General features: G+C 38.0%; 1 pseudogene across 1 annotated transcript; it reads left to right on the forward strand.

Annotated features, from left to right (window-relative positions):
* The first annotated feature begins 18,445 nt into the window (after nt 1–18,445).
* Nucleotides 18,446–33,677, forward strand: LOC309623149 (E3 ubiquitin-protein ligase RNF167 pseudogene; annotated as a pseudogene). The gene is made up of 2 exons (XR_014249918.1): nt 18,446–20,223; nt 20,547–33,677. The product of XR_014249918.1 is annotated as an E3 ubiquitin-protein ligase RNF167 pseudogene (transcript).
* Nucleotides 33,678–72,089: the final 38,412 nt, after the last annotated feature.

Genomic DNA, 72,089 nt, shown 5'->3' on the forward strand with positions numbered 1-72,089 from the left:
GTCCTGGTATGGAAGTCCTATTAGGAACAGGCCCCCAGACCTTACCATCATACATATTTATAGTCTTACACACACACACACACATATAGTCATTACATATGTAATTATAAATTATATGCATGTGTTACTGTATACATTACAAACACTTAGGTCACAGAATTTTAGAAGGTCAAGATAAAAATAAAAATAGATGTTCTAGTGTTTTTCTTTTTCAGTCTTGTAAATTGCTGTGTGCACTCTGGGGTGCATCCCCAACCCTGGAGATCAAACATCTCATTAGCTCTTGGAGCTGAGATGAAAGGCCATCTGTTTTCTGCTTCACTAAGGTTTTGTTGTTTAATGGCTTCACACTTACAGTGGTGCATGGCACACTGAATCATATTGTTGTCCATTTGGATATGAGAGTACAGAATTAAATATCTAGGATATTCTGTTCAGCTGTGGCCTGTGATGAGTTTGATGAGTGTGGCGATTTCCATGATGAAGCAGGTTGTTTGTGGAGCACAGTCAAGCTGATGCAGCTTGGGCATGAGCAAGGGGCTTCAGGGTCAGGTATTACAATGGCAAACGCCACAATACCATATCCATTTATTTTGGCAAGGACTGAATTTTACATTCATTCTGAGGGCTGACTTTAGGCAAAACTGGTGAGTTTTGAGGGAGTTTACAGTTTTCCTAATTGCACCCTAAGAGCACTATTTAGCCCTTTTATGGTAGGTGCATTTCATTTACGCTACAGGATGGAACCCAGCACCATACATACGTGAAAGTATCTAATCATCTCCCTACCATGAGTTTAAGACACTGTGATATCCCTTCCTTGCATAGTTGAATGTAAATGCTCCTCTAAATGTTGAATAAAGTAATTGCAAACATTCATGATTAGACAGTGAGATGCATAGAGGTTGGAAAACTTCCTGGCTCTTCTGAACTCACTGTGTTTGTTGAAAGACTTGCCTATTCTCAGCTTCTAAATACATTCTCAGTTATTTGAAAGAAGAGATCGATCTGCCAGACCAGGTTTAATTTCCAAGAGAGTACTGTCACAAAAGGTGATGTTGTGAAGAAAATGAAAGTAATGCATGATTTCCTTTAGAAGTGCTAAGGATGTACGGCCAGCAGAAGGTGAAGGATGATGTCGGAGAAGGGCCAATGTCTCTTTTGCACTGGTAGACAAAGGAAATTGCGTATTGGGGAAAAGTGTCTGCGAAATTGCATTCTTTCCTCCTGATCTTGAATCTCACATCTACATTCAGTTTAATGATGAAGATGTAGAAGTAAATAGAATTAATTAGGGCATTTTGAAATGGACCAAAATAGAGAATATTTTAAAATCAAATTAATAACAGAATGAACAGAAATGGGCATAAATAGGTGAGTAAAGCGGTAGTGCTCATTAGAAATGTACAAACAATAATATAGCACACAGATGGGCTGATATTTAATATTGCACTGAAGATCTGGAATGAACATAGAGTTTAAAAAAAAATTGGAAGTGGCATTTCACTGGCAAGCAGAAAAAGTAACAATTGACTATGTGGGACATTTCCTAATTGAGGGCTTAATAGACTCTGGCTTAATAGACACTTTTGAGGTTTGAGTTAAGATACAAAACTAATAACTTTTATTTTAATTAATTATGTTAGTGATAGATTAAAAAATATTTGAGGTACATCTTGGTAATGGTTTCCAAAACAGTTACGAAACATGCTAGCAAGACAGTAATATCGACAATATACTGGTAGTTGCAAATGTATATTTTGAGAACAACAAAATATGGGGATATCAGGATTTGATTAAACAGCCAGGCTAGGAACCATATGTTTACATTTGAGTTTCTGCCATCAGCAGTGCATTTAACATGGGCAGAAAACGTACTCTGGAGCAAGTAACAAAATCAGAGCAGGAGGTGCAAAAGTCGATAGGGAATAATATGACTCCAACCTCACAGACCAAATTCAATATCTACACTAGTGTACAATTTTGCCCAATGTATTTTAATATTTGTTATTCCTTCCAAGGTATTTTGGATGTTAATAGAGGCTCAAGCGAGAAATGGACCTTTTGCCAACTTCAAGGCCATTTTTTCTCTTAAACACCTTTATTGGAGTATAATTGCTTTACAATGCTGTGTTAGTTTCTGCTGTATAAAAAGTGAATCAGCTATATGTATAGATATATCCCCATATCTCCTCCCTCTTGCGTCTCCCTCCCACCCTCCCTATCCCACACCTCCAGGTGGCCACAAAGCACCGAGCTGATCTCCCTGTGCTATGCGGCTGCTTCCCACTAGCTATCTGTTTTACATTTGGTAGTGTCTATATGTCAGTGCTACTCTCACTTTGTCCCAACTTACCCTTCCCCCTCCCTGTGTCCTCAAGTCCATTCTCTACATCTGTGTCTTTATTCCTGTCCTGTCCCTAGGTTCTTCAGAACCATTTTTTTTTTTTTTAGATTCCATATATATGTGTTAGCATATGGTATTTATTTTACTCTTTCTGACTTACTTAACTCTGTATGACAGTCTCTATGTCCATCCACCTCAGTACAAGTAACTCAATTTCGTTTCTTTTTATGGCTGAATAATAGTCCATTGTATGTATGTGCCACATCTTCTTTATCTATTTGTGTGTCGATGGACACTTAGGTTGCTTTCATGTCCTGGTTATTGTAAATAGAGCTGCAATGAACATTGTGGTACATGACTCTTTTTGAAGTATGGTTTTCTCACGGTATATGCTCAGTAGTGGGATGGCTGGGTCATATGGTAGTTCTATTTTTAGTTTCTAAAGGAACCTCCATACTGTTCTCCGTAGTGGCTGTATCAATTTATATTCCCACCAACAGTGCAAGAGGGTTCCCTTTTCTCCACACCCTCTCCAGCATTTATTATTTGTAGATTTTTTAATGATGGCCATTCTGACTGGTGTGAGGTGATACCTCATTGTAATTTTGATTTGTATTTCTCCAATGATTAGTGATGTTGAGCATCCTTTCATGTGTTTGTTGGCAATCTGTATATCTTCTTTGGAGAAATGTCTATTTAGGTCTTCTGCCCATTTTTTGGATTGGGTTGTTTGTTTTTTTGATATTGAGCTGCATGAGCTGCTTGTATATTTTGGAGATTAATCCTTTGTCAGTTGCTTCATTTGCAAATATTTTCTCCCATTCTGAGGGTTGTCTTTTTGTATTGTTTATGGTTTCCTTTGCTGTGCAAAAGTTTTAAGTTTCATTAGGTCCCATTTGTTTATTTTTATTTCCATTTCTCTAGGAGGTGGGTCAAAAAGGATCTTGCTGTGATTTATGTCATAGAGCGTTCTGCCTATGTTTTCTTCTAAGAGTTTTATAGTGTCTGGTCTTACATTTAGGTTTTTAATCCATTTTGAGTTAATTTTTGTGTATGGTGTTAGGAAGTGTTCTAATTTCATTCTTTTACGTGTAGCTGTCCAGTTTTCCTAGCACCACTTATTGAAGAGGCTGTCTTTTCTCCATTGTATATTCTTGCCTCCTTTATCAAAGATAAGGTGACCATATGTTCGTGGGTTTCTCTCTGGGCTTTCTATCTTGTTCCATTGATGTATATTTCTGTTTTTGTGCCAGTACTATGCTGTTCAAGGCCATTTTGAAATAGAAAGAGGCCTAATGCTAAGTTTAGACTACAGGTCTGTGATGTTTCTTGATTTGGTATCACACTGTCCCATGAGTTCCAACAATAAATATTCTTTAAAAAGGCTCACAAATCTTCTTGAGCATCAAATATCTCATCACAAATAATATCTGGGTGAGTTGGATGTAAATATGCCAAAACCATGAATGATAGATTCTTCTGGGCTTATAAATGAAGGGGAAGTGTACGTGGTTAACTGTGACCAGAAACTGTAACTGTAGTTTTCTGTTAAATGTTTGAAGAGGGAACTGTTTGATTCAACAGTTTATCGAGTGACTCTTTTCTGCTGGACACCTTTCCTGGTTGGGTCAGATGCTCATTAGGTAGAATTTGATCTGGTCCTCAAGCTTTATATATTTCCTTGGGGCAAATTAGTTTTCTTCCTCTCCTTCTGTGGGCCTTTTTCCATATTTCTTAAATTCCATGTATTTCAAATGACTATATTCTTTCTTTGCAATATCTCCCACAGTTATCCATTTTTTTCCTTCTCTCTGTTTCCCTCTCCCTCTCCCTCTCTGTCTCTGTCTCTCTCTCTCGCTCTCATACACTCAAATATTATTAGAAATGTCCCCAGGGAGGCTGGAGGTCATCTTACATACTTGTGAGGACAGCAAATGTCAGAAAGTTGACTTTGGTTGTAATGAGAGATTTGGTCCTGAAGACTCTTTTGACTTTCAGGTCTATGCTTTTGACCTCCTCAAGGATGAGTCTCATCACCTTATATTGGGACATTTGTGAAAGGCCTCTGGATTCTGATAGCTTCCCTTTTCAATGTCCTCTGCACAACTTATTAAGAAAAATACCTGTTCTTTCATTTAACAAATATTTAACTGATATGTACTAGGCGTTTTCCTAGGGTCTGGACACGAGTCTGCCCCTGGTAGGACCAGCTACATAATTTAAGGGACTCTCTGTGAAAAACAAAAATTCAGGGCCCCTTGTTCAAAAATGATTAAGAATTTCAAAATGGCAAGAACTGGCACTAAACCATGTGTAGGGTTCTTCTGAGTCCAGGGCTCTGTGTGACTGCCTGCACAGGTCTCGCACCCATGAAGCTGACCCTAGCCCCTGGATTAATTTTCATCTAACACTCTTTTCTTCATGTCACTCTGCTTAAACATTTCTAAATGGTACTTAGTAGTTTTTAAATTCCAAGAATCTTTAACCTTTTGTCCCAAACCTGACTTTTCATCCTTACTTGTCCTGCTTCCACTAAGTGAATGCTGTCTGCTTAACTAATAAGATAATATAGAGGGGGAAAATTCACTTTCTTAACACCTAGAAGAAGAATGGCAAATTGTTTTAGGGAGAGGTCTTGGTGAATCTCTCAAAAGGGAGAAGTTGATCCTCAGAAAGACACTGGGATGGCAAGAGAAAGAGGGAAGCTCTCTACAAGAAGGAGAGAGGGAGGAGGGGTGATGGGGCAGGGTCCCAGGGGTACAGTCTCAGAAGGAAAGACTCATGGTTTCTCTGGAAGCAAAATTTCCTAGAGAAGAAGCCATTTGAATGGGAGGTATGTATTTGTGTGTTGGTTATTGTATCATGGAAAACCCTCTTCCACCTTCCCTACAAAATCTCCTGCTAACTTTACCTTGCTCAGTAATGCATTTGGTAAGAATGGAGTCTTTTGGGCATTGCATAGAAATAATGCGTCAGTGTCACGGTTGGTTTGTAACAAAATCAGTGACTTCATGAGGGGGCTACCAACAAATGGATTCTGCAATTTATGTTACCATTTCTTGTATGTGTCTGAAATATACCATTTCCCCACCCTACCTACCCCTTCTCCCACTATTCCTTCCTCTTTGTCCTTTGTTTCCTTAAAACCTGTACATTCTTTAGGTCTGCATCAAGCTTTTCTTTCTCTAAGAAATCCTAAGAGCTATTCTGCCCTAAAATGACCTCTTCTGTCACAGATGCATTTTGTTTATTACTAACCACTTGGCATTTCCTTATTCCCTCTTTCTAGATAGATTTTTTTTTTTTTTTTTAATGTGACTATGCCTGATCCTCCTGTACACAAGAAGCTCACTAAGGACAGGGTTTGTCCATTTACCTCCTTTTATCATCACACCCAGCCCAGTACTGTGTCTACAGCTGAAAGGATGCTGATAATAAATGAGAGAAACTTGTTTGGGCTACAGAAAACCTTAATGTCAAAGGGAATAAAAAGTGGAGCAGAAACCGCTTGCGTTTTACAGACAGGTCAAAAAAGCCATAGCTAACACTGGGTAATCATGTTTGAGAGAGGCAAAACCTTTAATAAAAGTCTGTTGGTAAATAGTCTCTTCTAAAAAGTGGTATTTTGATCAGATACATTCGTAAATCTAAGACTTTTTCATAAACTTCCTGAAGCAAGTGGCAGATATTTCAATAGAGGAGTTACAGGAAAAATGTAATAAGGCACACCTGGAAAACATACAGGCTTTTCCAGAACATTTCTGTTCCAGTGATAATAGGCTGAGATTAATCACAGATTCCTTGGGAGGAACTTGTGTCTGATATACATACTGAGAGCATATTCCATGACCATAGTCATCGTGCTTAATGAACTCTATATTGTTTTCATGATTGATAATGTATGAAGTTATTTGTCACATTCATAACATTCCGTAGGTACTGTCTGAACAGACACCTGATGGGTACAACCTGTGATTAGTAGAGCCAATATTTTGATGCCTAGAATGGGCTACAGGCAGGTAGGTAGAACATCTTGGAGAGTTTAATTTTAAAGATTTTTATTTCTGTATGCATATTCTACATAGAGATTTGTTAGAAAAGAAGGAAGTTGAGATCAGGTGAGAAAGCCAGAACCAACCCTGTTGGAGGAGAAACTCTCAAGTAGGAATACATTTCTGTTACATTAACAAATATGATAACTTGATACCAGAAGACTTTGGTAACTGCGAAGTCAAACATGGTGAAGGTGGTAGTGATGGTGAGTAGATGTCTACACCGCAGAAAATTTAAATGACCTTCCTGTATGAAGTCAGGAGAGTCAGTAGCAATATGGATCCAACAGACAAGCTGGTTGGGAATTTAGAAGTCTCAATAAGAAACAGCTTACTCTTTCAAACAAATTTTTGTCTGAAGTTCTTTTCCCCTAGATATCTACCAGGGAGGCATTACCTTAGAGAATTATTAAGATGCCTAGGCCTACAGGCTTAGAAACTTGATTTTGTCAGGCAATTGAGACTCATCTATCTCTAAGGCTCAGATTTGTATTAATTATGCTTGAGGCTGATATATGGACATAGAATGCAAATTCATCCATTTGCTGTGAAAGCTGTAACTGTCATAAGAACCAGAGTATTCATGACCTCAACACCAGTACTTTCTCTCCCTATAGGTCAGCCTGTAAAGGAAGACACTTTCTATTCAGAACACTTGCCAGCAAGGCATCAGAGCATAAAGCATTAGTTTGATGAACTGCAATGTTTCTCAGCAATAGGCTAAATTAGCCTGTTGTTTTCACCACCACAATAAAAAAGATCTTGACAATGGACTACAGTATTCTCTGTCTGCTGGCTGGACCCATTGCTTATTCAAAATGCTTTGATGAGCAGCTCAAATGTACCTTTCTGATTCTCCTTTTATAGCTTTCATAATCCACCAAGCCCACTTTGGAGAAACACAGTCTTTCTTTAGACTTGTAAATGAACTCCCTTTGATCATATTCAGATCCGTTAGGTTTAAACCCTTAACGTGATCTTGCAAAATGCAATGACCTTTTCGAAATAATCTTATTTTATTCTTTTCCAGCTTCATCGATGATTACTTAATTTAAACTTGTGGACAATAAGGAGACAAATCTTTGTCATTGTTGGTGGTGGGTGTCTGGTGGCATTATTGAGTAAACTGGGGTTGGGAGTGACAAGGTCTTCAAGAAGGAAGGTGGAGATTAGGAAAGGTTTCTAGTCACAGGAGAAACCAACCTGTGTTTGGAGGGGGAAAACTTGGGGAGAAAATCAGCTTACTTCAGTATGCATTAGTGCCTAAATTCATGGCAGTGAGAAGATGCAAACGCAGATGAGTGATGGGTCTGCTCTGGTCAGGACAGGATGGTGTAAGCTGGACCTCGTATAAACTAAAGACACAGATGCCTGAGGCTTGGAAGAAAGGCCTGACACAGGAAGTGGGTTTGGTAATTCTTTCTGGAATACCCAGTCCTATCCTGATTGATGAAGCCCACAGAGAAGGCAAAATTTTCACTTTGCTTCTTGTTGTCTAGTCTACCGTTCTTTCTAATAGAGACAAAGTAAATTGGAGCATGGAAACATTTTTCTTTTAAAGGTTTAACTAAAATCTTAACTAGTAATCATGACTGTATTTTTCATTTTCTTTTTTACCGTCATATTCTGACAGAATTAGGACAAAATTTAAGTTATTTTGGAAAGCACTATACCACTCCCCACCAAAAAGAAAACAAAAACAAATATCTTTTGGAGGGACTGTATCACTGGTTTCGGATAGATTTGGTTAACAAATCTAAACTTTGTCCTAAAGTAATATTTAACCATTGCTTTGTAAATTGAAACCAAGATTAAATTCATAGCAAGGCAGGAAGTAAACTAGTTGTTTAATTTACAGGTTTTTTTTCTTTTCTATCCAAGATAAAGAAGGAAAAAAATTGCAGTCAGATAAGCTGTGCAGCACATATGCCCTTTGGAGAGTGCTGTGCTGCATACCATGTGACTTTAGGAACTAAGTTTTGCAAATGTACAAGAACGGGCTCTTTGCAAATAGCTCTGTTCTGGTCATTGATCAAACGTGAACCAAACCATTTAATTCCATTTTAGTGGCATTAAACTGATTTTAACCCTTTGTTTTCACCAGGCCACCCTTCTGCTCCTATCTTGATGTTTTCTGTACATATTGTTTCTCAAGGAGGTACTTCAGAGGAGTAACGGATGGTGGTGGAATTACTTTGATCATGGAAAACACGAAGGCATTTAGGGCTGCATTGGAGTCCTGCTGTAATATGTGTCTGGGCTCAAGCTGTGGATTTGTTTAAATATCCAATATGGTCATTTTAGAACAAGATCTCTCAGTTAAATAAATGAGTGGTCTTCGATGTCCTTCAAGAGTGGATTTTCTTATGTTACACAGCTCTCTATAGTATGTTGTTGGGTCGCTTGTTTTTTAAAATTCTGATAAACTTTCTTTGGATATGAAAGGTATAAGGACAGTCAATTCTGCTATAACATGGCACGTGTTCCTAAAAATCACCCTCCTGTGCAAAATCACACAATATAACAGATAGGGCTTGTAGAGAAAATGGGGTTTGGGGTATGACACTCAAAAACTTTGTCACTGACACATACAAAGGTAGAAGCCTAATAAAACAGGTAGTATGATCTTATACATCTTACATATTCTTATACACATCTCATTCATTCTTAAAGGGTTAAGAAACATAAATACTACAATACATATTGCACTTTAAACTGAATTTGCTTGTAGAATGGCTACAACTTGTGAGTTCTTGTGAAGTGGTAAAAGGGCAGATATTTTGATTTGCAGGCTTCCTGATGGTTTTCTGCAAAGTGAGACCATGGAGGAATGAGTAGGAACTTGGGGGGTATTGGAGACCATGAAGAGTAGCTTGAGGACTGTATTTGTTGACTTAAATCACATGAATACAACTTGTGGTCATGATTACCTGTGCACAGGAAATAGAGAAGTTCAAGAATATAACTAAGTCAGTTCAATACCAACCTCCAAAGGTCCCATTGACTTAAATTTAACTTGAGACTCATCAGCAAAAAAGGAAACCAGATCATGGGTATTGTATGAAGTCTATTTTACTATTGAAAATAAAGACTGAAAAAACTGATTTTATACATCATTTATTTGCCATTAAATTTATTTTTAATGATTTATTGATTTGTAATGACATAAGAAAAAAATTATACAATGCTGGAATCTCACATTCTCTAAATAAGTTCTTCAGTTAAAAAATAAATACATATTATATTATTGTGTAAACATAAAAAATACAACATTAAGGAAAGCTGAATAAGATAATATTTTATATCTGTTTGTAAAGTTAACAAAATTTAAAGTATTCAGTTTATATTCAAACATTTCATTCTATATAAATTTATGCTCTTTTTCTCAAAAGGACAAAAAGGCATAAAACTTGAGTAAAATCCAATATATAGGACTAGATCTTGAAAACTTATATAATAATTTAAAAGATTATAATATATAAGATATATATAATAATTTAAAAAGATTCAGGCAATACAAAGAAAAGAGATCTTATTTTTGTATTAATTAGCGTAACAGTCAAATAAGGACCAGGACAGAAAATGTATTGCATGCATACTCCAAAAATCTCGAGTACCAGGAAAATTCCCTACGAGATATCTCAGCCAAACTCAATAAAGCAATTCCTATTATTTTGAGTTGACATTCAAGGTGTATTACCTAAGCCTGGATGGGTGAGTTGGCAGAAAGAAGTTGAACCCAGGACCTGTGAGGGGCCATGTCTTTTGACAGTTTGCAGTGAGGGAGAACTAGAGGCGTAATTACAGAGAGATGCAGAAATAAGGGACAGGTAGACCATGGAATCGTTGCATGCATTCCCAGTTCCACTCCAAGCTTGTTGTTTTATCTGCTTCACCAATTTCATGAATCAATATATTTCCATTTTCGCTTAAGCTGCTTAAGTTTCTGCCAGTGGTAACCACACCACTGTAAGTACCTATTTGTTTATCCCATACTTAGGGCTTTTTGTGGCTCTGCAGCCTTAATATTCCTCCCCAAACACTGAAATATTCTTTCAACACACTTCTGAGTAATTCATCTGATGCTTCTGCTCATTAGATCTCTATATAAAGTGGAATCACTAAGTCGTAGAAAACAGAGCCTACTTGAGTGACAGAAAATAAAATTGCTATCTAAAAGACAAAAATAGATACTGACTAGCCCCTCCTGAGTCCAGGGAGAGACCAACTCCTTTCCAGGGAAGAAACAGCTTCCCCTGAGACTACTCACAGTTGGCTTTTTCGTGAGTAGAGAGTGTACGGAGAATGTGCCCAGGCTAGTCTATGTAGGCAAGGCTGAGGTAAAAAGAAGCCAATTGCTCTCCTGAAAAGAGAAGAAAGGAGTTTTTAAACTGGACAAAAGTCAGAGTGAGGTCACAGGGTTTACCAGCACGTCTGTGTGTAAGAGGCAACAGAGCCACTCCCTATGAACACGTGCCTATGCCTGGACAAAGATCCACGTTATTTCCATAAAGAAGTTTCTGGGTTTCTGAATAACTTGGACTTTCTGGTTAACAGAAACTTTGTGTCATGTTCAGAGTTGGAAAGTTAAGCTCCTTTATGCTACTTCTGACATGTTCATTAGATTCATGAGTTAAGCATCTTTGGGTCAAGGTTGTTCATTTTGGTTCAGGGCTGTCTTGAGCACACAGGCTCTACTTAGCTGACCATCACTCCTTTTGGGATCAATCGCATTACTTCCTTAAAACTGTTTCTGCTCATATTTACTTTCCATTTTGTTGAATTTGGACTCTTAAATTCAAATTAAAAGTCACACTCATTATCATTTAAATCTTCTAGCTCTGTATTGAGATGTAGCAAGGTGAACCTTCATATGGGGGCATGGGGAACAGTTTTAGCCTATTAGCTTTGAATCCTATATGGTTCCTTCCAGGAAGGTTCTGACGTAAGGCCTGAATACATGAATTTTGTTGAAAGTATATATATATTTTTCTGTTACTTTAATATTTAATATCCTAGAGGGCACAGACCATAATATCTCTAAATTATGGGCAATAAACTACCATTATTTTAGGAACCTTACATGAAATACACCATAGAAGACCACAGAGCAGACCAAAGGAGCCTAAAGTCCTATGCTGACAACTTCTGAGTCAAAGAAAGAATTTGAAGAAATTTTTTTTTTTTTTTGTAGTTGTAAAGCAGGGTGACTGGATTGGGAAGAAGATTAATATAGAGGAAATAATAGCATTAATTAAGAAATAATCTGCATATTTATTTATGGTTTCCTTTGCTGTGCAAAAGCTTTCAAGTTACATTAGGGTCCGTTTGTATATTTTTGTTTTTATTTCCATTTCTCTAAGAGGTGGGTCAAAAAGGATCTTGCTGTGATTTATGTCATAGAGTGTTCTGCCTATGTTTTCCTCTAAGAGTTTTATAGTGTCTGCCCTTACACTTAGGTCTTTAATCCATTTTGAGTTTATTTTTGTGAATGAATGGTGTTAGGGAGTGTTCTAATTTTATTCTTTTACATGTAGCTCTCCAGTTTTCCCAGCACCACTTATTGAAGAGGCTGTCTTTTCTCCAAACAAACAACCCAATCCCAAAATGGGCAGAAGACCTAAATAGATATTTCTCCAAAGAAGATATACAGATTGCCAACAAACACATGAAATGATGCTCAATATCTCTAATCACTGGAGAAATGCAAATCAAAACTACAATGAGGTATCACCTCATACCAGTCAGAATGGTCATCATCAAAATATCTACAAATAATAAATGCTGGAGAGGGCTTGGAGAAAAGGGAACCCTCTTGCACTGTTGGTGGGAATGTAAACTGATACAGCCACTATGGAGAACAGTATGGAGTTTCCTTAAAAAACTAAAAATAGAACTACCCTACAACCCAGCGATCCCACTACTGGGTATATACTCTGAGAAAACCATAATTCAAAAAGAGTCATGTACCACAATGTTCATTGCAGTTCTATTTACAATAGCCAGGACATGGAAGCAACCTAAGTGTCCATCAACAGATGAATGGATAAAGAAGATGTGGCACATATATACAGTGGAATATTACTCAGCCATAAAAAGAAACAAAATTGAGTTATTTGTAGTGAGGTGAATGGACCTAGAGACTGTCATACAGAGTGAAGTAAGTCAGAAAGAGAAAAACAAATACTGTATGCTAACACATATATATGGAATCTAAAAAAAAAAAAGGTTCTGAAGAACCTAGCGGCAGGACAGGAATAAAGATGCAGACGTAGAGAATGGACTTGAGGACACAGAGAGGGGGAAGGGTAAGCTGGGACGAAGTGAGAGAGTGGCATGGACATATATACACTACCAAATGTAAAATAGATAGCTAGTGGGAAGCAGCTGCATAGCACAGCGAGATCAGCTCGGTGCTTTGTGACCACCTAGAGGGGTGGGACAGGGAGGGTGGGAGGGAGACGCAAGAGGGAAGAGATATGGGGATATATGTATATGTATGGCTGATTCACTTTGTTATACAGCAGAAACTAACACACCATTGTAAAGCAATTATACTCCAATAAAGATGTTAAAATATATATATATATATATATATGAAGTAAAATAAAAAAGAAAAGAAATGATCTGCAATGTTCTCTATCTCTCTTTCTTTACTGAAAAATAATTATTTTGAGTTGCAACCTGTTAGGTTTGGTTATTATTAGTAAACATCAGCTGATTTTGCTTCTGCTTTGGCATTACAATTTCAAGTTTGTAACTTTCATGAATTTAAATAACTTAAATTTTAAGTTAAAGAAACATTGCATATTCCCAAAGGATGGTTCCTGATAACAATAAGTGACATTTACTTAATTTTTGCACATGAGATAAAGTTTTTGGTTAAAGACCAAGATTTTTTTTTCCATAAGATGGGTTGTCCTTAAAGATAAATCTATGTCTTAGTTCAATCCTTCAGTGCACTCTCATCCTGTGAATAATGCCATTTTAATGAATTTTACATTATTTTCAAAAACCTGAGCATCCTAATACATTCCTATAAATTCCATACTTTGGGAGTTTCAGGCCAACTTTAAATCTAATTTAATAATAGTAAAAAAATGTTATTCTATTTTTCTGATAGCTTCTGAACTTTATATAGGTTACAACTATGGGCAAGCCAATCAGTGGAATCAATGCCATGTCATAGACATTATGATTAAAACCCAGACCCTAGAAGAGGGGAAATAGAGGCAAAAATAGGAAGAAGATAGCAACAAGATATACAAAGTTGGGCTGCCCTTTTGAGAAGCACACAGAAAATGCACAGGGTACAGTGGTCACAAATTTCATTGTTGACTTTAGGACAAGTTGACATTCTTGTTTTTATTTTTTTTTTAATCAATATTTTATTCCTGATTTTCTTATCCTGTTATTAGTGTAAGGATACAGAGAAAATGTACACTTTAGCTGCTGTTAAAGATAATAATTGTAAAGGGCGATGGACCTTGCTGAAAAGACACTTTCTAAATTCAGGTTTGGGGGAAGAAGGGAGCTCCTTGTCATAATAAAGGAAGGAGAGAGAGCATGAAGCAGGTGTAGTGTTGCAGAGGGCAAGGTTGGAGAGGACAGTCAGTGGCTGGGGATGGAAAGCATGCATTTAGGAAAAGAGACAGTTGAATGAAGATTTATTTTTAGTGGAGTCCTAGGGATCCAACTGAAACAAATTTTCAATAATCCTACCCAAATTAAGATATTCCGGATGCAGATAGATTTCTTAAAGAAGCTGGTAAAGGAGTTGAGATCTGAGTTAAGGTTGCATAGAGTCAAATAAGTTGAGTTTAGTAGCAAAGGTAATTGTCTACTTCTTTTAAAAAAATTTTTTATTTTATATTGGTGCATAGTTGACTAACAATGTCGTGTTAGTTTCAGGTGTACAGCAAATTGAATCAGTTACACATATACATGTACCTATTCTTTTTCAAATTCTTTTCCCACTTAGGTTATTGCAGAATATTGAGCAGTGTTCCCTGTGCTATACAATAGGTCCTTGCTGGTTATCTATTTTAAATATAGCAGTGTGTACATGTCAATCCCAAATTTCTTTGAATGATAAAAACTTCTATTAATACACAAAAGTAAAGTTTCAAAATTAGATTTTATTATATTTAATTAAAAAGCCTTGTCTTAAGTGATATACTGTCTGTATAGAGCACATTAACAGAAACACAGTCAAGTCATAAAAATTAATTTAAAGAGATTAAATTGATAGCACTAAAAATGATGGAGGGAAACTAATTCACAAACTGCAGTTTACAGATTAAAGTCCTCTTCTCTGCTCCTCTCTCTACCAATATCTTCCATATCCTGTGGCTGCTCAGAAAACATTCTATTTATTCCTCTCTCTCCAACCCCCAAACAGACTCTCAACCCCATCCAAATCTCCAATTCCAGTCTAATCCCAATAAATAGCAAGATATTTATTCAACATCTACCACTAGTTAAGCAATCTGCTGAATGATGAAGATACATCCATCAGTGGATAAAGCAGAAAAGGAGTTCCTGTCTTCACAATCTTCTGTCATTCATTCTAGTGTGGGAAATAGACAATACAAAAGAAAAATAATTAAAATATATAATATCTCAGAAATATATATGTGTGTGTATATATATATATATATAATATTTTTTAACTCTTAAAAATCATTTATTTTTACAAACATGAGTTATTGATTGATAACTATATTTCAATAAAATAATTTTGTGTCTCTTTGTCTACAACATGGATGAGCTGAAAATTGAGAAAAATCTATATGATCACCAGTTGTTTAGATAATGCAATGCCCACCAACAACTTGACCCTTTTTCCGCTATTGAATTGACTAATTGTGTTCTCCCACTGGAAGAACACAATATGGATTTGAAGGCTTATACAAGAGCCCAGATTGCCTGATACCATATCAAGGGGATCTATTGTTCTATATTACACATTTTCTTTTGTTTAAACTTTTCTGAGAAGGCCATTTCTAAACAGAAAAGAGGAAGGGGGAAGAGAGCTTTATATTCTTTTGGGAAAGCTAAGGATAGAGTTAGGAAGCTGCTGAAGTTATGGAAATCCTTAAAAATATATCCTGTCATATGAAGAATAGCAGGCAAACAAAGGCAAATAATTCTGATAAACCTTAGAAGCTAAATGTTCTGGACTAAGATAATTACGGGTCATTAGTGAAAACTAATGAGGATTTGACCTGTACTATCTAACCACAAAATGAAGATAGCTTACCAAGTTAAGCTAATGCATTTGTATTTGATTTAAGAGACATTTTAAAATTATATCTTCATACATGCATAATTATACACACATATATAATTATATATGTTATCTCTATAAATATGTTATATATAAATTTTATAGAGATAGTATATATTTTATATATTAACTATATGTGTGAATAAAATGTATATTTAACCTAAATTTTATAGAATCTCAGTAATAATTGGCTCTAGCCTTTTGGTGAGTTCATTAGGTTTCTGGCGAAATGACTTCCTCCACAGCAGTTTTATTTCTCGGAGAGAATCCTCGCAATAGAGACAGTAGAGTTGGAAAATTTAGTCTCGCTCCCCTGAACTGGGAGAATGTTTCAGGACCGTCCATTTGCAGATGCCCTTCCAAGGCTCTGTTCTTGATTTTGAAACCACAATTTTGATTTTGTTTTTGTTTTTTAATTGAAGAAGTTCCCCAAATGGATAAACTCTAGGACTAAAGAAGCCGGGGTCCAACTCTGCCTTTGACCATTTTAAACACAAAAACATTCAGTCTAGACAGCTGGATAATTCTATATGTTCTAATTCTAATGTAGTCTGGTATAATATAAAACCCCAGACTCATTAAGTATTCTTTCCTTCCCCAGCTCAGGTCCAAATCAGGCTATGAAAGTTTGAGGCCCTAGGGGTGGTGGGTGAGAGGACACTGCTGGCTTCTCTTGTCTTTGCTCCCCTCCTGCTCTGGTCTCTGGTTAGCCTCCCCTCTTGACCTCTCTAAAACTGGCCTCCGGGGGAATAGTCACAGGTGGCTGGTGCAGTAGCAATGTGGTGTGTGTGCCTGCCGCCATGGCAAATGACCCCAAACTGACTCCTTGTCTCTTATACATTGCTTTGGTGGATTTCTTGGCAATTTTTTTCTACTGAGGCTTCTAGGCTCCTAATCTGATGAGGACAATATCTTTCCTGGGCTGGCTATCTGGGAGTTCTCCTCTGCCCCTATATTCCAGTATCTACCCCTTTGTTTTGGTGTCCCTTTGCCTTTTCAGATCAAGTGCTCCATGGGATCTCTTCTAAGGGCTCCCCATAGCAAGGTCCATATTTGGAATTTGAGAAACTTCTCAGGGTGTGGAAACACAGCTTGACCCAATGTACTCCCTTCCTCTTTCTCTGAGCCTCAAATTTCACAAGTGTCTCTAAGTCACTTTTCCTTGGCTTGAGGTTGAGGGGAAGCACCACCTCACTTCCCCATGAATGTGTGTGGTTGTCAACATAGCTCACTGACAATCCTCTCTAAAGAAATCATCTCAGTCCTTCAATCTTTTTAGACTGAGGACAGCTACTAGCTAATGCTGGCAGGACCACTTTGGTATTCCTCTCTTCTCTCCTCCACACCTCTCTGAAAATCCTGAAGGAATGGTGTAGACTAGCATCTGTCTTACATCTAGGTGGACTTGGAGCTTATTGTTTTGTGCTTCACCTTGGAGGGGTTATGTGGAAGCAGGAACAGTGGCATTTAATAACCTGTTCTAGTTCCAAATTGGAAAATACAGGAAAATAGAGATGAAAGAAATCTGGAAGTATATTTCGGCAAATGGAACCAATGTACAAAAATGGCAGGATGATACTGTAATGTGAGACGCTGTCCACCCAAGTCTGGAGAGACAACTTGGAGCAATGTGCTCAGAATAAAACCTTCCATTTCTGACTTGGCCAATCAGGCACCTCTTTATTTAAAGTGGCCTATAATTTCCTTTTCTAATCTAGGTTTTGACCTCTTGGTATACCACTTAAAGAGAAAAAGGATAGCTGTATGCAAATGCAAAATCTAAGAACTAAGGGATACTTTTTCATGTTGTAAATGGGCCCACAAGGAAAAGAATCTACCTCGGTCTCAACAATTTTATATGCTGGCTATTTCCTTGGTCACATAGATCCAATTCTACATCAAAACCTCCAGGCCTCTACAATATCCTAGAAAAATGTACTGTCCAAACACCCAGCAGGTTAACACCTTCTAGCCTAAACTGGTCCTCACGAAGAAATAAGATTTTTATTCCTATCTCCATACTGTGTTTGACATAGAAACAGAAATTTATTAGTTTAAAAGACTGTATTGGGTCACTGGGATAAAATGATTAAAATGTTAAATGCTTTTAATACAGATGATCCTTGGTTATCTGTATCGTAATGGCAGCATTTGTGAATTATCTCAGATGTCAGTTACTTGTTTGGGAGATAGGACAACACAGGACTCGCACTTGTAGATCCTGGTACACATTCTTAGTTAGAATCAACTGCCATAAAACTTACATCAAAATTAATAATCTGCTAGAAATTTCTCCATTTTGCTTGTTTGGATGCAAGATCGAGTGAGCCAGGCTAAACCAGAGTTAGGAGGTCTCTGGAGACAGACTGAAAGATTTCAGCCGATGGGGCGGAAGTGCGGAGAACACTCTCGCGAGACCTGAAGGTACCGCGGCGGTAGTGGCGGCAGCAGCCAGAGGAAGGAAGAGAGGACCGGAAGTGCTTCGTCTTGAGCTTACAATGCCGGAAGCAGCCTGATTTTCTTTACCGGAAGCCCTTTGCCCGGGGATAGGAAAACGGCTGGAAGTCCCACCTCCTTGAGCTCCCCAACTCTTCCAGAAGTTTTTCTGTCACCTGTGCTTGCCCCTGTCCTCTTTTCCCGTTTTATCTGTATACCGGAAAAGGGCACATGAATGTCTTTCTCCTAGCTCCACTAAACGAGTTAGAGCTGGGGTTCCTTCCCGATACCCCCATGTAGCTGCAAAGTAGCACCTGGGGGTGGTTGGACCTCTGGGATCCTGAAGGAAGGGGGAGAGGGCTCAGAACTCCGCTTCTGCTTCTGCCACCAAGACACGGCCTCCTCAGCCTCTCCCCCACTGCTGCCACGCACCCTGCGGCCCTCCGTCTTCCTGAGGTTGTGGCCACTGTGCTGTGAGGACCCTGTCATGGGGCTCATTCGAGTGACTTCAGACCACAACGGCAGCATGGACTTTGCAGACCTCCCAGCTCTCTTTGGGGCTGCCTTGGGCTGGGAGGGACTTAAGGGGTTCCTTGTGGAGGCTCGCCCAGCCAACGCCTGCAGCCCCATTGCTCCACCGCCCCCAGCTCGGGTCAGTGGGTCAGTTTTCATTGCACTGCTTCCAAGATTTGACTGCAACTTTGACCTCAAAGTCCTAAATGCTCGGAAGGCTGGGTATGGTGCAGCTGTGGTGCACAATGTGAATTCCAATGAACTTCTGAGCATGCTGTGGAATAATGAGGAAATCCAGCAGCAGATCTGGATCCCGTCTGTGTTTATCAGCGAGAGGAGCTCTAAGTACCTGCGTGACCTCTTTGTCTACCAGAAGGGGGCTCAGGTGCTTCTGGTTCCAGATGAGGGATTCCTCTTGGCCTATTGCCTCATCCTTTTCTTGGGGATTTTGGGAGTGCTAATTTTGGGCATGGGAGCGATGTTGATAGTTCGTTGTATTCAGCTCCAGAAAGAGCGCCAGAGAAAACCACTGACCAAAGAGCAACTGAAGCAGATTCCTACACATGACTATCAGAAGGGAGACCAGTATGATGTCTGTGCTATCTGCCTGGATGAATATGAGGATGGGGGCAAGCTGAGGGTACTTCCCTGTGCTCATGCCTATCAATCACTGCTGCTGTGTGGACCTGTGGCTCACTAAGACCCAGAAGACCTGCCCTATCTGCAAGCAGCCTGTTCGTCGGGATACTGGGGAAGAGAAACAGGAGGAAGGAACTCAGGGGCAACTGGGCCATGGGGAAGGGGGCCCAAGGGGCCACCCTGCCTCAGAACGGACCCCACTTCTGGGCTCCAGGACTGCACTTCCCACCTCCTTTGGCTCCCTAGCCCCAGCCCCCTTTGTGTTTTTTGGGTCTTCAACAGATCCCTCACCCTCTCCATCCTCCTCTTCCTCTTCGGCTGTCATCCTCATCTAATACTCCCTTTCTTTTCCACCTTGGGCAACCTATTTGCATAGCCCCTCTTCCTCCCTCAAGTCTTCTCTGTTGAGGGATAGGAGATATTCCTACACTAGGTTTCTCCCTAACCCAACCCCATCCTTTGGAGGGGGTTCGACGTGCAAAGTGACTGGGTCTTCACTTACTGCGTTAATAAAATTTTTTTGTGGACTTAAAAAAAAATTCAGATGCATGTGAAAGCCATAGGCAAAAGCTGTCAAAAACAATTTAAAAGAGCATATTTTTTATTATTTGTGTCAAGGATGAAAAGATAATTAGAAATATTATTTTAAGTAACTCTTAAGAGTATCTTAAATTTACGTTGGGATATTAACATTTCACATTTGGCCTCACAATGCAATTTCTGAAATCTAAAAATTTCAGTGCCTTTCCTTTAACCATTTTAGATTGGGTGTATATGAAGTAATCTACACTTGTCTAAATGTTTAATTGTCATCAGTTAATGCCTGAAGAGTGCAAAGCCATTGCAATGTCTCCATGGTCATGAGAAAAAATATCTTGGTTGTAGGTCTCTGGTCCTCTGCTTTTCCTGTAAAGTGGCTGTGTAAGAAGATTCTATTTTTATAGCTTGTTGGCATTAGTATCTTTTTTTTTTTTTTAACTTATTTTATTTATTTATTTATTTTATTTTTGGCTGTGTTGGGTCTTCGTTTCTGTGCGAGGGGGCTTTCTCTAGTTGCGGCGAGCGGGGGCCACTCTTCATCGCGGTGCGCAGACCTCTCACTGTCGCGGCCTCTCTTGTTGCGGAGCACAGGCTCCAGACGCGCAGGCTCAGTAATTGTGGCTCACGGGCCCAGCTGCTCCGCGACATGTGGGATCTTCCCAGACCAGGGCTCGAACCCGTGTCGCCTGCATTGGCAGGCAGATTCTCAACCACTGCGCCACCAGGGAAGCCCCTGGCATTAGTATTCTAATCCTACTAATTAGGGTGGAATTTTAAGAGAATGCCTTTTAGCTTTGTCTTTTCATCTCTTGGAATTAAAAAACTATTTAAATGAAGAAAACATGCAACATCAAATACTTTTCACCTGAGAGTGGTAATTGTTCAACCATACCAAGTATCTTCTGTGACTGGAGGTGCCCATGTAATTGTATAAAATGGAAGTTAGCTAATAGGGGATCATTAAATATGTCCTTTCTTTTTAGAAATTAAGGTCATTTTCACCCTTTAATGATTGTTAATGTTAGCTAAGCTAGTTTTCATTTGCATGGCTAATTTCAACTCATCTCAAACTTCCAGACGCTACATTGACAATGCAAATGACTAAATGCTCTCAGTATAACTCTGTTATTTGGATTAGAATGTTCTGTTTCATGCAAGCCTTGAAATAAACACTTAAACCACACTGAAAGCCTTCTATCTTGGAATGCAGAATCAATAGTCATAAGAAGATTTACTATTTAAATTAATATGTAGTTTTGTTTCCATCAAGATGCATTTAAAATCGTAATTTTAGAGCTAAGATCCTATTAAATCAATTGTTGATACTACTGCAATTGATTATTCTATTCACTAATGTTATGCTCCAGTTTTTCTGATTTGATATTTCTCACAATATGCATTCTTTGGCAGGAGATTGCATGGAAATGTATGCATTGGTAAGCATTACCCAACATGGAGGGCTGCAGTATGTTGGGGTCCCCAAGGAACAGACTCTGAGGTGGAGCTTTGTGTGCATAAGTTGAGTGAGTTTAGGAAGCAGAATTGGGCAGAGGTAAAAGTTGGAGGATGGTGTGGTTGCACCCGAAGTCTCAGCAGATCCCTCAGAGAACACTGGAGCTGGGATGGCCTTGCAGAATTGTCCCAAATCGAAGCTAAAGAGCTGAATCCACAGGCCCCTGAAGTAACCAGTCATTTCTTACTGGCTGTCACAGGGGAAGAGGAGAGGCTTGGACTGGGTAGTTTTGTTCATACAAGGACAATTCCTGGAGAGAGACTCAGCTCTCTTTGTACAGTTACTGTATGAACACATGGAGTGGCATGCAACATTCAGAAACGATGGAGTGAGGGCAGGAGGAAGAAGAAAAGGAAGGCTGAGCTAAGCACACCATAAGAATTCAGGTTCCTCTTCTTTCTGCTGTACTCTGTTCTGTTTTATAGTAGATCATAAAGAAGATAAAATTCACAGATTCTTGTTTCTTCTGCCATCAGTATTGGTGATCACAAATGCACTAATTATTGTTTCGACTAGATGAAGATACTTAAATACAGCACTTCTTACTGTCCATCCTATTTTTGCTACAATCACATTTTTTTTGGTCAACCTATTAAGCACCGTTGAAATCACCTGCTTTCCCTCATGAGCTGCTTCCATGCAGCATGGTTCTGTGTGGATTCTCTCTTAAGTGCTCACAATGACAGAACTATTTCCTTGGGTTATTTGGGGGAAACCTAAATCTCCCACTCACCGTTAGAAAGCCCCATCCATCTATTATTTACAAATGGCAGGGCTATGTTCCCTAGGTCCTCATTTCCATATTACACATAATGGGACTTAACACCTTAGAGACTGTGATGGAATATTTTACTCAACACACCATAGGAGAGCACTTCTTTTGGTAAGATTTTTCTCTCAATCCTCCTCAGATCACTTTTCCTAGGTCCCAGGTCTCAACTCTGTCCCCTTCACATTTATTTTGCTAGTTTCCTCACATGGATATACTTTAATCTTTGCAGAATTCATATGATGGAATATTTGACAAATAAGATATAGCTTTGAATTTAAATTCATGTATTTTTTCCAGTCAAAACCATTTTACAAAATTGTTAGGACTTTTAAAAAGTGATTTGTGAAAATTTTTTTAAAGACAACGCAGAATTATTATGACTTAATTTTATTTTTTTAAAAGATACTATTTTATTTTTCAAGTTTGTTGTATAGCACCTCCCTAGACTGTAAATTCCTTAAGGGAAGAAACAATAAATTTAACCTCATTTTCCTGAGGTACAAGCCGGAGATTGTCACATACCTGAATGAATACATAAATGAATATTTTAAAATCATTTCTTTAAAATTTGATTATATGAATGAGGTTTTAAACTTTTTTTTTTTTTCATAACGAATGTGTCTTGTACCAAATCAATGTGGAGAGAAGTCAGTGGCATGTTTTTAAAGATGTATTGATAGTAACAAGGGCACTGCAAATTTCCATTGTCTCTGTCCTTTTCCCAGATAGCCATCCTAACTCCACACATTTAAAAAATCTATTCATCCATTCATTCACCCACCCCTCCATCCTTCCACCCAACTAATCAACCAGTCATTCATTCTGTAAATATTAAGTTGTATACTGGTTATATAACAGCATCAAGATAGATATGACCCTGCCCTCATGTGGAGAAGAGACTATTAAGCCCATCACATAAAATATGAGAAATACTGTTATGGAAAAATACACCTCTAATAATTCTCAGAGTAGAGACCCTTAGATGGGGAAAAGAACCTAGAAATCATGGGGGAGGAAATAAAAATTATGCTGAGACCTCGAGGGTGGATAGGGGTTGATCAAGAAATGAGGAGAGGCAGACTGAAGCATAATGTCTGTAAACCTAAAGGGAAAGAGATCATGATGTGTTCTAGGACAAAAAAAAGACTTTCAGTATTTCTAGGACTTGAACTGTGAAGAAGGGTGTAAGGAGTGATGAGGCAGCTAGTATGACTAGGGGCTGGAACTTGAAAGGCTCAATAAACTGTGTCAACTTAAAAAATATGCGCAACCTAAAAGTTGAGAGTTATGTTTTATTCGGTGGGAAGTTTTAGGACTTCAAGCCCGGGAGGTAGCATCTCAAGTGACCCTGAGAGAACTTCTCGGAGGAGGTGGAGGGGAGAGCCAGGTTATACAGAAGTTTTGCAACAAAGGGCAGGTAGTCTGAAAGTCAAAAGATGATTGTTAAAGGAAAACCAGATATGTCAAGTTAAGGAATTTAGCACTTTTCTATGTCTGAGAAGATGCAAGAATCTGGGTTTTTATTTTGAAAAATCTATTTAAAAAGCAAATTTGACATAGCTTATATCCTCTGACAATTCACATATGATAGAACTATGGTAAAAATCTTGTTCATAGTGATTTTCTGTCCTCCTTAATAAAGTAAAATTGGATAAATCTAAAGAAAAAAAAGAATCTAGGTTCACTGAAATCATTCCTTTGATATGCACCTCAGTTATCTGGGGCCAATATCCTGTATTTTCGAATCCTGAGTTTCCAGGGCTCACCATAGGGAGTGGCTGCTGTCTGATGGCTGCTAGATGGCAGGCCTTCTTTCCTTCCTGAGTCCCCTCAGGGCTCGCATTGGAGGGCTGCAATTGCTGGTGACTGTGACATCCTTTGTTTAATGATATGGCAGGAAATATTCCATTTCTCAGCTGGTGAGAGTTTAAAGTTCTCATCATGACAGAATTGTAGAGAATGGGCTACTAGGTGGGGAGAGGGGGCAAGACGAGGGCTGGGAGGCCAGTTAGAAGATAGTGCAATAACCCATGTGAGAGAGATGGTCACCTGACCTCAGGTAGTGGCTGTGGGATTGGGAGGAAAAAACTATCTCAAGTAAACTTTCTTAGTTACAAGGAACTGGGAGAACGTGAAAAGATCCAGATGAAGAAATCTTCACTATCAGAAGACACAGGTAAAACTTACATCTCTATGTGGGCCAGTTGTATCATCTTTGTAAGGGCGATAATTTTTGATAATTTATTTTTGAGAGCTGTTGTTTAGTTTTTCTTTTTAACAAAACTGATTAACCTTTCTAATGTTGAAGAGATAGAAGAAACAAAGAAGGAAATTTAAATAGAGGAGTGTTTTCTGGTATTCTGTATGTTTATCATATAACTTGGGAGCAAAATCAAAACAAGATGCCAGACTCTGCAGAATATACATGCTCTCTGAGTCTATGAATATAATGTGGTCAGGCAAACCACACACAGAGTCAGGGTCTCCTGTGATTTCTTTCAAAGGGGATGAAAAACCACAGACAAGGACGAAAAAGCTGGGAGTGCATTTCAGGCCTGGATCTTCTTTCGTCTTGATTGAAAAGGGCATGAAAAGATTTGCAAAAATAATTTTGGGAGAAGACAAATTGTAGTAAATAATAATTGTTGCATGAAGACACTGCAATATTGGTTTATAAAAGCCCATTCAAAGTTTTAAAAATCATAGATATATTTCTATAAGATTTATTTAGTACATTGGTATGATGTTTAAAGGATCTCCATTAGTAACTTTGATCTTTATTCAACAATTGACCATAATCAGTAATTATTTTTGGCTGATTTGCTCTTGTTATCACTGTAGGTTATTATTTTTATGAATTTCAAATTGCCTATTTTTTAAAGATAATTTTATTTACCTAAAGATGAAGAGGAACTTTGATTGTCTGAGATTGCCTGCAGTGGCCTTAATAGTCAAAGAGATGGTTTACTTTGCCTGGAAAAGGAAATGTGACCCTGGGATTGCACCCTTGAGAGATGATACTTCAATTCAAATTGGGATTCACAGAGTAATTGCAGCCTGTGGTAATGCATCTTCAGCATCTTAAAATAGCTGTTAGCTGGGTAGAGCTTTCCCCTAGAGGAATGGCAGTGTTCACTAGGAGATGTCTTTTGTCTCTTTCAAACCACTGGAGCAGCCTTTGAACAATGCACAAAGAAACACAATATTTAATATTTTCTGGATTGATGTGAGAATTCACTGAGAACAAATATATTATCATCTGTTTTGGATTGTGCTGAAAATTAAAAAAAAAAAGTGAAACAGTAAATAAAATAATATCTGGAAAGACTTCATATTTGGCTTATTTTTTGTGTGCATGCTTCCAATAGTAGGCATAAAATTGGGGCTTCCTGGAGCTCTTCCTTAATGTGCAGGCAAGTAACTGAACAAACTCTTCATGTATTGGGTCATTAAACCCATATTCTCCGTGTTCTTTACAGAAAAACACGTAAAGAATACAAATATGTCACCATTTTTTTTCTACCCCTAGTCACAAACAGTGACTGACAGCAAGCAGTGAGATATTTCTTTATTCTTAATTGCATAAATTGAGCCAATGGTTTTCTTAAATATTCAGTGAACTGAGTTATTTGACTTTTTTTGTTGGTGAGAATTTGGACAAGAAATTAAGAAAATCTGCTTTTAAAAAGCCCCTTAGAATGTCCTTTATTCACATAGAGGGTTGTAAAACACAGAAAAACGTGAAGAGGGAGTGGAATGTGGCAGGTGGGAGACTGAGCCACACCTAAAAGGCAAGAGACTATGAGGGGTGATGCCGGGGTGTTTACAGATTCTTTTCTCATGTCCAAAACTGATGGATGGCAAACTGCCCCCAAGGAAGCCTGCTGGGAGCACAGTACCTTGGTTAAGATGAGAGAGCATGGCTGTCCAAATGGTTATGAAAATACTAAACCCAGAAGAAAAGACAAAAGCCAAGTCAGAAAGCAAGTGAAAAGACTGAGTCCAGAAAGAATGGATTTATAGCAAATTGGAAGAGCAAGAAAGTAAGTGACAGACCGGTAGCAAGGTTGGGTGATCAAGGAGACCAGGGCAAGAGGATGGACAAGATGTCTTCGGGTTGATCCAGTCAGTTCAGGAATGAAATCTGCAAATACTGAGAGGCAGCTAGGCAGTTCATTTAGAAATCCTTGACTACAGTGGTAGATGCTTAAAGGAAACCCATTGGGTTCAATAGAGGACAGGCAGGGACTTGGCATTAAGAGTAAAACATCAGAGGCTTCAGTGTCCAGAGTCTCTGAGAGTAGAAACAGAGGGAGTTGCAAGGCAGGCAATGTCAACAGGCAGCACAGGTCTAGAAGCCGGGGAGTAGGGCATATTCATTCAAACACTATGCAAAGAGCACTAGTTGCCTGGTGGGTACACTGCATAGGTTACAAGGAGATAGCAAGGTTGGTTCCTTTTCCTCAGGAATCTGAAAATCTGATAGGGATGCTACAAGCAGACACTCCCCTTTCTAAACCAAACAAGTGGAGATCTCTTGCAGAGCTCCCTCTGTACATGGCTTTACGTTTATTTTGCTTTATGAGATGTGGGCTTCAAACTCCAGCCAGCCTGGCCCAAAGGCTTGCATATGGCATGATTTGCAAGAGTTCTGAGAGAAGAGATTGCTGCATGCATAGGAAATATAGGCTGAGACATTTTCTTGACATCCTCCTTAATTTATCTTCTAAGCATGTAACCATGGGATGTTGAGCAGCACAGTAGTTCTGGAGACTTCTCCTTGGCCACACCAAGCACAAGACCCGAGATGAAACTTCAGGAAAGGTCTTTAGTGTGGTATTGATAGAAGAGATAAGGTTTGATTTGCTAAGAGCAAACAGACAGTATCTGTCTGTCTGGGGAGTATCAGAAGCCACTGTAACCATGTTATGAGGACGTCCAGGAAAGTCTTAGCCACTGTAGGGAATGAATTTAATTCCCCAGGAAATAAGACCTAACAGTAGTATCAGCAGCCTAGTGTGACCATTGTCAACCTTCAGTTGTCACACTATGCCTTTGCAGCCATTTTCCTTCTGCTGCTGATAAAGAATGTCTCTTACTTTTCCATGACTGACCCAGTAGGTCTATTTTTGGTACTCAAATACTTGAATGTACTCTCTAGATATTATCTGTTTATGTGGATGATATTGGGATACACAGGCAGAGTCTACAAGCAGGGTTCGGGAAACCACATGCCTTGAACCAATTCATGTCATTTTCCATTTCTATAAATAAAGTTTTGTTGAAGCATAACCATACTCATTCACTTATATATTGTCTATGGCTACTTTTCTGCTACAACTGAAAAGTTGAATAGTGATGTTTGGTCCACAGCCAAAAGTATTTACTATATGGCCCTTTGCGAAAAAGGTTGTTGACTCCTATTCTAAACCAGTGTATTGCCCAGTGATTAAAAGAGGTTAGTTTCAAATCTCACCTTTTCTATTTCCTAGCTTTGTGACCTTGGACAGTTTATCTAACTCTGCTCTTCAGTTTCTTTAACTGCAATGTAAGGTAATAGTAGCTCCTATTTCATAAGATTGATATGAGGATTAGATTAATTAAATCATAAAGAGTGCTTATAATGGTACCTATAGTGCTGTAGGTACTTAGTAAATATTAGCTATTGTTATCATTAACTGACATAGTGCATTCTTTTTATTTGAATTTTATTTAATTTATTTTTTTATACAGCAGGTTCTTATTAGTTATCTATTTTATACATAGTAGTGCATCCATGTCAATCCCAATCTCCCAGTTCATCCCACCCCACCCCCCACCGCTTTCCACCCTTGGTGTCCATATGTTTGTTCTCTACATCTGTGTCTCTATTTCTGCCTTGCAAACTGGTCCATCTGTACCATTTTTCTAGGTTCCACACACATGCGTTAATATACGATATTTGTTTTTCTCTTTCTGACTTACTTCACTCTGTATGACAGTCTCTAGATCCATCCACATCTCTACAAATGACCCAATTTCATTCCTTTTTTATGGCTGAGTAATATTCCATTGCATATATGTACCACATCTTCTTTATCCGTTCATCTGTTGATGGACATTTAGGGTGCTTCCATGACCCAGCTATTGTAAATAGTGCTGCAATGAACATTTGGGTGCCTGTGCCTTTTTGATTTATGGTCTTCTCTGGGTATATGCCCAGTAGTGGGATTGCTGGGTCATATGGTAATTCTATTTTTAGTTTTTTAAGGAACCTCCATACTGCTCTCCATAAGGGCTGTATCAATGTACATTCCCACCAACAGCGCAAGAGGGTTCCCTTTTCTCCACACCCTCTCCAGCGTTTGTTGTTTGTAGATTTTCTGATGACGCCCATTGTAACTGGTGTCAGATGATACCTCACTGTAGTTTTGATTTGCATTTCTCTAATAATTAGTTATGTTGAGCAGATTTTCATGTGCTTCTTGGCCATCTGTATGTCTTGTTTGGAGAAATGTCTATTTAGGCCTTCTGCTCATTTTTGGATTGGGTTGTTTGTTTTTTAATATTGAGCTGCATGAGCTTTTTATATATTTTGGAGATTAATCCTTTGTCCGTTGATTCATTTGCAAATATTTTCTCCTATTCTGAGGGTTGTCTTTTTACCTTGTTTGTAGTTTCCTTTGCTGTGCAAAAGCTTTTAAGTTTCATTAGGTCCCATTTGTTTATTTTTGTTTTTATTTCCATTTCTCTAGGAGGTGGGTCAAAAAGGATCTTGCTGTGATTTATGTCATAGAGTGTTCTGCCTATGTTTTCCTCTAAGAGTTTGATAGTGTCTGGCCTTACATTTCGGTCTTTAATCTATTTTGAGTTTATTTTTGTGTATGGTGTTAGGGAGTGTTCTAATTTCATTCTTTTACATGTAGCTGCCCAGTTTTCCCAGCACCACTTATTGAAGAGACTGTCTTTTCTCCATTGTATATTCTTGCCTCCTTTATTAAAGATAAGGTGACCATATGTGTGTGGGTTTACCTCTGGGCTTTCTATCCTATTCCATTGATCTATATTTCTGTTTTTGTGCCAGTACCATACTGTCTTGATTACAGTAGCTTTGTAGTATAGTCTGAAGTCAGGGAGCCTGATTCCTCCAGCTCTGTTTTTCTTTCTCAAGATTGCTTTGGCTATTTGTGGTCTTTTGTGTTTCCATACAAATTGTGAAATTTTTTATTCTAGTTCTGTGAAAAATGCCATTGGGAGTTTGATAGGGATTGTATTGAATCTGTAGATTGCTTTGGGTAGTAGAGTCATTTTCACAATATTGATTCTTCCAATCCAAGAACATGGTATATCTCTCCATCTGTTTGTGTCATCTTTAATTTCTTTCATCAGTGTCTTCTAGTTTTCTGCATACAGGTCTTTTGTCTCCTTAGGTAGGTTTATTCCTAGGTATTTTATTCTTTTTGTTGCAATGGTAAATGGGAGTGTTTCATTTACTAAAATATATTCTATGTCTGCAAAGGGCTAGGCAGTGAATCTGGGCATTGGAGATGAATTAGGGTATATTCCTTCCCTTGAATAGTTCATGGTATGATGGAAAAGATAGATGTATACATTGCTAATTATAATGTAATCTTATAAATAGATGTATGTTCAATGTCAGTGGAAGTTTGAAGGAAGGTCAGTTTGAGTGATGAGATTTGGCCTGAATTTTGAAGTATGAGTGGATTTTTGTAAGGAAGATCCTGTGCAGAATGGCACAATGGGAAAAAGGAAGAGACTGTGCAATATTAAGGCACTGGGAAGGTGTGGGGTAAGGTAAGAAAATATATGGTCCATGTGGAGAAGCAGCAGAAGAGGAAAATGGAAATGTAGGAAATGGGAAGAAGAAAAGCGTTTTAATGTAGGTAGAGAAAAACTGCATGTTTGAGCTGACTTGGTGTAAAGGGTTAATTGAAGAACAATAGCACAAAAGCCAGTGTGGAGATCACCTTTTGAGAGTGTCTATTGATGGGAAATAGAAAGCTGACTTGAATCACAGAGGGTGCTTGAAATGGAGGAATTCAAGGTGTCTTATTCATCACTGCATTCTCCATAACTGACATTGTATATGTTCCTTAAAGGAAACTTCAGGTTGCTTACCACCAGTATTGACAGTGAAACTGAGCAGGACCCTGTGGGGCTCCTGGGCATGGAAGCCTTTCTGTCCCCTGTTTCTTGACTCCAGCCTCCGTGACCTTCCCTGACTTCCAAAGGACAGATTTGAACAGTTGCTAATCCAGGAAGGGAGGGGATGCAAAGACAAGGGAGAGGCAGCCAAGAAACAATGGTGCAGCCTTGGGGCAGGGTCCTGGTTCCACCTCAAGGGATAACAATGTCTTTAAGCTCTTTAAGACGTCAACATTCTTCATACCAGAGAAAGACCACCTGAGGCTACATTAAAGGAACCAGAGAACTTCATCAAGATTACCAGAGACCAGATTAGAGGAGTGAAGGCCCTGCACACACCCTAATCTTATCAGCAACCCCACCCTTGAACTTTGCTATAAAACTCCTCATCAAATCCTCCTGGGTTGGGACACATAGTTTTCGAGGGCAGGAGCCTGCTGTGTCCGCCTATGTCTGGCAAAGCAATAAAATTTTTCTTTTCTATTTCATCCAAAACTCTGTCTCTGAGATTTGGTTCGACACCAGTACAGATAGGCTGAGCTTTCGGCATTAACAGTAAAAATTTAAAAAAATGATTTCTACTTTTTGAAGGAATTGGTTTAAAAAGAAGGCTAGCAGTCAGAGAAGCCCCCTCTGGCACTGACGTGGAGGTGGTTGTCTTTAAAGCAGCCCCGCTGTGATAGTTCTAGGTCTCTGTGACTGTCTTGGAAGCAAAAGTCCTGCAGTTGGGAGGCCTGTGCTATTATTTAAATTTGTTTTCCCTAACTATATAGCTTTACGCACATCACCCAGTCTCTTGAGCAACTTATCCGTAGCTATATCCTGGGATCAAACATATATGCTGGGACTTCCCTGGTGGCACAGTGGTTAAGAATCCACCTGCTAATGCAGGGGACACAGGTTCGAGCCCTGGTCTGGGAAGATCCCACATGCCACGGAGCAACTGAGCCTGTGCGCCACAACTACTGAGCCTGCGCTCTACAGCCCGTGAGCCACAAGTACTGAGCCCACGTGCCACAACTACTGAAGCCTGTGGGCCTAGAGCCCGTGCTCTGCAACAAGAGAAGCCACCCCAGTGAGAAGCCCGCGTACCTCAACGAGGAATAGGCCCCACTCTCTGTAGCTAGAGAAAGCCCGTGCGCAGCAGAGAAGACCCAACTCAGCCCAAAGTAAATAAATAAATTAATTAATTAAAAAAAGTCCGTAAAACAAACAAACAAACAAACAAAAACCCATATATGTCTCTGTAGTTCCAGAGCTGGCAAATTTTCAGTTGATTATGCATGGGCCCTCCAAGACTAAATCAGGAGTCACTGTTCCCCTTCCTACTTCAGTGTTCCAACCTTGAAAGCATCAGAAAGGATGACGAGAAGCAGTGTGACACTTTTTTTTTTTTTTCTGAAGGAATATACTATGAGAGTCAGGAAAAAAATGTGTTCTCTTGTTATTGTGCTAAATTTGACTTTTGGTAGAATACACACACGAATTGTCACAGAGATTGGATGAGTACACACATTTCTTACAAAATGGAGGGTATCATGCTTTTAGTTACCTGCCAAGGTTACCCATCTTGTAATATCAAGGGTGATGGGAGAATATCAATATGACTGATGAGAGAAACTCAGGCTTTATGAGATATTTCTTCCCATGGAGCTTAAGTATCCTGAGGAGATCATATTCTCAACGCGGAGCCGACACCCAAGATAGAGCCTTGTGTACAGGGGGTGGGTGGGAGGGATAAAAGAAAGGGGCATGAAGTGAAAATAAGCCTGTTTCCAAGTGAAATCTTATCATTTTGCTGGGGGCAAAGATGATAGCAGTTACTTTAGTCATGAAGCAATCTGGGTTAATTATTACAATCAGAGAGAAAAAATATATATATTGTTCAGTATTAATTATGACTTATTTGAGTTTTGTTTGTTATTTGGCTACACAGAGAGTTAGCCTAAAACAATACATGGAGTGAATCAAGAAAGCTGATAAAATATGTATACTCTGCTGTTTAATCTGTTGGGTTCTTTGTGGTTTCAGGGAGACAGGTCAGACTCTTCCTGGAATAGCTAATATGAACGCTGTGATTTCACAGAGTACAGCAATTTATTATTGAAGTTGAAACATTAAAAATGTACAGCCTCCTTATATAGCCTCCTTATATTCTTGAGAAATTAATTCCTTGTCTCTCCTTATTAGCATTGTTTTTGTTTAAAAGAATAAAAATATCTCCATCTTTACATGAAAATAGGAATGATGACAGAATGGTATGTCTGCTGGTGAGTATGAGAAACTGGGGCACAAACTTAAAAAGAGAGTATCCTATTTTTAATAATAAATAATGACAACCATTTTTTTATACCCCACTTTCCCTACAGCTCTTAGCACTGTGACTTTCTATTGTGACATATTAAAAGTGTGGAAATTCTAGACTTTTCTAAGCATCAACACTATGCAGTGACTTGTGAAGATTATCAGAGAGGTGTTAAAGGAGACATAGGAGGAAAGCAAAGAGAAAGTGTAAGGAACCATGGGCTCTCTCTCTCTCAGAAGATTTTCCAGGGAAATCTTTCTGTGGGGACTGGTCCATCTATTTCAGGCTTTTTTGGTAGGCTTCCTGTCTTTTTCACCCTCCTTACCCAACCCATTAGCAAATACTGTGGGTTCTATCTTTAAAGTAGATCTCAGGTTTGACAGTGGCTCACTATCTTCTTAGCTCTATTACTTTTCACATGAACAATTATAATAGCTTCTTATCTTCTCCCTGTTTCCACAGGTGGCTACATCTCTTCTCTGTAGAACAGACAGTTCCTGAGTTGAAGATCAGATCATACCAGTTCCCTGAATGAAACTTCTCAATGCCTCCCATCACTCTTAAGGTAAAATTCCAACTCCCTACCATGGTTCATGAGACCTTTGTTGGGCAGACTTCTAGAAGGGCCCTCGATGACCCCTGCCTCCTGGTATTCATGCTCTTACATAATTCCTTACGGAGTGTATGGCCTGGACCTACTCATTTGTTCTGACAAATAGAATAAGGCAAAGTGATGGGACCTGACTTCTATGATTAGATTGCAGAGACTGTGACTTCTATTTTACTGGCAGATTCTACTTCTCCCTTCGCTTACTTTGATGAAACAAGCTGCCATGTTGGAGAGGCCCACAAGACAGGGAACTGTGGGTAGCCTTTGGCCAAAAACCAGTGAGAGAGTGAAGCCCTCAGTCCAACAGCCCACAAGAAACTGAGCCATGAATTCAAACCCGTGTGAACGAGCTTGGAAGTGGATCCTTCTTGAGTTGAGACTTCAGATGACCACAGTCTTGGCCAACACCTTGATCATAGCCTATAAGAGACTCTGAAGCAAAGGATCCAGCCCAGCTGCACATGGATTTCTGATCTATAGGAGCTGTGAGAGAACAAATTTTGTTTCAAGCCACTTATTCTTTTTTTTTAAATTTTATTTATTTATTTATTTATTTATTTATTTATTTTTGGCTGTGTTGGGTCTTCATTTCTCTGAGAGGGCTTTCTCTAGTTGCGGCAAGCAGGGACCACTCTTCATTGCAGCGTGCGGACCTCTCACTATCACGGCCTCTCTTGTTGCAGAGCACAGGCTCCAGTCGGGCAGGCTCAGTAGTTGTGGCTCACGGGCCTAGTTGCTCCGCGCCATGTGGGATCTTCCCAGACCAGGGCTCAAACTCGTGTCCCCTGCACTGGCAGGCAGATTCTCAACCACTGCGCCACCAGGGAAGCCCCCCAAGCCACTTATTCTTGAGGTAATTTGTAACACAGCAATAGATAAGTAACACATGGCCCTGTAGGACCTGGCCCTTGGCTGCTGCTCAGACCTCACCTCCCTCTGCTTCCTTCTAACTTTTCTCCAACAACTCTACCTTTATTTATTCTTCTTGGACACACCAAGCTTATTCCAACTCCATGGATTTTATGCTTACTGTTTCCTGTGTTTGGAATGCTCTTACCCTAGACCTTCATATGGCTGTTCTTTCACATTTTTGGGCTTTGCTTCAATTATCACTTTTACATAGAAGCCCTGTCTGGTCTCCCTCCATGGAGAAACTACAGCTACTGTCTCCATTTCCCTCCTTTTTTGCCCCCATCCCCTCCTCTGTCCCTTTATCCTGCATAATTTTCCTTCCTATTCTTACTATTTTTTATTTGTTTGCTTTTTATTGTCTGTCTCGTGCATTAGATTTTAAGCTCCATGAAAGTCAGGTTTGGTCTGTCCTCAGTGTCTAGAGTATATACTCACTCATTGAATATTTATTGAATTAAGGGATATATTTTACTACAACAAGTGGCATTTCTTCTTCGATAAAATAATGATGTTGGAACAAATGCAATTAAATCCACATCTATATCTAATCTTCTTGTTTTATGACTATTATAGCAAAGAGATGAAAGATAGCAAAGCAAAATTAGACCAGAATGAGATTTGGGGTAAGGATATTTTTTTGGAGCGAAAAACATGGGGCATGTGAGAAACTGTGGATAGAGAGGATGTGAGATTTGTGCCCTTGCACAAATACCATCTGGTCCACAGGTGCCCCATAGAGCTTTCTGTGATATAGAAATATTCTATTCTGTGCTGCCCAAGGCAGGAACCACGAACTACCCATTGTTACTGAGCTCTTGAAATGTGGCTAGTGTGACTGGGGAACTGAGTGTCAATTTTTATTTCATAAATGTAAATTTAAACGGCCCTTTTAGATTCTAAAGGGTATAATTCCTCTTTGGCACTATGATCTTACCTTCATAATCTGCTCCCAGATGAAAGGTAAGGGCATATAAGGGTAGCACAGTTGTGTGGGTAGATTGACCGCAGAGACTGCTGAATGACAAAAGAGGGTATATCTTCCATGTACTTGCCTTAGATTTATATCGAAAAATTAAACTAGAAAAAAATTTTTTGCATAGAAACAAAATGATACCATGGAATAGTACTCCTCAGTACTAATTAAGTGCCTTGCTATAAGAATGACAATTTTCTACATGTTTGAAATTTTTCTCTTCCCCCCTCATTTTATTTTTTTCTATTTTTTCAGTCCTATCACTGTGGTTTTGAACCCTGGTGAAAGTAATCAAAGTAAGTGTTCAGTTTTTCTGCCACATCGAGAGCAATGTTGATTACTACCCAAGAATGTCTTTGTGGATGATTCTGAACTTGAAATAATACATTTGATTCCCATGTTCTTTGGGTTTATGATGTCTGTCTTGTCATCTGGAATTTAAATCTCTGAGCTTCTGTATTTCTGCCCCTCTTCTTAATTATTATCCCTTTCGCCTCCCAGAGAGAATCTGAACCATCTTTTAACAAGTGCTAAATGCAATGAAATATCAACAGCCTCAGCTACACATTGTACTCAAGGGAACACCTCCTTAGCCTAGGTGCTCAGCTGTAACTCTTGGTTTCTTAAAGAGCCCACACCCTCATTTTTTCTTTGTTTGATAGAGATGTTGAAGGACACGTTTATTTTCCCAGATAATAATAATAATGACTTAAGGAAGTTTTCCGTAATAACACACTAATGGAATGCCATCTGTGATAGGTAGTGTGTTACACAGGACTTGAGATTAAAAGACTGGATTTAAATTTATGCTCTGCTCCATATTCATATGTGACCTTGAGAAAGTTGCTAAACATCACTGCTTAGTTTCCATTCTCTCACAAGCAAAACAGAGATGATAATATGCATGTCGCTGTGGGAACTTGCTAAATCCCTCTATATGAAAGCACTTCACACACAGAGCGAGGTGACGTGAGACTAAATTAACAACAACACAAAAAGTTGGGAGCTCATCTTAGTTTTAGGAACTGTGATTGAACTTTTTCTCTCTTGGGACGTTTATCAGCTCCTCCCCCATCCTGAATTCCCCCTCCTAACATGTAGGTCTCACCTCAGATGTCACCCTTAAAAGAGGACCTCCCTAACCTCTCTGTGTCTGTAACAAATTACCCTACTTTAAGCATAGCTCTTAGTAATGTCTGAAATGATCAGATTTATTTATTAGTCTCTGTGTGTATTACCTGCCACTCTTCCCACACCCCTGAGGATATAAATTTCTCAAGGACAAGTATGCTCACTATTTTGTTTACTTCTGTATCCTTAGTGCCAGAAACATTGTCGGCATATAGTAAGTGCTCAATAAATAATTTGTTGACTGACGAACCCCCAGGAACACTCTTAAATTCTTCAGAAGCCAGCTGCTTTTTCATAATAGGTAATATTCACTGAATTTATGAACTTTCTCATGTATTATTTACCCTTAACATCTTGGCTACTATGAAAGTCATATTTCCTTCTAGATTCATTGTGGGTGGCTATGGGAAATACAGATAATTTCTCACCCTGAATCCAGGTTAAGAGTTTTGGCAAAGAGTTCTACAGCTCACTACAAAGCTCTGTTAAATTCCCCACTGGATATCATTACAGCCTATAGTCTGCTAAGATAGATCTAGATATATGTTTAGACCTAAAAAAGAGGTCATTAGTGTCTATATGCTACACTTTTATCACACAACCCTCAGTGGAGTTATTTCTCTGCAGGTTGTGTAAAATTCATAAAGTAATTTTGGATTGCATGTAATTAATAATCAAATATTTTTATTATGCTACCCTTGCTGGCATGAGTTGAAATAGTGGTCCATCAGCAAACATTTCTGGAAGTTTTCTCTTGCTATTTGCTAGTGCTCCAGCAAGGAGACTTTTGTTGTGATGGGCACCCACCTCTTCCAGGCTCTGGGGAACAGAAGGAATTTCTGGTGCCCCTAATGTGTCACTATCCTAGAGAATGTAATCTGCTGCTTAAAACATACAGCCAACAAAGAGAAAGATGCTCAAAGTAACACAGTGATTCAATAGCAGAAGAATTACTAGACTTGACCTCCCCCTTTTGGGGTGAGACTACTATATTTTGGCATCAATGATAAATTCAAAGCATTTCCTTGTGGCAGATGTTTTATTTTTCTTAGTGGACCTCAAAGCAGGAAAACTCCTCCAAGTCATGTGACGTATCAGTAGAGGAGCAATTCCCAAGGGTCTCCTTATACACTGAGGATTTGCAGAGAGGAGTTAGAAACTTTCCTATACATAAATTAGCCAAGAGTGTTAATTACTTTGCTTTCACAAGTTCATATGTTGGGGCCCTCTGATGTTAATTCATGAACCACCATGTTAAATAAAAACAGGAAGGTTTGTTTTTTTTTCTGTCATGTGGTCTATAAGTGACAATGGCATCCTGGCATCAGGCACATCTGTTTTGAATTACTTGTAATATTTAAGAAGAAAAACATTAGCGGTGCTGTCTTTTAAGAGTGTTTTTTTGTGACACATTTATAATGATTTTGAACTAAACTTCTCTTGGTAAATGATGCTATCTGCCAATCAAAAATCTTATTGAGTCCCTTTTTCTATGAGCCCGAGTATGCAGGAGAATAAAAGAACAATAGAAGCAAAATGCAGCTGGACCAGAGACTGTCCTATGTTTGGCCACTGCTCTGCCTGACTTGGTCTTTAGTTTTCAGAAGTTTGACGATGATGTGTTTTGGTATGGATTTCTTTTGGTTTATCACATTGTGGTTCACTCAGCTTTTTGAATCTATACATTTATATCTTTTGCCAAATTGGGAGATTTAAGCCATTACGTCTTTGAGTATTTTTGTCGTCTTTATCAAGGACTCAGGTCCCATAAATGTTAAATCTTTTGTTATATAGTTCCATAGGTCTCTGAGACTATGGTAATTTTTTTCAATCTATTTTCTCTCTCTCTCTCTTCAGATTTGATAATTTAATTTATATTGATCTATCTTCAAGTTTACTGATTCTTTTCTCTGTCCCTTCCATCCTGCTGTCCAGTCCATCCACTGAAATATTTTTTCCAGTTATCATATTTTTCTGTTCTAAATTTCCCATTCGATCCTTACTTATAGATTTTATTTCTTTGATGAGACTTTTCATTTTTCACTTGTTTCAGGTGTGTTTGTAATTGCTCATTAAATCATACTTATCATGGCTGCTTTAAAATTTGGCTTCAGTGACTTCAGCATCTTTGTCATGTTGGTGTTGGGGCTCTTTGTTACTGCTGGATGATGGCCGGGATCTAGTTCCCCAGTAGATCTCCACTGATACCTCTCTGGCTGGGAGGCCTAAGAGTAACTTGTTACTACTGCACGCATGGCCTCTACTGACCCCACAGAGCAGTGGGGTGGCCTCATTACCCCTGGGTAGTGGTGCAAGTCCTCCTCACCACCAGGCCTCCACTGACACCTCCCTTGCAGGGAGGTAGAGAGGGGCCTCATTATTACCATCTGTGGGACTCCACTGAACCAGGTGTGGGTGGGGTCCTTGTTACAGCCTGGAGAAGGTGGAAGTCTATGTTTCCCATTTAGACTTTGTTGAAGGGGGTGGGAGTGGGCCACACATTTCATTTAATCTTTTTCTGATATTCGGCTGGAGTCAAGTGCTGCTTGTTTAAAAGTTTCTGTCTTGCTAGATTCTCTTTTCCTGGTCTCTTGGCTAGTGAGATCAAGCTTTCATTGGGGCTTGTTTTGGTCTGCATCCATTGAAGTATTTCCAGGTTGTCAGCTTCAGCTTCTTCGGCTCCAAGTCTGGGACATATGAGGCAACAAGAAACCACCCAGGGGACTCACCACTGGGTGATTCCTTGAGTACCGAGATCCATAGCCTGTCTGCCTTCTACTCTCCACATTTCAATGTTTTCTAAGGGTTGTTTATAGATAATGTCCAAGAGTTTTAGTTGTACATAGTGGAGGCTTAGGCAAAAGTGTGTTTACTCCATCTTCCTCTAAGTAAATCCTTCCATGATTTCGTTTTTACTTTTATTTATTTATTTTCTTTTACAAATACATTTTTGAAGCATTCGGAATTTATTTTGGTATAAAGAATAAGAGAGGGACCAAGCAAAGCCACCACCTTTTCCTTGTTGCTTCCTCTTTCAAGACTTCCCTTAAAATCCTCCTTGGGTCCCAAGCAATCAGTCACCCTGTCTGAATCACCCCTTTGCATTTTGTACTTACCTCAATGAGCTCTTTTCTTGCCATGTTATAATGGCTTGTCTTCCCATGTGATATTCTCAAAGGCAGTGGATAATTCTGGATCTTTTCCTGTCCTCTCCTTCCTACCAGCACTTAGGCTAGTGGCTGACGAGGAGGAGACACTCAGCTGATGCTTGTTGAATGACTGAATGAAGGAGAGAATGTTTTACGTTCAGCTGCAATTCCTTGTATCTTTTGGACATGCGAAGGAGCAACTTTTCACCTTTGATCATAACAGACTTTTCTTAGTAATACTGGACCATGGCCATGGCCTGGACAACCTCTGTGTAAGCCATCTCTAAAAAGGCCTAGGAAAGAAAGGAAGGACATGTATTGGACCTGACTTGAATGGTCTTAAATAAAATTTCATACAAGGTATGATTCCCTGTATAGGAAGTTCAAGTACAGGCAAAACAGATCGATGGTGACAAGAGTTAACAGTTGAGCATCCCTCTGGGGTAAGTGTAGGGTATTGACCAGGAACAGAAATGAGGAAAACTTCTGAGGTTCTGGAAATATTCTATATCTTGACCTACATGGTAATTACATGGGTTCACACATGTAAAAAAATTAATGGAGTTGTACCCTTAAGCTAGTGAACTTTAGAGTATGTACCTCAACAAAAAGAAAAAAAAAATCAGTATGAGAAAAAAAAAAAGATAGGAACCAAGCACTATTTTTTCTCTTCAATAACCAACCAATTATCCTAATGGCATTTATTAAATAATCCATCTTTTCCTCATAGACAAAGTACCACCTTTATAATATATTAGATTCCTGTATATATCTGGAGATATTTCTTAATTCTCTACTCTGTACGTTGATCTATTTGGCCTCCAGTTCTGAAACGTTTTGGCAGGTCTGATTTATCCTTTTTTTAAAATTTATTTTATTTATTTATTTTTGGCTGCCCTGGGTCTTTTTTGCTGCACGTGGGCTTTCTCTAGTTGTGGTGAGCGGGAGCTACTCTTCATTGCAGTGCACGGGGTTCTCATTGCAGTGGCTTGTCTTGTTGCAGAGCACAGGCTCTAGGCATGCGGGCTTCAGTAGTTGTGGCACGTGGGCTCAGCAGTTGTGGCTCGTGGGCTCTAGAGCGCAGGCTCAGTAGTTGTGGCGCAGGGCTTAGTTGCTCCGCGGCATGTGGGATCTTCCCGGACCAGGGCTTGAACCTGTGTCCCCTGCATTGGCAGGTGGATTCTTAACCACTGCACCACCAGGGAAGCCCTGATTTATCCTTATTAAACTTCTTTATCAGAAAATTTAATGGTATTCCTGCATTTTGTTTTACAATATGAATTTTAGAATAAGCTTGTCAATTAAAAATAAAAAGCCTCTTTATAGCATCCTATTGGAAATACTGAATATATCAATACATTTTGGGATAATTGGGCCATTTAAAATATTTAGTCTTCCTCTATGAGAGACCAATACTCAGTTTATTGATGTCTTCTTTTATGTATCTTAGGAGAGTTTTAATATTTTTTCATAGAACTTTTGCAAAAGCCTTATTAGGTTTATTCTTTATTAGATATTTTATTCTTTCTTTAAGCTGTTATGGTATATGAGATCTTTTCTTCTATTACTTTCTGTTGTAAATTGCCTTCTTTGGTTTTTCTTTATGCTTTGCTATTTTGTCTGTTTTCGGGGATTCAATTTTGGAATATTTTTCTCGTGATAACTTAGAATTATTTCAATTTTGTGTTTAGAATGTAACTAAATCCTATTTTGGATTTGTTTTTCATTTAGAAAATATCTATTGTTCTTCCCTATAAAGATGAGAACATTGGCAAACTTTTAATATCTTTTACTTCCTTCCCTGGAACACAAATTTGGCTGGTATATCTGTATTTTCTTTATCACCTTTAAATAATCTCTTTAAGTGGATTCTGGATTCTTTACTCTCAATTCTTTTAAACACATCTATTTCCCAGAGCCAAGACGTTTTGACCTATAGCTTTTGCTGAAGGGGAGTGATGTTTCCTTCCCTTTGATGTGAGTAAGAGTTTGGGTATTAACATAGGAAAGTCTTGAGGGAAAGGCTATGAAGGTCCTTGGTTTTCCAGAAGGAAAGTCAATTTTGGCCTCTATGTGCCCCTTTCTCCCACCCACTGCCTTGAGAAGAAATTAAACTCACAGAGCCCTGTGTATCCCCAAGGCTGGGAATATATATGGAAATAAGGAGACAGGTCCCTTGATGGGAAAGTCTCAGAATTTTGCTGCCCTAGGATGTGAAGAGTGTGACATTCCTACCACTCTCTAGGTGACTTCAGGTAAAGGCTCCCAGCTGCTGGCCTAAGCGTGTCACAGCCAGAGAGGGAAGGAGCAATCAGAAGAAGCTCCTAAAGAAACAGAGATGCTGGAGGAGACTACTAACAACCTGAAGAAAAATAAAATGCCTTCTACGGAGAGTCATGTTGAACCAAAAAATAAACTTAGCTAAAATATAATTTAGGTAAATTAAAAAAAATTACCTAAAATATAATTTAGTGCCTGACTCAAAGGCTGGTTAATGTTGTTCATTTTGTCAAGACTGCATTCCATATCCCTGACTATATTTCTGCACTGCCTAAACGTTTTGTTGCTTCTTATGTGATTTTTATGTCCAAAGTAAATTTCATTTTCTCTTCAACTTCTAGCCCAAGAATTTTCAGTTCACTTTTTGGTTCTTCCACTGCTTTATGCCTTTTTCGAGCTCTTTTTTCAGAGAGGTGATATTTCCTTTAACGTCTTTGACTTCACACAGATTTTCTTGTTCCTAATTATCACTTGTCCCAATTAAAAAAAAATGCCAGCAGTCCACATATTAACTAAGGCTTCCCATGTTTTGTTTATAATATTGAGGAACCGGTAAGCTTGTGGATCCATTTTGCAGTGGATCCACATATGTTTGCGGCTATGGTCACTTGCAATTCTTTGCAAAAGAGAAGAAAGCAATTAGAAACACCTATTGTGTTCTGGTACAATGCAGGGCACTTTACATACTCTTTCATTGAATCCTTGAGAGCAAGTGAAAATGTACAGAAAGAAAAATCTCTCTTTAATTCAAGCTTCAAGCTCTTTCCATTATTGTGGTGACCACTTCCTGCCCTAATACAAACTACTTCCTCCTCCTCATGGATACCAGAATGTTTACTTAAGACATCTTTCTTTTTATCAAGACTTTGATCCTTTAGAGAACCATGAGTCAGACATTCTCCAGTATTTAAAGGGATTACGAGCTCCTTGCACATGAACGTGGATGACATGTGAGCATTTTGCCAATAATGTGAGATCTAGGCACTTCAAGAAGAGTGTCAGAGATTTTTAGCAGGAAAACAGCGAGTAACGAAGAAGACAGGGGAACTGAATACAAAACATTTAACAATTTTGTTCTAGACCGAACCTGTGTAAGTGCTGAGATGGAGGATTGTACCAATAGATAAATGCCTTCTGATTACTAGTTCTGCCTAAAGGAGGGAAAAAGAATTGTATACAAACTGTAAGAACAGGTGAGAAATTGATAAGGAGAAATCCAGCTAAAGACGAAGAGGATGCTGGCTGCAGCAGTGGTCCTAGAACAGGTGTACGTATCATCAGAGAGGCTGGTTATAGGTGATGTAATGTGAGGGGCCCTGGGGAGCATTCCCTCTGCTTCCACTCTCCCTCCTCTTCCCTGTTCCCATGACTCACAACTCCACCTTGAGTGGACAGTTCTATCACTAGTTTGTCTTTTTCCTGCCAGAGTTCACTTCAGTTCAACTCACCGTGGGTCTAGACAATCATTATGTGTGATCCTTGGGAATCATAGGCTGGATTATTTACTAAATATTAGTTAAGGTTATTCCTTTCATCTAAAATATTTTCTTAATCATTTTCATAAATTATTTAATGATTTCCTTTCAAGAGTACCCATTATCAGTCTAGCTTAAAATGCTCTGTCCCATAGCTCTTCTTTCCACTGTTGCCTTGCTGACGATAGATTACATGCTATGTAATGCTTCGCTGGGCTTTTTCTACAACTATCAGACTGCAAGTTTTTTAACTGCAGGGCCCTGCTTTAAATAAGCATCTATCACAATATACCATTGGCTGTGATAATGACCTAATACTTGCTGCTTGAAGAAAGGATTAAAAAATAAAGAAAGAGTTTTCTCAACTTTTGTTCCTCCTCCCCACCTGTAAGCATATCTATAATTGTAGGCTTCCTTGCCCACTTTGCTGTTGTTCCAGAGATAGAAATTTCTCTCTTCGGAAGCAAATTATCTGCCTCTGCTACAGGTTCGTACCCTTTGTGTCGCCATTTTCTAGAATGTTTAGTCCCTCCATTCTTCACTACTTTCTGGATTCTTCTCTCGGCACCTCACCCTCTCAACTGTCTCTCATCTTTAAAAACCTAACCAAAGAAACACAGACATCCCTCTACAGTATTTTTAATGGATTAGATGACGATGGTAACCCATTATCATAATCCTGTGTCCAAGTGAAGAAGGCAGAAGGAAGATTGTCACTGTTGATGGAGAAAAGGGAGTGGTTTTAAGACATGTTAAGCAATTTCCCTTTTAGCTGGCATGTGAATCTGATTATCCCACTCTCTTGCTATTTCTTTCAGTCATTCTCATTGATCCTCTGTTTAGCCACTTCATCTCTTTTCCCTTCACGTCCAAGTTTATGAGACATCATTGTCTACCTTATGCCTTCCATGCACTCCTGTCCTCTTAGTTATCCCGTGGTGCCCTGGACACTTGCTTCTGTCACAGTGGTCTGGTGAACCCCCCATGACTGCCTCCATGTTTTCCTTGTTACCAGGCTAGTGGACATTTTGCAGTGTCTCTTGGCTGCATTTGACTCTATTTTCCACCCCTACATTTTGAGACTCTATCCTAATTTAATTCCAGATCATCTCTCTCTTCAGCTTCTCCTTCTTCTCTCATTGTTCCTTCTCAGTCCCCCATGGATATTTCTCCCTCCACTTCCTCTTTAAAAGGTAGAGTTCCTCAAACATGTGTCAATGCCCTTCTTCCCGCACTCAAACCCTCCTTGAGAGAGCTTATCTTTCCTTATGTCTTCAAACACCTCCTATATGCTAATGACTTTCACATTTTTTATTTCTAACCCTGATCTGTCCTTGCACTCTAGGTCGTAGATCCAACATCTCTCATGGTCACTGACCTACAACAAATCCAAACAGGACCACTCCACCCCATCGTGCGTCTCTTCCTGTACTTCCCGTTTTGAGGAATTGAGGAGACTGGATCATCAACATAAGGCTCACTTATGGTGAGGGCTTATTCCTCTCCTTCACCTCCAAATGTGGTCTTTTATCAAGCCCCGCCTATCCACACTGCCACTGCTTCAAGTTCTTTTTTTCCACCCTCACTGCCACTGACTTCATTCATGTTCTTAAACTTTTCCTCCTGAATTATTGCAAGAGTCTAAAACCGTTTCCCATAGTCCATCAAAATGACCTTCCTAGAATGCATTTCTGCCTTGGATGAAGCTCTAGCTCCCTAGAAGACTGAGAAGCACTGAGACTTCTTCGTGATCTGGCCCCTGCCAGCTTCTCCTCACACCTCCCACCTCTTTTTCCCTCCCTCACTCTGGGCACCAGCTGTGCTGAACACGAAATATTTCCCATAAGTCTTACTTGTGCTTGCCATCTGCCCCAACACCCTTCATTTCCTGCAGCCATCTCTCATCCTGGATAATTCTTATTTTTCCTTTACGACTTCAGTCAGGCATCCTGACCTCTGTGAAATTTTCCCCGCATCTTTAGCCATCTCACCCCAGACTAGGTTAAGGTGCCTCTTGTTTATTCTCTTAGCTCCCTAGGCATGTCTGTTTCTATCACTGTTCTTACCAAACTGCAATATAAATGCCTATTTATTCATTATTTTTCTTTACTTATAAAGCCCTTTCACTGCTCTGAGAAAAGTGATTGTTTCTTAATTTTTCTTTGTATTTCTCAAAACTAGCACAAATACTTTTTTATTGATGCATGAACAAGACTCTAATCTAATTAAAATACCAAGTTTTTTAAAAAAATAGATCTTTATTGGAGTATAATTGCTTCACAATACTGTGTTAGTTTCTGTTGCACAACAAAGCGAATCAGCCATATGCATACACATGTCCCCATATCCCTTCCCTCTTGAGCCTCCCTCCCATCCTCCCTATCCCACCCCTCTAAGTCATCGCAAAACACAGAGCTGATTTCCCTGTGCTATGCTGCTGCTTCCCACCAGCCAACTATTTTACATTTGGTAGTGTATATATGTAGGAGCTACTCTCACTTCGCCCCAGCTTCCCCCTCCCACCCCATGTCATCAAATCCATTCTCTATGTCTACCTCTTTATTGCTGCTCTGCAACTAGGTTCATCAGTACCATTTTTTTTTTTTTTTTTTTTTTAGATTCTATATATATGCGTTAGCATATGGTATTTGTTTTTCTCTCTCTGACTTACTTCACAAGCTAGAAACAATAAATGCTAGAAAGGGTGTGGTGAAAACGGAACCCTCCTACACTGTTGGTGAGAATGTAAACTGATACAAGCACTATGGAAAACAGTATGGAGGTTTCTTAAAAAACTAAAAATAGAACTACCATATGACCCAGCAATTTCACTACTGGGCGTATACCCTGAGAAAACCTAATTCAAAAAGAGACATGCACCACAATGTTCACTGCAGCACTATTTACAATAGCCAGGACATGGAACCAACCTAGATGTCCATCAACAGATGAATGGATGAAGAAGATTTGGCACATATATATAATGGAATATTACTCAGCCATAAAAGGAACGAAATTGAGTTATTTGTAGTGAGGTGGATGGACCAATTGTTTTAATCGAATTGTTTTAATCTAAATTCCCTTCTAAGCATTGCTCATTTGCAGACATCATTTTCCTTAATGTGTCTGCATTTTTATAGTGTGCCATTAATCTTAACATTATAGAATATTGATTCACAGTCATCACAATCATTTAAATGTAGAAGTGATATTCCATTAAATTGATGTATTATCACTTATTTGCATGTTTCTCTATTACTGACCACTTTAATTGTAAGCACTTCTTTTTATTTATAAAGATAATGATTCTACAAATCTGACATGGCATTTTCTCCCTTTCACCATCAATTAGGTGCTTAGGGGAAAACTAGGATCTTAAATAAGAAAGGTGCACTATCATCTGGCCTGGCCTGCATATATTGGAGGATGACATACTCAAATATAATTTTCTCTTCTATCATTTCAGTTTTCCTGTAATATTTGATTTTTGGAATTATTAAGATGAAAATCATGCCAAAAGCAAGGAATTAATGCTGGCACATCCTCTTAGCATTATTGAAGCATGTCTATTAAAATTGGACTCATATCCTGTTTGAAATCTGTACCAGGTTGCAGCTTAGAACAAACTGGCACTTGGGTTCTTAATTCTTAACCTGAACAAATGCCTGCAATGGATTGTCCTGTTCTCTGTTGCTCTGGGTTTGCTCCCATGGAAGCAGTTGCTAATGGTTGAATGCTGGCTGAGGTTAGAGAGTTGCTGTTTTGCCCCCGAAAGGAGGTATAAGACTGTGTTATGGACTGAAGGTTTGTGCTCCCCCAAAGTTCATGTGCTGAAACCCAGACCCCCAATGGGATGGTAATAGGAGGTAAGGCCTTTGGGAGGTAGCTAAGTTTAGATGAGGTCGTGAAGGTGGGTCCATTGAGATCAGTGTCCTTATAAGGAAAGAAACAGACTACAGCTCTCTGCCATGTAAGCACACAGTGAGAAGGTGGCCGTCTGCCAGTCAGGGAGAGGGCGCTCACCAGGAATGAAATTAATCAGCACCTTGATCTTGGAGCCTCCAGAAATAAATATTGTTTAAGTAATCCAATCTATAGTAATTTGTCATAGCAACCTGAGTTGACTGAGACAGACCATATAAACTGGAAGAAGAGGGGTCCAGCCATTTTGAGGATAGAAGATGCTCAAGACTTCAAGACTTTCTTCTTAATGTTTACAATTGGATTCCAAATTTTTTAATCTTCCTGGTTATTCATCTTTCAGTAAGCTTCAGGATTGACAATTTTCTTAAATGTAAGATTCCCCAAGCACACTATTCTAGATGTGGCCTGGTTAGCATTGAGAAGTGGGTCTATTATGTTCCTAATTCTGACCCATCGTCCACTAGTATAGCCAAAGCTTACATTTTTGTTTCTTTTTAGTAACCTCATCATTATTTAAAAATTCAATTCAATGACTATTTATAATAAATAATGTTAACTCTGTCCTTTTCAAGACAATCTTAGGTTTTAAAATGTGGAGCGAGAGGCACAAATCTGCTGGTTAGGAGTGAGAATTTCAGGCCCTGTAGGAAGGGGGGAAGGTGTCCTAATAGGGCAGTGGGAGAGTTTCTTTTGAATAGACAGGATTTCATCTCTCTGAACTCACTCCATATGCTTCGTTTACTCAGCCTAGGCATGTGGTCAACCTTGATTAGCACAATTTGACCTCACGTTGCTACTGCTATTCTTTGTTAGAGAAAATCTCATCTCTCTTTACCAATTGCATGCCCAGTTGACAATGAAATGTGCATTACTTGTTTGTTCAGTAATTAACTAAATTAATTCTTTCTGCTAATTTTGAGTTTCCAATATATGTCCTACGCTTTGGGAAATATAAAGGAGCATATAACATGCTCTTTTATGATTAGATTAGAATGTACATTATAAAATGTTAGATTGACAATAATCAAATGCCAAAGTATTTTGGGGGCGAACTTCTTGCTAAATCTAAGTATCATGACAGACATACTACTGCTCGTCAATATTTCTAATTCTCCTTTCCTTCTTGGTCTTTTTGAGTATTACAGTTCCCTGACCCTTAAAGGCAGGCATGGCCAAGAGCCTTCTTTGGTAGCAAAATATGAGCAGAGTGATGTGTGTCACTTTTACAAAAAATTATTTAAGAGTAGTGTGGTATCAGCCCTGCTGCAGAAAACTATGAAAGTTTCTTGAGAGGTTGGGATCATGAGTTGGTAGAATCTACATAATCCTGGGTCCCTGAATATTACAATGAACCAAGCCCCTATATGACTAGTGTTGGACAAGTAGCCTGCATGACATTCATAGCAGGTGCTCACTAAATATTTTTGGGCAAAGCTATGTATGAATAAATGAAAATCTCTTAAGGTAATTGTCTCCACTTGGGGTGCTATAACAAAAATACCATAGATGAGTGGTTTATAAACAATAAAAATTTATTTCTCACAGTTCTGGGAGATGGAAGTCCAAGATCAGGGTGCCAGCACAGTCAGGTTCCAGTGAGGGTCTTCTTCAGTGTTGCAGACAGATGACTTCTTATATCCTTACATGGCAGAGGGCAGAGCAGCAAAACAAGCTCTCTTGTGACTCTTATAAGGGCACTAATCCCATTCACAAAGGCTCCACCCTCATGACGTTGGCTAATTCTTATCAACTCCCAAAGGTTCCACCTCCTAATAGCATCACTTCTGGGGGGTAGGGTTCAACATATGAATTTTGGCGGAACACAAACACCCAGCCTTTACTGTTTCCTTTAACAGTAATGCAAAATCTTGGCTCTGATATTGCCAGAAGTTGTCTATTCTGTAGGGCTAGCATTTTTTTTCTAATATTTATCTCAGGATCTTTATGCTTTTGCTATGAAAATTAAGTTTGAAAAAATATTAATTTTCTAACCAAAGAATGTAAGTACTCAAAGTTAATCATTTTCTTGCTTATGTAGACGATCCCTAAATGAGAGAGATGCGAACTTATCCTATTTTGCTTCAGTTTTCTTATATGGAATGTTTATCCTTTAAAAACTATTTTTGAGAAAAAATGGATCTTTTTCTTCTTAAATAAATATTGTCCTACTAAGAATTTTACATGATACATTGACTAAAGCTATGCCTGAAATATATATTTTACTACACTTTGAATAAGTAAGGATGTATTTCACATGAAAGAAATCACAGAATCTGAAAGCTAAAGAGAACCTGGGCATTATGTACTTTATTCCTTCTTTGTAACAGGGATAGAGGAGTTAAAGTCAGAGAAGGTAGAAGAAAGTTCCTGTCTTTCAGAAACATCCTGTTTTGGACCATAGAAATATTTAATTAGTCAATTTTTTTGTCTATTAAAATGGAAAGCTTTACAATCATACTAGGAGAAATATTTTAGCAGTTTAAAGTGACAGCATCCATTTCAGATTTTAGATAACAGCGATCAGAAGCATTTTAATTGCCACTTTGATATTTACTACCTACAGTAGTAGAGAGAAAGGGAAGGGCTTCGTTAGTGATTTATTGATCAAAGGAATAACTTTTATCAGATGGGTAAATGATTTTTAAGTGACTAACATGAACTTGTCAATCTAGCAAAAAGTGAAAAAAAGAGAAAACATCATTTCTCCTTTTAATTATTTTTTTACCATTTTAACAAATGAGGGTGAGTGTGATGCATTTGTACTGGTTCTAATAATGCCAGCTAATTCTCACCATGTCACTAGTTTCAGATGTCACTGGTATCCGGAACTCCTTGGGACTACCTTCGTCAGAAGAGTGGTTCAAAGGAGAGTTCCTAGCTAGAAATATGTTTGAGAGCTGGTATCTCAAATCATGCCAGGCTCTTGGTAAGTATTTGTTAAAATGATACTTTAAACCTTGTCATATGGGGAAAACAGTGTTCTGTTGAGTGTAAATTTATTTGCAAAGTTACAGGCTATGGAAAGGTAAAGAATATATTTCGTGATTATGTAGACTGTCAGGAGAAGCAGATTATTGTACTTGGGAGGAGGAATGCAGTGCAGTAGAGGCTACAGTAGCAGTTGGAGACATTTATTGTTATATTGTAAAAATTAGCTTAATTCTGCAATTAGCAGGTGAGTGGGTGATCTTTTTTTTTCCCCTGCTTAATTTGATTGACAGGTTTATTCTTGATTGTAGCTGAATATGCATTATTTCCAAATGTGCACTAAAAGAAAGGAAAATGGTTTACTTCCCATTTTCCTTGGTGTCAATAAAAGAACTATTCTGAGAACTGGACTGTTTGTACAAAATGAAGATTATGCACAGAGCACTTTGATAAACTAATCAACACTTCTTTTCCACATTTGCATTGAAAATCAATTATTTTCATCAGTTTATCATATGCACTAAAATGAAACATGAATAGAAAGGCCAGTTCCATTTTGTTTTCCATTGTTGAAATAGAACCCTACTTAGTACTTGTGTATCATCTATTCATTTAAGTACCACCTTAGACCCTTAGCATCTTTGATAAAGCATTTTCAAGAGTCTGGCATTAGGTATACTTGATATATAAACATTTCTGCAGTTAATTTGCATGCATGGAAGAAAACAAAGCATAGAGGTTTGGTTTTCTTTTTTTGAATTTTTGAATTTTGTTTTATTTATTGTTTTATACAGCAGGTTCTTATTAGTTATCCATCTTTTTTTTTTTTCTATCTTATACATATTAGTGTATACATGTCAATCCCAATCTCCCAATTCATCCCACCACCACCCCCCAGCATAGAGGTTTTTAAAATATTTACCTGAAATAAGACATTCATAAGAAATGTATTTTATTTTTATCAAAGTCACAGAATTTCACAGCTAACATCTGTTCCATGCAAGGAAACATGCCTAAACTCTACCTCCACCATGCGTATGCCACTGTAGAAAGTTACTGATGACATATAGAAGTGACATATAGTAGTTACTAGTTTTGTTTTAGGCAAAATGACAGATTTTGAAAGACACAGAACATTGACCCTGTAACAAGCCTTTGAGCTCAATGTTATTTGAAGGATTGTAGACCCCTTATTGATAATTTCCACATTTAAAACCACAACAAATACTGCTTTAGGAAACACTCCTACAAAATCTGTCAAATAAATCATTGTGGTGGTACTGAAAATTGTTTCAATTATGTTTAAGTAAATAATTCTATGTTGCCTCATGTTGGATCTTTATACTGTCCATTTTTAATAAATAAAAATTATTTTATTGATATATAGCCAAAGTGAATAGTTATATCATTATGTACAATTTTTAAAAATAAATTCTCACAAATAAATATATGGCAGACAACAACATCAATAGCTCCAAAATTGTAGGGCAAATTTATTAGAATGGAAACTCTTCAGTACTTATAAGTCTAATAAAATATATTACATAGCTATTTAAAATTTATAATAATCAGATGGGTGAAAGAAATTGGAGTAAGAAGTAATATTTATACAGTAAGTTTAAAAGATATTCATCTTTTTATTTTATCTCAATCTTTGGGTTATTTTATATATATATATATACATATATACAAAATTCAGAATTGTCTTTTGTTTTATTCTATAGACTGAATATAACAACACTCTCTATTGGTAAGAAATGTCAACAATCCAATGTCTTTGTACGTGTGGCATTTTATACATTCTTTTCACATAACGCTTATCCTCCTTGTCTTGGAGGCTTTCTTTCTGTTTCTTACATCTCTCATATCCAATCAGCAGAGAATATTTTCAGGCCCAAATGGTGCTGACAACCCAAGCTGCATGATCGTTAGGCAAAACAGGATGTCTTGCAACATTTTATAAACAAAGTTTTGGTACCCTAATATCAAACACCTCCTGGGTTCAGAAATATACTACCGCTCTGCCCCACCTCCGCTTCCACACAGCTACAGTATTTTCTAGTCCTAGTACTATGTTGCTCCAGATTTCACCTAGTTTTCCTTTATAGAAAAACTCGGTGAGAGAAAGATGGGTTTTTGTTTTGCTGCCACAGGGAAGTGCTCAATTCTGCAGTTCATAGATGGCACACACTCTGCTTTTTAATAAGACAAAGCAGTCAACTTTTTTCTTTTATCTACTCTTCAAAAAACCAGTTATGCCTTGCTGTGCATTTCCAGTCTTTATGCCCTATTAATAAGACCCTGTCACCAAGGTGGTAGCAGAGACTGTGGGAATATTAATTTCTCTACTTGAATGCACTTATAAACAGGGCTCACAGGACAGATATTTTATCCTATGGTTGAAATCAGTACAATAATCTGATCTGACAACTTTTATCACATTTTTTTTTTTGGTAAGGTATTGAAAACTTTTAAAAACGTAAGATTAGGTCTCTGTAGCTTTAACCAAGGCTCCCTAGGATAAGGAATGGAGCAATTAACCAGGAATGTAATGTGGTGTAGAACATTCAGTACTGTACATGGAGCCAGGAGGCCTGGGTTCTAGTGCTGCCTTTGTCACAGACACCCCTGTGACTTTCCTTATGCCAATTCACTTCACGACAACAGGATGCTAGTTCTCCCTCGGATCAACCATTGAATTCGTGCTCCTTGACTATCACATAATCTAGACCAAGAGATCCCAAATGTGGTATGTAGATCCTAGGAGATCCTCAACACTCTTTCAGGAGGACTGCAAGGTCGAAAACTACTTTCATAATAGTATTAAAATTGAATGCCTTTTTCACTGAAGGTACAAAAGCAATGGAGTGTAAAACTGATGGCACCTTAGTGTGAATCCAGCCGGTGGCACTAAACTCTACAAGCAGTCATTGATCTTTTTACCACCACACGTCCACCGTGAAAAAAAAATTTGCTAGTTTCAGTTGAAGATGTCTTTTATGAAGCAGAAAAAATTATCGATTTCATTAAGTCTCTAACCTTGAAGACACATTGTTTTAATATGCTGGTGATGATGTGTAATGGTTTCTGAGGAAAAACACCTATCCCAATGCTTGAGTCGTGAGCTGAACTAGTGGCTTTTTCATGGGACGTTAGTTCCACCTTCAAGAACAGCCAACAGACAAACTATGATTTTTCAGACTTGGCTATTTGGTAAACGTTGTTCTCCAAAATGAATTAAGTGAGGCCTGTCCCTTCAAAGAAAACAAAAGAAAGTGTAGCTAAGAAAAAGTTGGAGACTTCAAATGAAAATAAGAATTTTTGAAAATGTGTTTTCACCACTGTTTGAGGGCTTGACAATTTGTAAAGACTTTTCTGATAAGATTGCTGGTTGTTACAGATGAATGTTGGTGGCCCCCAAGATTTATGTTCTGAAGCCCTAATCCCCAGCGTGGTGGTATTTAGTGGTGGGACGTTTGGGGGTTGTTAATGAAACAAAAAACAGGCCCAAAATGGAGTTGTTTATGCTTTGCCCCATGTCACCAAACCAAGACTTAATTATAGTTTCGGCTCTCCTAGAAGAGACTCTTAAACTAGTTAATCAGGAATTGCCTGTCAGCAGAAGATAGATAATCTGCCTGGTAGACCCCTGCCATCCTCTAAGAAAAGTCACCTTGCAATAGCTAACCTGCCTTTTTGCCTAATATAACTTCCTGGTTCCCACTTTCTCTGCTTATAAGTCTTTCATCTTATGCAGCTCATCAGAATTCCTTCCTATCTGCTAGACTGGATGCTGCCTGATTTAAATCGATTTTTGTTCAAATAAACCCTTAAAATTTTTAATATGTCTCCGTTTATCTTTTAACAGAGGGAATTAGGTTTAGATGAAGTCATGGGGTGAGGCCTCCATTTGGGGATTGGAACCGTTATCAGAAGAGGAAGAGAGACCAGGGCACACTGTCTCCTGTCTCTCTATCTCTCTGTCTTTGTCTCTCTCTCTCTGTGTCTTGTTCTCTCACTCATTCATGTGAGGACACAGCAGGAAGGCAGCTGTTGGCAAGTCAGCAAGAGAGCCCTCAACAGAAACCACCTTGATCTTGGACTTATGTCTATTGTTTAAGCTAACCGGTGTGTGGCATTGTGTGATAGCAGACCGAGCAGACAAAGATACTGGTGATGTTAATGAATGTGATTTTTGGATAATGTGTAATAAAATAATTTAAAGTTTGGAAGACCCATGTTGATGATCTGAAACAGCTATTGAAATACTCTGCTCTTTTCCAAGTAGACATCTGTGTGAGGCCAGGTATTCTTTATACATATATACTTCATATATAGTCTTTATATACTTCAAACAAAGCAGCATGTCATAATAGATCGAATGTATAAGCACAAACAAGAATCCAGCTGTCCTTAAGCCAGATGTTAAGGAGATATGCAAAAATGTAAAACAACGTCATTCTTTTCATTTTTCTATTTTGCTTTGGGAAATATAATTATTTTTCATGAAAAAAGCATTATTTATATTAACATGCAATGGGTTCATCATTGTTACTTTAAAAAGATTGAATAAAACATTTAAAACATTTCTCAGTTTCAATTTCCAGTATGGTAAATATCAATAAAATCCACATAAACAAAAGCCCTTTGACATCTTTAACAGTTTTTTAAGATTGTGAAGGGGTCCCAGGGCTTCCAAGTTTGAGAACCACTGATCTAGACTATCCATGTGGCTTCACCCTGTCTTTGTTCTGCCAGCCTGGCTCCTTCAGAGTCCCTTGGGCAACACCTGACAAGACCACCCTGAGTCCAAGTCACAAATTCATATCCATTCTGCCCCAGCGTATGAAGTCAAGGTTCTGATGTGGTGCTGATCTCCTGGGACCTCCACTCTACCAAAACCCACCACAGTCTCTATATGATGGAGGGGCACTCCCCGTGCCCTCAGGGGGTTCCAGCTTGTCTGCTGCCCTGAGCTATACTGCCGATAACCTGTGGACCTTTCTGCCTGAAGTGTTCTCCGAAAGCTCAGTCGGGAGCATGTGCAACTGAGCACAGAGCCGTTCCGGTTTTCTGTCCTCTTTTCTAGTGCTGGCTCCAAACAAACCCAAACCAACCAAACACTACAACAAACCGTCACGCCAAATACCCCTGATTCCTCCCCCCGGTTCATCAGATGAGCAAGCTTAGTCCAAAGGGCAGCTGAATTTCAAACTGGATGCTTTACTCTCATGACCTTTTCTTTTATTGAATGAATGTTAAGGCGCGAACAGAAAAGAAACGTTGCTTTTCCAGCCAGTAATCTTTTAATTTCAGACTGTGGGAGAGTTTTCTCCATGGCCCTGGATGAACTCTTAGCTTTGCCTGAGATTTTTATTCAATTATACTTAGATAATAATGAGCTCCAATAAAACTCCAGAGAGCAGACTCACTTCAGTCATTAAAACATCAAGACTGGAGTAATAATCAAATTCAAAGATTGAAAATTAATGTTTCTTTCTGCTTGGCTCTATCTTGAAAGGGCTGCTTAGTCCAGATTCATCTCTCTATCTCTCTGTCTCTGTCTCTCTTTACTATTGGCTCAGGAGAACAGCATCAGACTCTCTCTCTTTTTTTTTTTAACATCTTTATTGGAGTATAATTGCTTTACAATGGTGTGTTAGTTTCTGCTGTATAACAAAGTGAATCAGCTATACATATACATACATCCCCATATCCCCTCCCTCTTGCGTCTCCCTCCCACCCTCCCTATCCCACCCCTCTAGGTGGACACAAAGCACCGAGCTGATCTCCCTGTGGTATGCAGCTGCTTCCCACTAGCTATCTATTTACATTTGGTAGTGTATATATGTCCATGCCACTGTCTCACTTTGTCCCAGCTTACCCTTCGCCCTCCCCGTGTCCTCAAATCCATTCTCTACTTCTGCGTCTTTATTCCTGTCCTGAGCCTCGGTTCCAGACTCCTTCTTGACCTTCTATTTTGCCCAGGTAAACCAGGTATTAATCATGGCTGATGTTTTGTTAGTGGCAGAACTTTACACGTTGTTAAAATATAAGAATACTTCTTTAAGTTTGATAGGTAGGTTATCCTGAGTTCCCCAATCGAATCAACATCTTCCCTGTCTTCCTCTCTCCATGATTTTTCTTACTTTTCCACCATTCAGCAGTGGAAAGGTCTTGTCTAGCATCACAGGACTCCAGGATCCTGCTCCAGTTTCTGTGTTCTCAGCCTTGGGGGCTCAGCTGAATCAGTAAATATCTCATTTGTAACAATCAGTCACATTCTATTTGGTATGAGCACAAATCCATCAAGAAAATTTGTGTCATTAATAACTGCTTTCTGATTGGAAGCTAATATTAGCTTCTATTATAGAGGACTAGTAAAAACATATAGAAGGGTTTTTTAGGGGCCAGGGAAATTACCTCAGGACTAAAGAACAACTTGGCAACAATTTAGACAAAATTTTGGCATCTATGTGTATGTCTGTTTCCATAACTAATTATATATAATTACATATATATATATACACACACCATATGTAATATATTAATTACATATATGTGTTTATGTGTGTGTGTGTGCACATAGAATACTTGACAGTCTATTTGGAATATTAAAATACCTAGAAAAGTGACAGCGTATACCATCGAGAACACAAAACATCAAAGAGAAGAATCTGTGGGTGGTGGCAGAAAATAAAAAGACCATTTACTGGAAAAATCATCTGAAGGAAAAAGTAGTGGGAATAAAGCAAATTGTACACTTCAGTTTTTCAAATGTAAAAACAAAATGGTAGAAAAATTGTTCTATTTAATAGATTTAAAATGGCATCATTTTGAACCATCAATGTTCTCCCAGTTAAAATTTTTCTTACCTCTGTGTCCTCTTTTCGCATCTCTACTTCCATCATTTCCCCACTGAATTTCTTCAATATCGTGCAGTAATTTATATTCACTTATTTACAATAAAAACCTTATCACACCAAGCAGGAGAAGAGAAACGAGTCTTATGCTTAAAAAAGAGTGCCAAATGTCTGATCAGCACAAAGGGAAGAGCAAGGAAGGAACTAATTGTTGCCTTAATGCATTTTGAGACATTAGTAGGTCAAGGAGTAAGACAGGGAGATAATTCAGAACTGAGAACCTAACGTGGTGGTTAATGTTTCTCAAAGGAGCACAAGAGGCAGGTGATGTGATTTGAAAATATTGATGAGTTTTACTGAGAGTTCTTGCAAGTCTGGTGCTGCATTCCATGATCTAGTGCCTCTACCTAGTGACAGAAGCTTCCTACATGGCTAATCAGTGGACACTGTCAGGTTAATGTCCCACAGGTTCTCACTGTTCAATAAAATGAACTGCCTTTAGACTCAGCTACTCACACATTTTGGTTATTCTGGATATGAGTGCTTTCGTATCTCTCATATCAATGGTAACTTTGGAAGCCTTTTGAATATGAAACTAATAGATTAGAAATCAAGAAATGGTGGCAGTAGTTTATACAAGTATATCAGGGATATATCATGACAGCTATTACAAAAGAACTAAAATCCTTTTTTCCCTCCATATTTTTGTGTGTAGGCAATCCTAATGCAGGAGTGATGGAGATGGAGAAATAGTTAAAAAAAAAAAAACCTCATTACCTCGTGCTATTTAATTAGAACATTACAAATGAACTTAAAAAGCTCACTATAATTTTTTAATGCCAGAATAACAGATTACCTCACTTATGCATATACTTTGCAGTTGATGATTTTGGTTTTTTTTTTATTTCAGAGTTCTGAAGATATTGGTGACAAATGAGAATTATGATTGTGTTCAAAGCTAAGTCAAAACAGAAACAAGTTTAGAAGGGAGACAAGAGTTTTAGAAACAAAAAACATACTTATGCATCCATTATAAGCTTCCTAATTTAGCCACCTGGCTATCAGAACACCTTGAAGCAAATAGTTCTACAATCATTTCAGAAATCAAAAGAGGTCAAGATGTTCCCTGGGAGCAAGAAAAGAAAGCAGGACCTAAGGAAGCATGCTTTTCCCTGAGTGAGAAGGTTACAGCATCAGTACAGCATTTGTTGATGAAGCATGTCCTTATATGATTATTCGGTTGTTTCAGTAACTACCTATTTAGTCACCATTCATTTACATGGTCCTAGAAGGAATATTTCAGGATTCATAATAAATTACATTTTAAATATCACATTTCTGCATTAAAGATTGGATTATAAGACAACCTTTTAGATCTTTTCATTTTTTATTACATTTATGACTTTTATAATTGTCCCTACATATATATGAGAAGTGAATGTGGAACGAGGAGATTCAGAGGGCAGCATCGTTAAACATTCCAATAAAAGGCAATGGCACAAAAAGGGGTGAAGGCATGGGGAAAAACAGGTCTTAATAATATTAATTGAAGCTTCTTGTCAATGAGAGAAGTTGAGATTGTTATTAACCTTATTATCAGGGAGGTACGTCACCCCCAAACCCACATCTTTCTAGTGATTCCATAGTTCACCTCCCCGGTTGTTATGTTGAACCTCCAGCTCATGCCCTCATGCTTTCCTCAGCCCTGCTGTTTACTCGATCTTCCTAGTTGCATATTTTGTGTCTCTTTTCTCTTACTTCTTTCCCTTTTCAGGAGTGACTTTTTTTTTTTTTTTTTTTTAACAGACTCTACTATTCCTTTCCAGCCTGCATTTTAATACCCAAATTCAGACACGAAATAACATTCCCTTCAGTCCTGACTGCTACTTCCTCAAATACTCCTTTCATCTTTACAACTTAACTGAGATTTTCTGTCTCCATTAAAATTCTTCTTCTCCACCACTCCCCTCCCGTGTAAAATCCAATCTTAGAAATGCCACCTTAGAGTATCTGTGGGTCTCATTCTCTCCCAACTTTCTTATGGCTTACAAGAAACATTTTATTTTGAAGAGGTGATAGAAAATAGATAAAGCACATCATGCTAAATTTTTTTGTATAAGTTAGTGTCCATTATTGGTTCAAAGGTTGATATAAAACTAAACTTCATAACCGAACGTTTTTGCCTCTAGCTACTTACCCAATTGATTTGAAAACTTATGCCCACACAAAGCTTGCATACCTGCACATAGGAGTTCCACTCATAATCATCAAAAACTGCAAGCAATTCTTACGTCTTTCAAAAGGTGAATGGAGAAATTAACTGTGGTACGTCTATACAATGGAGTACCATTCGCCAATAAAAAGAAATGTACTATTAAGCCATGTGAAGACATTGATGAATCTTAAATGAATATTGCTGAGTGAAAGAAGCCAGTCTTAGAATGCTATGTACTTTACGTCTCCATGTATGTGAGATTCTGGAATAGGAAACACTGTAGAAATAGAAACTAAATCAGTGGTTGCCAGGGAAGTACATCTTTTCTCAGTCAAGTCTTGACATGACTGCAGCCTTGTGAGAGATCAGGAGCCTAAGGACCCAGCTAAGCTGTACCAGGTTGCCTGTCCCACAGAAACCGTGAGATAACAAATGTTTGTTTTAAGCCACAAAAGTTGGGGGTAATTTGTTATGCATCGTTATATAACTAATCCAGTCATATATATTTTATATAACATTAAAACCAAGTCAGCAGATGAGCTTTTGCTTTTAAAGAAGAAGGATGATATTGAAATGTTGTGAAAATACTTCGTCTTGGATCAATACATATTAACAGAATTATCACTGTAAATAGGACAGTTTGAAACCACACACAAAGAATGCTTTGCCTGCTACCTATTCAGAATAATGATACTTTTCAGTATGCACTCTATTTCAAAGAAGTTTCTTTCAAACAGGAGTTATTGCGTTTTCACTTGATTTTCCTCTAAATTAGCACCGACTCTCCAATCATTTGCAGAAAAAAAAATGTGCTTTTAAAAATGAAATAGGACAAAAATAAGTGTTTGGTGCCACATTCAGCTTCCTCCTAGATGTGTCTACATTTAAACTCTATGAAAACAGTCTTCTTTCACATGTTTTATGCTAATGACATGGAAAAGAAGAAAGGGATAGTTCTAGATAAAGAAGACTCTTATTCAGACTCACAGGGGGAAATAAAAATCAAATAGCATCTAAGATAGTATAAAATGTCAAACCATAATTTGTCTGGTTCCTCATTCATATCATGTTCAAAATGGATCTCTCCACTGGGCTCTTTTCTATACAAATGTGGTCCATTTCCTATACAGATATTTTCTTTGCTATTGCTCCCCATATGCACGGATTCGTCTTCACACCTTCTCATACGCATTTTGCCTCTTTTGGCATATGTTCTGTTTGCCTGCCATATGTAACCATCCTTGCAACATTTCCAGACCCAATTTAAAGTTTGAAAAATATCCTTTCCCTTACTTCGCATTTCTATGCCTTTGGAACTTGGCATAAGCGTCTGATCTCCTTTTCCTTTTTTTTTTAGCTAGTTAATTTCAAACATGTATTTCCTACTACTTTTATCATTTTTGGTCCAACTCTGAGTTCAGAGAACACAAAAATGTAGCAATGTATCAGAGAAAGCTCTTTGCAGTACAGTGAGGGCAATCCTAGTAGACAGGTGGTGTCTTTGTGGGACAACTGGATTAGATTAGAAAGTGCTCATCCAAGATTTTCAGCTGATTTTCAGATTTTTATATGTGAATCTCCCTTGGCTTAAGAAAAGTACAGCAATAAGTGACCATTTACTACCATAGAAATGAAGGTGTGTCACACGTGAGATCAGATTTAATTCATAATTCATAGAATGGCCCTTGGAGAATTGCCTCCAAACTAAAATTTTGTTTCCTGATTCATCGGATGGCTCTCTATGGACACAAGCAAACTATCTCATCACAATTTATATCACCTGCCATGTCACAGACAAAGACAAATATTTATGTCATTACTCCACGTTGAGTCTTCTTTCACCCCTTCTACACCATCTCCATTTTCTAAGATTTAGGTCAAGTACCGCTTCCTTCACAAATCCTTCATGATTACACACACATTGATCTCAGGTTTTCTAATCTCTTGAAACACTGTTTTTCTCATTTTGGCTCTTAATTATAGACTCTTACACATCCTGGAATACTCTTCCTTCTCTCCTTTGCCTGATAAACACATACTTGTTATTAAGGACTCATGCTAAGTGTCACCTCCTCCATGAAGTCACCCCTGACCACTCCTACCCTCTGGCACCCAAGGAAGTAAGTATCCCCTTGACACTGCTCCCATACCATCAACTAACTGAGAATAGAGCATATGTCCCTCTACTTGATAATATATCAATCTTCTCACCTTCCCATTGCAAGAGTGAACTCTTTCTAGTAGGCACTTTATCATGTTCGACCCTGCCACACCAACACTTAGCCCTAGATCTAGACAATTAACAAAATTCAATATATATATTTGACGAATTAATAAATAAATGAACACAAAATAAATTAATGAACATGTAAAAAATGAATTATTGCATTGTTATGTGCATCAAATAATAACCAATGCATATAAATTAATTCATGATGTGTATTAATTCATCAGCTAATGATGTGTATGAGTTAATCATTATTGTTATCAACCTGGAACCATCAAATCAATTAATAGTATGTAACAATTAATGATTATGTGCATATTTATTCCTTGCTGAAAAGAGGGGAGAAAATAAGTGCATAAGATACATATATGGACTCTCCTATTTAACTGAGGGAGGAGATTTTGTTCTATTCACTGGAATAGGCTGAAAGCTTGTGTCCTCTGAAAATTCGTATGTTGTAACCTAATCTCCAATATGACGGTATTTGGAGGTGGGGCCTTTGGGAAGTGATTAGGTCATGAGGACAAAGCCTTCATGAATGGGATTAGTGCCCTATGAAAAAGACCCTATTAGAGGGCAGAGCAAGAATCAACTGTCATTGAACCAGCAAGTGGGACTGCACCAGACACCGAATCTGCCAGCACCTTGTTCTTGGCCTTCCTAATCTCCACAACTGTGAGAAATGAATTTCTGTTGTCTTATAAGCCACCCAGCCTGAAATGACTAAGGCATTCAAATTTTGCATATTTTGAACAAAATATTTTTCATTAGGAATATAATTTTTTACTCAATTTTAAGGAAGTTAGGAAAATAGAAAAGAAAATGAGGAAGAAATTACTAAGAGGAAAAATACCAACTAACCCAGTGTTTTAGCCACAGTGCCTGATATATTTCCTTTACATGTTTTCATGCACTTATTATCATGTTTTACCATTGGTATGCTGTCATTAGAATGACATTATTACATTATTATTATGTAGCTAATGTTATTAACTACATAATATGCAATATAATAAGCTGTCACAGTTTAACTTACTGAAATCCACCAGCCAGTGACCATGAGAAAACATGTGAGTGAAGCAAAGGTTATTTACCTTGAGGCAGCAAGGGAGAGTGCTTTTCAGAGGAACTGTTGACGTTTCAAGGAGAATTTTGGAAGAGTTCTGTTAAAGGATCTGGGCTTGTGCTGAATGAGTCTAAACAGGGCTTAAAGAAGAGGAAGCCATTTCTGAATTAAATGCTATCAGAAATCAGGGAGCAATTCAGGGATTAACTAACTCGGCAATTTTTCTCTAGGAGGTGAGACGATCAAAGCAGTGCTGGTTGTCATAAGTAGCAGTCACTTGGGTTAGTACAAAGAGGGAGCTGTTTAGTTGTGTTTATGGTTGCTGGGTGCCCTTGTATCTGTCTTGTTTCAGACTTGGTCATAGTCACACCTCCCTGATTATGTCTTGTATGTTGATCCTCATTGTCTAGCTCTAACTGCCGACTGCCAGGGCTGATTTTCACTTTCTGAAATGATTTATTATTAGACATTTAGTTTTCCACTTTTTCAATTCTCTGATGTGATATGTTGAGCAATATTATAAATGTAGCAGTAAAAAAAATAAGATCCCAGAGATGGCTATTAGTATCAAGTTGCGGTCAATTTCTCTTTGTCTTTCTATTGCTGTTATTTTCCTGCCAAATTGCCATGAACCACTTTGAACAATCAACAAGAATGTATGATACTATATCTCCATCATTATTGTGTATTGCATATTTTAAAAATGGTTTATTTAATAGGCAAAAATGGAATACAATTTTTGACTTTTTTGAGTTTCTATGACTATTGGTGAGGTCGATTTTTTTTTATATGTGTCTTTTTTTTTTTACATGTGTCTTTTTTTTTTTTAATTTTATTTTTTTTGGCTGTGTTGGGTCTTCACTTCTGTGCAAGGGCTTTCTCTAGTTGCGGCAAGCGGGGGCCACTCTTCATAGCGGTGCGCGGGCCTCTCACTATCGTGGCCTCTCCTATTGTGGAGCACAAGCTCCAGTTGCGCAGGCTCAGTAGTTGTGGCTCACGGGCCCAGTTGCCCCGCGGCATGTGGGATCTTCCCAGACCAGGGCTCGAACCCGTGTCCCCTGCATTGGCAGGCAGATTCTCAACCACTGCGCCACCAGGGAAGCCCTTTACCTGTGTCTTTATAGGTATCTGAAACTATTTTGGAGAATGGTGAGAACTGCCTCTCTAAGATGTTGCTATTGTAGATATTATTATCTACTCAATTTCTTAACATTCATTTCCCTATACAGAGTAGCATCTTTGGACAGCTTTGCATATATTTGTTGAGACTAAACTGAATATTTGATACTCTTAGAAATAGTGTTTTAGTAGACAAAATAACTTCTTCAGGGCAAAAATTTCAACTATTGACAGAAATCATAATAATTATATTGTGAATAAGTGAATGAATGAATGAATAAAAAATTTATAATCATACAAGATGCTAAGGGGTCATTTCTGAGTTACATGCTTCTTTACATAATTGGCACACTTAAATTTCCAAAAGGAGATGACTTTGTTTGTTTTAGGTTGCTAAATTTGTGGTCATTTCTTATGTAGCAATAAGAACCATATTAGTTTTCTATTTCCCAAGTGTTTTTGATTAGAACTCCATTTGAAAAACAAAAAAACTTTCCGGAAGAAGGACTTGTGTCTATGATGTATGTATCTGAAATTTTGTTTTATGTAATCTTGGTTTAAATTAGCATGATAAAATTCTAGACACCAAGTATATTGTTATAAATACCTATTAGATGACGTAATCCTTAGGTAAATGAGAATTTCTAAATGTTAACATTTCAGCTCTACATCTTTCCCAAAATTGACTTACAAAATTAACTAAAATACAGTTTGGTTACATTTGTGTATAGTTTAGGTATAAACATAACCAAATATAAAGAGAACTCCTAACTTTATATTCCTCTTTATCAGTTATTTTGTATTGAATTTTATATCTGATTGTAGCTTTTGGATAGCAATGGAAATGTACTTAATACTAAAATACATATTTTAAATTATTGTTTGTTTTATTTTAAATATTTTAACAATTATTTTAAATATTGAAACATTTTCAATAAATGTAAATATTATTTTAGACACTCAAGCTTAATGTCGAATATACAATCCAACATACATGTATATTTTATACACATATATAAAACTGTATACTTTAAACATATGTCTGTATATGTATATTATGTTTATATATACAGTTAAAATCTATGATACCTTCAGAAATGTAAACAATTGTTTCTCCTCTGATTCTGAAGGCTAAGCCCCACCAGAATCCCTGGCTCTGAATATGACATGCTTTATTGACTTATGACAATCTTGTAACATCAATCATGTCTTGCAACGAGCAACTGCATCCATTATGTTGCCCAGTAGTTTCCCCATAATTATTTTTCAAGCCATTTCCAGAGTACTTCATAAAACATTTTTAATGCCACTATATAGGAACAGATAATAAATTAATTCCATTTTCAAGGGTTTTAAAAATGTAGCTTTATTTTAGGCTGCAGTAAATTTTGTACCACTACTTTTACTAGAGGCATAATATACAGTATTTTTTTTTTTTCTTTAAGATAAGTGTTTCACTGTTGTAACGTAGGAAAAAAATTGCAGTATAACAGTGAAGTGTTTTGTTTTTGTTTTTGTTTTTTGCATGGGGAGGGGAAAAAAGCAACCTTACCGTTCCTTCTCCCATATGCTTCAACTTTCACGTCTGTTTGGCCATCTATTCCATTAACATTATGATTAGTGAAAGCTCTCCAGAATTTCAAATAGCTTGAAAAGTAGTCAATGCCTGCTCTTTGGAGGCTACACTGAAAATAAATAACAATAAAAACAGGGTGATCCAGACTTTTGAAGTCTTTAAAGACACCATCACTGTGATCTTTGTACCACTGCTGCGGAAAAGAGGACAACATTTCACATTTCTGGCACTACTAACGACAACACAGCAACTAAAAGAAAGCATGAATTTCTGGGAGCAGCATTAGGATACAGGACTCCTGCTGAGCTCACCAGTTAGTTCCTTGCTCTGCTCCTTCTCAGCTGGGAGTTTTAAATCAGCACTGTGAGAAAAGACAGAAATGACCATATTTGCCTCACTATGAGAAAAAGGTAATGTTCAATTAACGCTTCAGCCTTCTGTTTTCCAACTGACTTATTTCTGTCTTTTGTTTGCATGTTTTGCTTTGGGTCTTTTGTTGTTGTTGTTCCTTTTCATTTCATGGAATAAAATGCTTAAACTAAAAATATCTTTGTTCTTGCAGTTATGCAAGGGTACTGAAATACTCATGGCTTTACTGAGATGAATAAGAGTTGGAGGAATCATAGTGCTTTTAAAAAATATGTTTATTCATACCCATAGGATATTAACATCCTGTTCACCTAGCTAAGCTTGCATGTAACTGTGAAAACATCACAAGGGAAAGAGCAGAGCCTGCTTTAAAAGTATTTCAATAAGTGCAACATCTGACTTGCTGAGAATGCATATATTTACCTTATCTGCTGCTCTGTTGTAGAATTGTATATACCGTGCTGTTAATGGTGAGCTCTGCTTTGAGGCTGGTTTGAATATTGATAAAAAAGAGTTAATTTCAACAAAGCAACGTTTCTAATCTTCCAGCCATAAAGAAATGCATTATCTTCCTTTATACTTGTTACACATTGTATTTGGAATTGCATAGATACAAATTAATAAACATGATTTTATAGAATACTGTTCTTCATAGGGTTACTTGGTTTTGTGTCCTCAGAGGTGAACTCATTAGGGTTCTTAGTTGTACCCTTTTTTTCTCTTTTTGAACAATTTATTTTATAAGCCCAGAATGACACTAGAAAAAAGAGCTATGCGATTGATCTGTGTATGTGTGCATGCATGTGTGAGTATATGCTTAACTCTGACTTTGTGGGTCTTATGAATTTCCTCTCAGATTTTCATTAGCCTTCTGGTTGGAAAGATGGATGCTTTCAAGCTTGAATAATATTCTTAAGAAGGAAGTTCAGGGGTTGAATGTTCACTGGAAACATGTCAGTATAGTTTTATTTTATGGTTTGAACCAAAATATTGATTACCACCATTTTAATAATTGTTCAATATAAAATCTGGTCAGCAATTCATTTTACAAATATTTACTATGTACCAGGCACTGGGCTTGGCAACAGAGACAAAAAGACAAGCATGTGGTTCTTACTCTCAAGACCTCTATAGTCTAAACCTTTTGATCAAGGAGCTATTTTCTGACGAAGAATCTGATGTTTAACTTTCTTGCGGTACAGCTCATGTTAGAGGAAAGTTTTGAAGAATTTATTAAATCTCACATCAAAGTAAAATATTTGCCTGGTCAACTGTTAGTCTACAAAAGATTAATTTTTAATTTTCACCTACTTGGGCAACACCTATTTATTGAATGACTCTATTGTATCAGGCACTGTTGTAAACACTTGGGACACAGCAGCAAACAAGACAGAGCCTCTCCCATGGGGCTCAATTACATTCTAGCAGGGGACCGAGGACAAAGGGGTAGCATGAAATTTCAACTTGTTTTTAGAAAGACAAAAGGGCAAGGTGACTGAGAAATTGAACCTGCTGACTTGATACTATAGCAATTCATCCGGCCCTCTTGGTTTTTCACATTGGACAGTGCTGACCCAAAGGAAAAGAAAGAGCTCTACAAATATCCATAAGCCCTTTCAAAATAATTGGAAGTGACTTTAAAGACAAACAATAAATAGTTTGTAATAATATTGTTCTTCCAAATTCACCGTTATGAAGACTGTGCAAAAATTATTTTGTATGATTCACACAGTGTAGTGATTTTAATTTTGGGACACTCATAAGTAATTAAGGTTATTAACAATAGTTTCCCTGGAACTTTCCCTTGACCTACCAACTGGCAAAACACATGGTTTATTAATGTCCACTGGCATTGCTATACCTTCTCTGCTGGCCTGCCTTGGGTACTCGTGAAACCTGTCCACTGAGCATCTGAGATTCCACCACAGAAGACATTTGGAAAATATTTATATCTAGTTTCCTATCATCTCTTTTTCTCATTCTGAATGCCTCATTTTTCTTTTTTAAGACTGCAGTGGAATACATTTTTCTCTATTTTCTTTCTTGACCTCCTTCTTGATTTATTTGTTTCTTTCCTGATTTCTTTCTATCTCCTTTCTATTTATATGTATGTATGTATGTGTGTGTGTATCATCCATCGTCTACCTGTCTGTCTATCTATCTATCTAAAAATCAGCATCTAACATTTTAGCTCACCTTCAGGTATTTCAAATTCATTTTTCCATTGTCACCTCTGTTAGAACAGGTGAAAAACTAAGTTCTCAAATTTTGGGGTTTTCTTGTAGTGAAAGTGACCATATTCTTTGGTTCTGGACACTGAGACATGAGCATAAACTTGCTAAGAGCTCTGTTTACCTAATATAAGGGAAAGAGATGTCTGGCATGGCTCCTTTTCTCTTCTTTCTTGAAGGCAGATCGGGATGCCGAAAGCTCCTGCATCCATTCTGTGACCATGAGGAGACAAATATGAGGAAATTCTAAAAGAATTTCAGAAATGCCAGCTGTAACATGCTAAAACCACTGAATCAATGCCAGCTGCCTCTCTCAAGACTCCTTGTTAATGTCAGAAAAATGAACCAATATTTATCAAGTCACTATAAATGGTGTTTTCTGTTACCTTTAGTTGGAAGCATTCCTAATGGACGCTGCATGCATAAATAATTGATAGAGGTTGTTGAAAGTGAGCATTATCTTATAAAATAAAACAGTTAACAATAAAGGCAAAGTACAATTCTTATCTTCAGGAACTTTACGGTGAACATTTTATATGATAAGCAAGTAAGCATCAAGAGACTTTCTGATATTTGTCCAAGGTCTGAGATCAATTTGTATTGGCATGTTTCTTACCCGTTCTTGGTGCTTATTTTCTCACATATAAAATAATAGATTGCATTATTTCTAAGGCCCATCGCATGTCTAAACTTCTGACTTTATTTCAATTAAATGCATTTTAAATATATCGATTTATAACACTACCTGTTGAATAATATTTAAAAATGTATATTCCTTGGATACTTCTGGTATGAAAGAAATCATTGTACTTTTATGTTCATACTTAGGATTCTGTATATTCTATATTGAAAAAATTGACTATGAGTTTGAGCCTTTTGATATACCATTATCCACTCTAAAAATCTAATTTATTTAGTTATTACCTACTGAAATTAGCATAAAATGATATCTGGAAACCTCCTTTAGGAAGAATTTTCCCCAGCACAACTCTATATAACCTCATTAATTTTCCCCCTTTTTTTGAGTACAGAATCCAGACAAAATAATTCCACTAATATGGAGGTATGTCTGACACATTAGGTTTTCCACCCCTTTTGTGGTATGTCTGTGCAATTATATGAAATTGGCATTAAGACCTTTCATTGATATCAAGGAAACTGTTCTCAAATTGCTTTGGGAATGCAATAAAGCATAACAAAATGTTGCTATACTATTTAAAAGAATATATGAGCGAATGTGAATTAAAGAGGAATTGATCATAAACAACTCTGATCTCAAGATCTATTTTATATTTTCATCTCATTTTGCAATAATATGGGGTTATACAAGCTGATCAAATGCCAGTGTCTCTAACCAAGCTTTTTTTGGCCATGATAAGTTAACACTTAACTCAGATTTGTAATTTGGTTGTTGTTGGAAACTGAGATGTGCAAAGAAGCTGTTACTGAAAATAGAAAATAAGTAAAACAGAGGCAATACAGAAAGGAGAGATTTGATAGAAAGTAAAAAGCTTTACTGCAGAAAATGAAAAAAAAAAAAGAAAATGTGTGTATTTGTGTGTGTGTGTGTTGCGTATGTGTGTGTGCTTGTGTGTGCGTGTGTGTATGCATATGCAGGCATGTGGGATAACTAGAGAAAGGGAATGCAAATGCATCTATATGGAGCTTGTTTCCTCTTGATGAAATGAGGAAACTATTGCCAGATAATTGTTACCACCTCTTGTTTTCCAGAGTAACATGCAGCCCACTAACTGGAGAGCTAATCTGGTACTTAAAAATGAGGGTTTCTTGCTTTCTTTGAAGCAGCATAGCATCTCTGGGTGGTAGTCAATTATAAAACAAACAGAGATGCCTTTTCTTTACATGCTGGAAGCAGTCATCCCTGTTGCCAAGGAAACATCTTCAGGCAGCAAGGGTCACCTTTGGAAACAATCGGAAGACTTCAAAACCAGATCAATAGAGAAACACCAAGACCTGAACTTCCTAGCAAATTGGCTCCTGTTTTAAATGTCATTTTCCAATAAACACTTATGTGATTACTACGTACTGGGAAGTAGGAAGGCCACATTGAATGTGTACTAAGTCTGGTCCAGTATTTGCAAGCTCTGCTCTTGAAAGCCTGTGGTTTTTGGTAGAGATGCTTTGAAAGGAGGAATGGGCAGGATTCACATCTTAGATGACGGACTGACATTCGGATTTGAAAAGAGAAACTGTATATGGGACTTCAAAGAAAGTTTCCACTCATTAAAAAAATACAGATTCTTTATTCATACAAGCACACTTGATTACATTTTGTCTAAATTAGTGAGATTTTTATTTTACTTTCTGAGAACGTTTTGTCATATATTAGGTTTGTGCAGATTTTGTGTTAATCATGTACAATTGTGTTCATTAATTCATTCTTTTATCAAATATTTATGACTTCCTACTGTGAGCCAGATACTACTCTGGAGATGAGAAGGGAATAGAACATAGTCCTTACATTTAAGGTCTGGGGGACTCAATCTGAGGAAGATGGTAGCTACAGATACAAACAATGGCATTACTTGTAGAGGAAGCTCAGCAGGATGCTTGTAATTCTTCCTGGGGAGGTGACGAAAGGCTTTTGGGGAGAGAAAATGCTTGATCTTAGCTTTGAAGGATAGATAAACATTGAGCAGAGAGTCCAGGGCTGGAAAGACATTCTAAGACAGAGACAACAGCAAATGCAAAGTGCAGAAATGTGAAGAGCAGATTTCATTGGTGTTCTGTTGATTGGAGATCAGGATGTATTTGAGAGTGTGTTTGGAGATGAGGTTGGAAAAGGAAAGTGGACCTGGATTATAAAAGTCCTTATATAGTATGAAAAAAGTTTATGCCTTATTGTTTTCCAGATTGTTCTACAATAACTTTAGATATAGCTAATAGGATTATTTAATGCTATAATAAATAGAGCTTTAACTAGTTTGGTATTTTTCCCTCTTTTCTCCTTTTACAACTGAGAATTATTTACAAACACCTATGTGCTTTCAGATGGCTTAAGGAATTGAAATTTCTGTGACTGTTTATTATCTGAAAGCAAGAATTGTGAAATCTAGGGATAAACTCTCTTGCTATTAAAATTCACAATAACATTTCATTTATTGAAATACAAGTAATAGAATTTTATAATAGGATTTAGCATGACCTCCACTTTTCAAAGTAACTAGTAGAATTAAGTTGTCAGTAGCAATCATTTCTTGAAATCACATACCTTTATTTTTGCCAGAAAATTCAAATGCGACAAATGCAGATAGCTCTTCTGACTACTAATGTGTTGTATTCCACACTGAAATGCACCTTGTTAACTATTCCTTTATGAGGGACAAGAATGAATCTTTGCGTATAAGAAATTGTGGAGGGTACGTATGTTCGAGAGCTAAAGCTTTTTGGCATCATTTAGGTTTGCCACCTGTTCTAGCCTGCATTTGCTGAATAAATTAGATGCTCTGGGGAGAGTGTATGCGGCTGATTGGTCTGCCTTGTTACCAAGGCAACCATTTTTCTCTCTGCTCTATGACTCTGAAAGGGTTTATAACCCATTAGTGCTCCTCTGGGCAGGAACATGAGAAATTTTCTTTTTTTTTTTTTTCTTTTCTAAAAAAAAAATTCCTTGTCAAGATGATGGGATTAGTGGAATTCAACAGATACGCTTACCATATTGTTTATTTAGACAGTACATTTTCCAAATGTTTGAAAAACTGAGGTCCAAAACTTGAAGGCATATAAATAACAGCTAAGTGAGGGGAATGCTAATGATAGCTAATAAAAAAATGGAAAACATTTTCAATCTCAAGTGGAGTTTGTCTAAGGCAATATATGTAAAAATACAGATTCTCTGAATTCAGTCCAAAAGGCAGTGAATGAAAGGCTATTTTCCTGAATTATTCCAGCTATTATTTCTATCAGGGTTTTCTCACTCTGCAGAGACAACGACACATGAAAGGGCATCAATTTAGCAAAGGCTTTGTCAGATCCATCAAAGCATAAATTCAGGGGCTAAGTGATCATTTTCTGAATGCCAAAGGGCTAAGGGGACCGCATGCTGACGGCTGACTGAGCACTATGGTAACGGCATCGGAAACCAACACAGATTTTTATCCACAAGTGACATTTAGACCTCAGCACAGTTTTCTTCTGTTTTGCAATCTATATTTGTCTTTCCTCTCCTCCTTTGTATGCTGTTCCTTTGTATCCCAAATCTTCATTTAAAAAAATTGGTAAACCTCCCAAATAGATACATTTCTCCAGCACCTATCTTGTACCAGGAATTTGATGTTTTCCCACTTGCTTTCCTCCTCCTGTCAACTCAAGGAGGTGGGTATCATTCATGCTATGTTACAGTTGAATAGACTGAGCCTCAAGTGGATTACATAACTTGCTAAAAGTAGTGGGGGGTGGGTATTCATATTGAGTTCCAACTCATTCTAAATCCATGCTTTTCCACTGTGCTGTAGTGTCTCTACATACAG

Source organism: Balaenoptera borealis, assembly GCF_965194805.1.
Source record: "Balaenoptera borealis genome assembly, chromosome: 2".
Taxonomy (NCBI): domain Eukaryota; kingdom Metazoa; phylum Chordata; class Mammalia; order Artiodactyla; family Balaenopteridae; genus Balaenoptera; species Balaenoptera borealis.